The 66,613-nt window shown below is 53.2% G+C and overlaps 1 protein-coding gene across 5 annotated transcripts; it reads left to right on the top strand.

Annotated features, from left to right (window-relative positions):
* The first annotated feature begins 4,371 nt into the window (after window positions 1-4,371).
* LOC130840459 (soluble calcium-activated nucleotidase 1) lies at window positions 4,372-37,943 on the top strand. Of its 5 annotated transcripts, XM_057716020.1 has the most exons (8): window positions 4,372-4,468; window positions 14,762-15,414; window positions 15,459-15,463; window positions 29,398-29,467; window positions 30,531-30,722; window positions 31,388-31,519; window positions 33,770-34,022; window positions 36,584-37,943. In XM_057716020.1, exons 2-8 carry the CDS (start codon window positions 14,784-14,786, stop codon window positions 37,614-37,616), a joined length of 2,316 nt encoding a protein of 771 aa, XP_057572003.1. In that variant the 5' UTR covers window positions 4,372-4,468; window positions 14,762-14,783; the 3' UTR covers window positions 37,617-37,943. The 5 variants fall into 5 exon arrangements, with proteins under 5 accessions (XP_057572003.1, XP_057572000.1, XP_057572001.1 ...); XM_057716016.1 differs by lacking the exons at window positions 4,372-4,468; window positions 14,762-15,414; window positions 15,459-15,463 and adding an exon at window positions 28,732-28,888 and having other exon boundaries at window positions 29,392-29,467; XM_057716018.1 differs by lacking the exons at window positions 15,459-15,463; window positions 29,398-29,467; window positions 30,531-30,722; ... (1 more) ...; window positions 33,770-34,022; window positions 36,584-37,943 and adding exons at window positions 8,685-8,870; window positions 17,386-17,589; window positions 18,406-20,709 and having other exon boundaries at window positions 4,403-4,468.
* Window positions 37,944-66,613: the final 28,670 nt, after the last annotated feature.

The following is a 66,613-nucleotide window of genomic DNA, read 5'->3' on the forward strand; positions in this document are numbered from 1 at the left end:
GTCTCCTTGTCTGTAAACCAGAGCCAGGTCAGGCGTGTCTTGCTGGAACCCATGAGGGCAGATGTGCCTGGAGTGGGCTGCAACTATCACTAGGGCATCTTACCCAGCAGGTTTTTGGGTAGGGCCCCTCATCAGACATTTGCCTCGTCCTAAGTGGGATAAATAAAGGACATGCAGAGTTTCACAACAGTTCAAGTCACATTGTCTGTCAAATGCGTTTGTGCCAAATTTAGGGGAACACTGAGTTTTCAGAGTTTTTTGTATTGGGGAGATTTGGGGTAAAGCGTGAGAACGTTTGTTAAAAGTATCAGTGTTACAAGTGTAATCTTCCCTCTCTCCTCTTGGGTTGAGCCCCCGCATCTCCTGAGAGTTAGGAAGAGACGACTCATTTTTTCGAGGCAGTAACTGGGGGTTGGAGGTGTTGATATTAAATGTGACAACAAGAGCCTGGGGTTTCCCGAGATATTTGTGAGAAAGAAAATTCTCTCAGAGGCTTGGGAAGTTCCAGAGAACAGAAATTGAAGTCTGAGTACACGTTGGGCAGTGCCACCACGGCCCACAGCTCAAGCCAACAGGCAACTGGGCAAAGATTCCCAAGGCTAGGCTCCCGAAGAAAGCAAAGTCAGCCCTCAATGAAAGAAATATTATGTCATGCAAACATGGAGCTGGCCAGGGCTGTGATGCCCTTTGTCAGGTGCCCCCTTACTGCTTTAAAGTGGCAAGTAGCAAAGATTTGGCAATGCTTCATTCTCTCCATCGTGGCCATGGCCCCCCCACCCCCACCCCACCCCCAGCAACCAGGGCAGAATGTTCTCAGTTCAGTAAATATCTTCCCGTCGGACAGCCTGGGCCAGGGCTAGGACAAGAGTCATGGTAAAAAATAAAAACAAGTTTCACGAATCAGAACCAACAGCCGGCAGCGGTGCCTGGGGGAGATTTCATCAGCCCTGTGATGGGTCAGAGGCCAAAGCCAACCAGAATGACGAGCATCCCCCCACCGCATAGAGGTCTCTTAAGTTCCCAGAAGAGCCGTAGGCCACACCCATCCTGGAATTCCCTAGGACCCACATCTCCTACACAAGGATGTCTGGGCCAAACTCCTAAAGTTTTCCTGAACATTCATTCCCAAGTGGCTGTACATTCTCAGACAAGGGCAGCTCATGGGATGTAAAACCCAGCAGCTCGTGGTGGGGGGAGGGGGCCCAGTCCCTGGAATCCCCGCCCAGGGGCAGCACATTCTGTGCACTCCCTGGTTTGGCAATTCCTTCTCTCTCCCTGCGCACGTCACAGGGCTCACGCTGCCTGTTTTCTCATCTTTGGAAAAAACTACGTGACCTCGGTTAACATCTGTAAGACGTTTGGTTCCAGATAAGCACAGCCTGTCATTAGTGGCACTGTGATTTTTCCCACTGAGGCCCTAACATTCTGCCTCTCCCAGCTATTTTGGGCCGGGCTGCCCAGCCATCCCACCCTCAAGGGCAGAGACTGGTATTGCAAACTTTTGAATTCCATTCCAAAGGGTAGCGCCAGGGAGGCTCGGATGGTGGCATCCCACTGCCAAGGGATGGGGGTGGGAGAGTCTCCGTGGAGATTTGGAGAAGGAGCTGGGATGGAAACTTGGCAGCCAGACCAGCTTCCCTGGCCTCTGGCCCATCCTCATTGCTCCTGGATGGCGCTGCTGGTGTTCTGGAAGGCTCGGGGGCAGGTGGGAATCAGACTGGCAGCAGCAAGGATGGAACAGGCTAATCTGCTGTGATTCTCACACCTGGAGAAGACACTCCCACTCTAAGGAGGAGTGCCCTCTGGACTCCACACCAAGACAGGGGGGTCGGGGATAGGAAAATACACTCGATGTCTTACTTTTGTCCTTTATATGCTTTCCGACTCTAATCAAGCCATTTAATGCCCGATGCTTCAGTTTCTCCATCTCTCAATGTTTACTCCCCTATTTTGGGAATTCCTTTCCAGCACTTTCAGTTACACATATAGTCCTAGACGGACCAGTTAGGTAATACTACTTTACTTGATGCACAAAATAAGAGGGCCCCCTGGTGGACTGTATAATTCTAAGCATTTCACTATGAAATGAATGAGTCAATGAGTTAAGTAGACACATGAATGAACAATTAAAGTGAAGAATTTTTAGTCTTTTATGCAGAGCCACAGAAACAAAAGGAGGAGAGAATTTCCAGGAGAAGGTCACAGTGAAGTCTCCTAGGATGCAAAGAAGACAAGGACAATGAAAATAAAAGGAAAACATGGTTGTACATGATTGTTGACTGGGAGGAGGGCAATTTCATGCCACAGCCTCCTGGGAAGGCAGTGTCTATTCACCAGAGTATGCAAGTCCCCTTTGATCTAGTCATCTTTCTTCTAGGAATTTATCCTATAGATATAATGGTACTCAAATAAGTAAGTTCCAGGATATGCCCCGAAGCATCGCTGTAATGTAGAAAGAACATAGATTACCTAAAAGGACATCATTAGGGGTCTGGTGAAATAAATTACAGGACATCCACGCAGTGGAATACCACGTGGTTCTTTAGAGAATGAAGGAGCTCTCTATATAACGATATGGAACAAGCATTAATGTGAAGTGAAAAATTACAAACCTTACTGAAAAACATTAAAGAAGACCTCGGTAAATGGAAAGGTAAACCATGTTCTTGGGTAGAAGACTCATCACCATAAACATCTCAATTCTCTCCCAATTAATCTATAGCTTCAAAGCAATCCCATTCAAAGTCCTAAAGGCTGGGGTGGGTGGGATGTAGTGGGAGGGAGTGGGGGAATTGTCCTATAACATGTGAAGGCTTATTATAAAGAGGTAATGATGAGTAGTGTCAGAAATACTATGAGAAATTATACCAGGGGGCTTCCCTGGTGGCGCAGTGGTTAAGAATGTGTCTGCCAGTGCAGGGATGTAGGTTCAATCCTTGGGACGAGAAGATCCCACATGCCTTGGAGCAACTAAGCCCGTGTGCTACAACTACTGAGCCTGTGCTCTAGAGCCTGCGAGCCACAAGTACTGAGGCAATGTGCCGCAACTACTGAAGCCTGAACACCTAGTGCCCATGCTCTGCAACAAGAGAAGTCACCACAATGAGAAGCCCGCTCACTGCAATGAAGAGTAGTCCCCTCTCGCCACAACTAGAGAAAGTCCACACACAGCAACGAAGACCCAACGCAGCCAAAAATAAATAAAAAAACAACTGTATGTTAAAAAAAAAGCTGGAAGACATATATAAATGTAGATATCTTAATAAATAAAAGATTTGAAGAATTTAAGATAATAACAATATATATGGTGCATGGTTGGGACTCAGTTTAGCATGATGGGAAACAAATGAATTCAAGAAGGGTCCCCCCTACAAAATGCAGACCCGTGTTTAGCACATTTCCATTTGTGTTTTTTTAAAAGATAATTTAATATAGGTGTTTATGATTAGTTTGTGTGTCATAAAATACCTCTAGGGATAATCACAAGAAACATAATAATGATTGCTTCTGGGCAGGGAATGCAGAACAGGGGAGGGGGGGGGGCTATTTTTCACTGTGCACCATTTATATAATTTGAATTTTTCCCTTGTGCACCTGTAAGCTATCGAGAAACCCGGGGGTGTTTGCGGGCACCAAAGGCTGAATCAGGTGCCGACCTGTAGAGCACTGAGGCACCCTCCTAGCCAAGCTCCAGGGTGAAGTGCCACTGCTACAAGGCTTTTTTCAGGATTTCTAAAATAGGCACATTGCAGGACTTCAGCGTGAAGGGCCAGGATGCCTTTTAGCACTTCCATTAAAACAGCTCGGGGGCTGGGGAGGAGACTGGCGAAAAGGGATGAATCAGAGACCCTGATTTGGGAGAGGGTTCGTTGACTGTAAACCAGTGTCAGTGAACCTCCACTCCATGCCCAGGACCCTCCACCTCCCAGGACAATACAGCCTGTAGACCTATGACCTGCTCTTTGCTTCGGAAACTGATCAACATTCCGATGTGGCCAATCATAAAAGCCAAGGAGAGGGGCTCTCTGAGAATGAGGGTGGTAGAAAGGGGCCCACGCTTCTCTGGCACCAAGCGAGGGATCCTATAATCTCAGCTAGAGGAATTATAACCCCTTCCCCCTAGCCTTCATCCCCCCTCTTCACCCTCCCATTTTGGCTCGGCCAGTGTTCCAGAATAACGCGACGGAGAGGGCCTGCGCGTGTGCAGCGCAGAGTTCCAGCGCCCCTCCCTCTGGTCCATCTCCCGGCCTGCGGCTCCTCCTCCCGGACCCGCTCTCCGAGCAACAAAACTACAACTCCCAGCAGCCCGCGTCGGCGCCGGCGCGCAGACGCAGAGCAGAGGCTGCCGGGAGCGTGCTGCCCGCAGGCGGGGTGAGTGCGCCGGGCGGAAGTCGGTCGCCTGCCTGGTCCCGGCACTGCCAGCAGCGAGGCCCCGCAGCCCGCGGGCCCCGGAGCCAGCCCGCACTGGGTGAGTGACGGCCTGCCCGCGGCCGCCGGCGCCTGCCGCCCCCTCCGACCCCGCCACGTCCCGCCCCCCGCCCGCAGGTTCCCTCCCCGTCTGACTGAGTGGGACTCCTGCCCCCTGACTCGCTGACTGGGGTGGGACGCCTCCCTCTGACTCTCAGAAACTGTCCTCTCTTCCAAACTGGTGGCGGACACCTCTTCTCTCTGACTTGTAAGACTCTTACCTCCTCTGACTTGCGGGACATCTCCCCTCTCTGACTTACGAGATACCTCCCCCGTTTGACTGCAGGACTCCAGCCCCCTCTGACCTGGGGGACTCCTACTCCCTTTGACTAGCGGGGGACACCACCCCTCTGACTGCAGGACTCCTACCCTTGCTGACTTGCAGGACCTCTCTCTCTCTGACTTGCAAGACTCCCCTCTTCTGACTGGGGTGGGACATCACTCCCTCTGACCCTAAGGGATGCATTCCTTTCCTGACGCTTATCTATCCTTGAGGACAATCCTCTCCTGCCCCCTGTGATTTCATTGCCGCTACTCTGAGCTATGCAGGGCCTCTCCTGACCAATTAGGGAGCCCTCCCCTCTCTGACTGGCACTTTGTCACAACTGCAGCAGCCCAGCCTTCCCCACCCCAGTAGGCCTTCCTCTGCTTTGCTTCAGCACAGCTCACTTTCCTTCCTTTTGCACCCAAACTGTCCATCTTCCCCCCTTCCCTCCTCCCAGCCTCCATCTGGCCTGGGTGGGCACCATCCCTGGGACAGGCACTTCTTGCCCATCCTTGTTGCTTGGCACCTTTCGCTTGCCCTCGTGTCCCTAGGCCTGGCAGGCACCACACCTCTGCTCACCCTACATCTGCCAGGCACCAGGAGACCAGTGGCTCTTAGCACTCCAGCCCCATCTCTCATGCCTGTCTCAGGGTATGTGCTTGACATCTTTTCCTACCACGTTCTCAACAGGTTATAGGTTTGGGAGCACAACTGTTTGGGATGTCAACTGAATCTTGCTGGCTCTTCAGTGTAAGAACCAAAACTTAACAGAAGTGTGGGGTCACGGGGGGTGGTCCATGAAAAGGAAGCGGGTGCTGCAGTCCTTCAGGAGCTTTGGGGTCTCTGCAGCCTCTCCCTTTGAGGAGCTTGATTGAGAAAGATCTTCCTGAGCTGGGCTGTGGGCTCTCCTCCAGCCCCTAGCCCCCAGCCCTACCCCACAGGCCTCTCAGTGGAACAGCCCAGCCTGAGCCTGTGGGCATGGTGGGGCTCCTCCCAGAGCAGCCAACAGCCTCTGCCAGGGGCCCCTCCCTGCTGGCCTCAATGAGCCCTCTATTCTGCCTGAGAGGCACACTGACCAGCCAGCCCCTCCCTCTGCACTTGGTAGGGGTGTCCCAAGAATGTCTCAAGAGAGGACTCAGGGGGAGCATCGATTTGTTCAGGCACTGTCACAAGGCCACTGCAGTGGTCTGGGAACAGGATTCTCTGTCTTCTCACTCTTTTTCTCATCCAAATTAACCTGCTTACAGAAGACACTGTGACGTCACAGGGTGGTGGAGGAAATCTCGTATGTGCAAGTATACTTTGTGTCAGTATGTGATCTGATTATTTGATACCCTCTGTTAGCTGAAGGTCTCCTTTCTTCCCCCTAAAGATGTTCCCCAAAGGTAGTTCACACCTTTTTTTCATAGTCCACAGCAGCGTCGTAGATGTTTAACCCGTTGGTAGTTGAGGGATTTTTTTTACCTGATAGTCTGACTGTACGCTGGGCATGTGCCAGGCATCCCCGAGCCACAGAGGCTGGGAGGAGGGACCCAGGGTGCGGGAGGAGCGGCTGTGTCCACGCCACTCCCTGAATGTGGCCTTTGAGGTGAGCACTTGCAGGCTCCCGTGGACACACACCCCTTTCATCTGAGCCTTAAGACTTCCCAGGCAGCGACGTGGCCGTCCTCATGGCAGCTGTGTGGGGTAGGTGGATAAATGCCCTAGTGTTTTCTCCTTCAAAAACAGAGTATCTCAGATCTGGGAATGTGGTCCAGAGTCCTGAAATGGGTCCACACTATGATAAGTCATTTCTCTATGGTTGAGACATTTGTGGGATTGTACCTAGGACACTGGAAAAAAAAAAGATAGTGATTATTCTTTTCCCTCCGGTAACACTTTGGACCATGGAGATTCCTGGAAAGATCTTATTAAATGCCAATATTAGGGGAATCTAAAACTTTCATATTGAGCTTTAAGGACTTTATGTTGATTTCCGTTTTCATTAGACCAAGATGATCAATTAGGAAAAAATAATCCCAATAATAGAGAAATCTGTTTGGGAAGATGTTCAGTTTTCTCTTTTTGCACACTTTTTTTTTTTTTTTTTAAATCGTACTTGTTTATCTATAGTAAGTCCAGTCATTAAGTGGAACTCACAGCTCCAGGTTCTGAAGCAGAGCCCTACTTCCTTTCTTGTTCAGCAGGGGGAACAGGGCATGGAGAATGAGGCCGGAGTAGGGTTCTAGATGGCAGTGTACAGACAGGGCCAGACCAGATACAGTTATGGGTACTGACAGTGTGGGAGTGAGGGTGAGGTTGGAGGGCGCCGAGGGGTCTCACGGGTTGAGTGAGTTGCAGCGATGCTGGCCACTGAGAAGAGCGGGGAGAAGATGGGTTCTCACAGGTGCAGCTGCACTGTCTGTGGGAGCAAGCCCTGATTCAGGCCGATCGTGGGATGGTTGTGTCCCCATACTTGTAGGCTCTCTGGGAAACAACCCCAGTGATGTGTGGTTTTGTCTGGGACCTCACATTCAACTGCGAAGATAGCTTTTTGCTAAAAATCCTCCAAGTATAACATTAATGGTACAACTGAAGTACACGCAGCCCTACTGCGATGGGATGACTACGAACTGTGGACAGTCCTGATGCCGAGAGGCCCACCCCCAAAGACAGAGCCATGTGTGGACAGCCCCGCCCCTTGGGAAAAGCTGCAGGATCTTTCCCTGTATCCCTCCTCGTGGTTGGCAGAATAATGCCGCCCCCAAGATGTCCACATCCTAACCCCCAGAATCTACAAATATATCATGTGGCAAAGGGGCATTAAGGTAGCAGATAGAATTAAGATTAACTAACGACCTTAAAATAGAGAAATCATCCTGGATTATCCAGGTGGTCCCAGTGTAATCACGAGGTCTTTAGAAGTGGAGAACTTCAGGGGGAAATGATGACAGGAAGGCCAGAGAGATGCAACGTTGCCGGCTTTGAAGGTGGAGGATGGGGCTGCAAGCCAAGGAATGTGGGTGGCTCTGAGAAGCCGGAAAAGGCCAGGAAGCAGATTCTCTGCCAGCATCTCAGGAAGGGACACAGCCCTTAATTTCAGCCCAGTGAGGCACACGTCAGACCTCTGTCCTACAAGACTGTAAAATAAGTTTGTGGTGTTTAAGGTGCCAAGTCTGTAGTGACCTGTTACAACAGCAGCAGCAGAAGACAAATTCACTCCTCTTGGGTAGTGACTTCAAAACGAAGGCAGAGGGTTGAAAAATAAGTTATCTCAAACTGTGTTTAACTGGATTCAGTAAGCAATTATGAATGCCTGTTTGCAGAGTAAGAGGAGTCAGGGGAGGTGCATAGTTAGGTAGGACCAGAGTCTCAGCCCTGACCTCAGTAGTTCCATCCCTAAAGGACATATTGGACTGCTGTGACCTTTTCCTTCCCTCCTGGTTTCCTTCTGCTGCCAACCCTGCCCCAATTTGAAATGGACTTTTCAAGTACAAAATAGTAAGCTTTGGTAGGTCCAAAACAGAAGAATGTCTTGAATCAGGTCACGTTTTCAAGAAGCTGAGACACATTATCTGCATTATTTGAGATGCTGTCTCGGTGGGGCTTTGAAGCCCTTGGCCTCTGTCTTTGCTGCCCTGAAGAGTCAGTGATATTGATGTGATTAGCTCTTGACTTTCTAACCAGAAAGTGCCCTTTAGTAATGGGCAGAGTGGGAACTCTGAGGCCGGCCTGCTGTTTGGATGGGGCTCTCTGGGACCATTCAGATAAAGAGACCGAGACAGGGAAGCTGGGAAAAGCTGGAGGTTCTTTCCCTGTCTCGCTTCTCGTGGTTGGCAGAATAATGCCTCCCCCAAGGTAGCTGCTCTGCAGGATGAGAGGCTAGGAGGAGAGTGGCCTCCTCTCTGGGTGACAGGGAGCTGGGAGAGGCCTCCTTATCTCTGCGCTGCACTGTCACTTCCTGCCTCCCTAGATCCTGAAGAGGAGGAGTTTTGCCCTGGCAGCTGTCCTAAACCTGTTTGCCCTGCCACCTGTCACATCCCGTCCCTGAAGGAAGCTACAGAAAGAGGCTGTCACCTGTATCGAGAGAGGTGCCGCCCGCTTTCATCTTAGCCTTGGTAGAGTCCGGTGGCGCAAGGCCCGAGGATGGCCCATGGAGGTAGGGGTGTCGGAGCCCGTCCTCATTCTTAACAGTGACCAGACCTCAGAGGGGCTTCTGCTCCTGGGGTGGGGAGGCGGTGTCGCCCTGGACGTGCAGGAAGAGGTCGTACCGCTTCCCTTGGGCCTGGGAGCCTACTAGCAAGTGGACAGACCCCAACGCCACACCTGGCTGTTTCATTCCTGTTTTCTTTCTTCCTTTCTTTTTCTTTCTTTCTTTCTTTCTTTCTTTCTTTCTTTCTTTCTTTCTTTCTTTCTTTCTTTCTTTCTTTCCTTCCTTCCTTCCTTCCTTCCTTCCTTCCTTCCTTCCTTCCTTCCTTCTTTTAAATTAATTAATTAATTATTTATTTATTTGTATTTTTGGCTGCGTTCGGTCTTCGTTGTTGCGCGCAGGCTTTCTCCAGTTGCGACAAGTGGGGGCTACTCTTCCGTGCACAGCCTTCTCATTGTGGTGGCTTCTTTAGTTGCAGAGCACAAGCTCTAGTCACGCCTGTTTTCTAAGGAAGTTTTGGTTGGACAGAAACCAGAAAAGCACGAGTGTCAGTGAGCCGTTCTTGACACCTGCCCTGAAGAGAGGGAACCGGGAAGGATATAGAAGGAAATTAGGACTCAAGCCTCCTGGGTGGTTGTTGTCCTTTGACAACCAGGAACGTCTTTCCAGGGATGTTGCAGTGGGGCTGGTGCAGGAGAAAGGAAGCCAGCAGTGGTGCGGTCCCCTGGGGTTTTTGAATAGGAGAGGACTTGGGTGCAGGCTGCTCTGAACAGGTGAGCCTGGCCGGCCAAAGAGCCTGTGACTTTTTACTGCAGCAACTTAGTTCCAGTTTTCCTGGTCATGTAAAATCAGCCCATTGTGCTGCACGTGGTGGGACTGACAAAATGGGCTTCATTTGTCCATTTCACCTCTCACCTGCACTGGCTCGTTTCTCTTGGTTCTCATGGATAACAGGTTTTTGGTTTGGTTTTGTTTTTAAATAAAAATGCAAGCCCTTGCCTGGCACCAGGCCTCCAGCAACAAGGCGCTGCAGGCAGCTCACCATCAGTTTTAGGTGATAAACTGACAGGGCGGGGCATGGCGTGAAATGGGTATCATGGGAAACTTTCCTTCCTGTTGATACAAAATAAAAGTAATTCCTAGGGATCCTCAAGGAGGGATGGAGGCCAGGATTGGGCTTTGATCCAGTGGCGAAGCTAAAGGGATTTTCTAGAAAGCAGCCCCCGAGTTCTCCTGTCACTGAGAGCAGTCAAATGATTATTTAACAAAAGGTGATCGAACCCCAGGTGTCCTTAGGTCTTGGGAGCCAACCTGACTGAGCAGAGCCCCTTTGCTCCCGGAGCTCAGAGTCCAGCGGGGAGGCTGTGACCAGATCGCGGTCTGCAGAGGCCCAGCCCACAGAGAGGCCCAGCCCACAGAGAGGCCCCACACAGAGGCGCAGCAGGCGCGTCGGGGGTGCGTTGGTTCCCAGGGCTGCCCTGGCAGATCACCACAAACTTGTTGGCTGAAAACAACATGTACCTTTATAGTTCTGGAGGCCAGAAATCCAGTGTCCTTTCACTGCGCTGAAGTCATGGTGTGGGCAAGGCCACACTGCCATCAAAGTCGCCAGGGGACAATCCATCCTTGCCTCTTCCAGCTTCTGGGGGCCCCACATGTTTCTTGGCTGTGGTCACATGGTCTCCTCTTAGTCATCAGATCTCCCTCTGCCTCCCTCTGAGGACACAGATCGCATTTCGGGCCCACCTAGATAATCTCCCCATAGCGAGGCCCTTGACTTGCTCTCATCTGCAGAGTCTCTGTTGCCATAGAAGGGGACAGTCACAGGTTCTGGGATTCGGCCTGGGTCCCACAGGAGGGACGTGTACTGGTGGGGGGGGGGGGCCCTCACTGTAGATGCAGGGCAGGACGGGGAAGGGACAGTGGGGGCATGACTCTCATGGGACAGCCAGGGACTTGTAGGTGGTTCCGTGTGGCCAGGTGGAGAGGTTCCCACGCAGGGGTTTGGCCCATGGATCATGGGATCGCGGACAACACGCTGCTATGCGTGGGGCGTGCCCGTGCGAGGCTGTGAGGCTTTCCCTGCAGGCTGAGGAACTTGTCCTTCAGCAGGAAGGCGTTGGGGGCTGGTAAAGATTCACTTTTCAGGAACATCTTTCTGTCAGTTGTGTGGAGGGTGGATTGGAGAGGGTCTAGCCCGGCGATCTGTTCCTGTGGAGGGGGCACAGAGCGTGGATATCCTCAGCTTTGCAGGCTGTCCAGTCACTGACTGTGCAGCCGTGCCCGGTGTGTACAGGAACGGGCTGGCACCTGTGCCAGCTTGGCCTGCAAAGCTGGGCCCCCAGCAGGTGGACGTAAGTGCTAGTAAAGTGAGGAGGGGAGCACCAGACAATGGTGGGCGGTCAGTGCCAAGTCCTACAGCATCTGAGCCGGCGGCCGTAGTGCTGGGAAGCCGGCACATCATATGCAGTTTACGCGTGGAGAGACGCAGGCCCAGGGAAGTGAGGGTATTTGTCTGAGGTCACGCAGCTGGTTACGTGGCAGCACTCAGGTTGGACCTGGACGGTCTGGGTCATCAGGAGGTCAGGGTGAGACAGGACCAGGGCAGAGGCTGTAGGGGTGGGGATCCAGAGCTGGGGTACAGACAGGTGAGGGGACCTGGCAGCTGCCAGGTTGTGAGGAGGCCAGCGATTCTGACTGCTGTCCAGGATGGCCCCGGGGGGCGGGGAGTGCCCTCAGCCGGCAGTACATGCCCGAGGGGAACCTGCTCCAGGCGCAGGAAGCTCGGCAGCTGGGCTCCTAGCCTGGATTCCAAGGGAAGATTCAGGCTCGGAAGGTGTGGATTCAGAAGAAGAGGTGGGTGGCAGGGAAGGAGCCAGCCTTGGGGGTTGAGAAGAGACAGGCGGGGAGGAGGACCACAGACAGGTCACCACTTGTGCCCCTGTTCCTGCTGGCAGGAGGTGCAGCAGGACACCCTGTGGGCTGGGGCCTCGGAGTTGGGCCCCCGAGCAGGCCTGTTGGTGGGTCATCTCTGGGGGCAGGGGGCAGACCCTGACATGGATAGGAGAGTGAATGCTCTTCCAGGATGGTGAGGTTGGGGAGGGACGGAGGTGTCACAGGGTGGGGCAGGCTCTCCATTCATTCATAGATTCATGGATTCACCATTCATCCATTAACATATTGAGTGCTTTCAGTGTACCTGAGAGTGTAATCTGGACATGGAACAGTGACTCAGATGAGAGATGTGGACAGGTACAGACTGAGAAGGAACCAGAAGAACAGGCGTGGCTGAACTGAGCCCAAGCAGCAGGAGGAGGCCCTGCCCCTGGACCAGGACCGGGTAGCCAGGCGGGCTCCACTGGCCCCTGGCTGCCAGTGGCTGCCTGGTGGGAGCGAGTGGGCAGGAGATGGGACAAGATCACTAGTGACAGTGAGAACAGCAACTCAAGAATAGAGAGAGAGTTGACCAGGGGCAGTGCGGACAACACATCACAATGGTGACACATCTTCACTGTGTCCACTGCATCTGCAACTCTGTGACAGCGGGGCAGCTCGACCATCAGGGCTGTCGGTTTGCGAGTAATTAAGATGGGGCTTGGGGTCAAGGAGCTGAGGGGCTGCTCGGGAAGCAGGTGTATTTTTCATTCCTTCAGCCCTGGATGCTGTGGGGCAGAGGGTGGGCAGGCACAGGGTAGGCAGGGAGGTCCTTCTGAGGCAGTGAAAGCAAGACATCAAGAGCCAGGATCTGGGGCAGAAGGACAGCAAGCCCTGTCTGGGGCACAAGGGCTGGTGCATCAGAACAGGAGGGAGGCTGGCATGGCCAGTTGGTCTGCAGGCAGAGGAGCCGGCCTGCCAGGGAGGGGTGAGGGCTGAGGGGGGTCGAGTAAGTAGCGAGGGTTTGCTCCCAAAGCAGGGAATGACATGGCCTGGGGGACTGGCTTGAATAGCAGGTGTCGCTGACGTGCAGGGCACCAGTGGGTGTCAGGGAGGGGAGTGGCAGCAGGGGCTGGAGGGCGCCTGTGGTTCCGGTGAGAAGGGGCTGTGGGAGCAGATGGGAGTCGATGGGGAATGGGCAGGTGGTTGGATTGCTAGGGCCTGCTGATGAAGCAGGTGCTGAGGGAAATCGGGGCCGTGCCTAGGCTTTTCGAGGTGGTGGTGGTGCATAGCTTTCTGTCGACGTGTATTCTTGTAGAAAGTTGCATCTCCTAGGGTTTCGATGAAAGTTTTGACCAGGGCAGCTGCGGTTATGGCTGTCCCCCAACACCACCTCTGTTCCTGGGGGAAGGTTTGCAGGTGAATGCGTGTTAGAAATTCAGGCAGAATTTTGACTAGGAGGTGAGATGCAGGAATTGAGAGCTCAGTGGTGATGTGGGGCTGGACGTGGATACAGGGCAGCTTTGGCCTGGCTGTGCTTTTGAAGCCTTGGTTTGGCAAGGCCAGAGGAGGGGCTGGGACTCCTGTTGCCCCTGAAGAGTCCTCAGCTACCAGCTCACAGCTCCACGGCAACTTGGGGACTGCTTCCTGGGGGAGGAGGGACCCCTTTTCCAGGAGGGGAGCGAGGGGCCAGCACCCAGGGAAGGAGAGGAGGACTCCGAGGCTGTTTTGCAGGTCCCTGTGCATCTGGCTTGCTCCTTAGAAGCCGCTTTTCTGTACTAGACCCTGTGGCCAAAACCTAAGAATCTGTCCAAAAAGTAAGGGAAAGGGAAGACCTGGTTTCCATGTGGACCTGTTGTCATTATTTTCCATCCTAGGAGCAGGGCCGCATGGTCTGCGTTAGGGGGCACAGGGTGGGGGTGGCACAGAGCCGCAAGTCCCCGTGAGTCCCCACGCCCTTCCCAGCTGCTGCCTGGTGGAAGGAGGAGCATCTGCACAGAAAGTCACGCCATTGGTTGTTTTGGGGGCCAAGGTGGAAATGCTCTGTGGCCCAAAGGAAGTTTCTCAGGCGGAGACCTACTGAGTGACAGTTGAAGGCTGAGAGGCTGAGCGCAGCCGAGGGCTGGCGTTCTGCTGATTCTGCCCCAGAGCCAGCACCGGCCTAGTGCTGCTGTGGCCTCGCTGAGCTACCGTGGTCTGTGCTGGGGACAAGAGCTGCTGTTCCTGGACGCCATCGCCGGCCCTGGAGCTGTGCCTCGAGCTGCACCCGGGGAGTGGTCTGTGGCGAGCCACGCTGTCCTTGGAACCGACACACATGCTGACACCCTTGGCCATTTGCATCACAGAAACGTACCAGGGCGTGGGTGTTGCCAAAACCAGAACTATTTCTGTTTGGCTTGAATGTGTTTTGTACTTAATTTGAATATTACAGAAACCTAATCCAGGAGGATGTAAAAACCCACTCAGTGAGCATGCGTCTGATCTGTGCACTGTTCTAGGAGCTGAGAACACAGATGAACAAACTGATAACTGTAACATGAGGTCGGGTTGTGACAGGTGCCAAGGAAGGGGATGGAGGGTGCCGTCGGGAGCAGAGCCGTCAGGGAGGCCTTCTCGGCTAAGGTGACCTTTGTTTAAAGTACAGACCTGTACTCTCTGTTACCCTGTCCTGCCCAACCCCCACCTCTCCCCCCCGCTACCCCCACCATGTCCTGTTGCCTCTTTCGCAAGATTGCAAAGCACCAGCTTACACAGAACTTTCTCTCACTGAGCTTTCTGTCTTGCCAGCTGGGACAGAGGAGATGGAATAATTTTGCTCTGGAAAGACTTTTCTTCTTGCTGAATAAAAGTAAACAAAGATACTGCTAGAGTCAGGGTTTCCTTAAGCCGAGGAAGAGTAATGGCACAGAGCCGTGGCAGTGCTGTTTACCCTGGGTGAGGCGGCCTCAGGCCGCGCGCCCTCACCTAGGTGGGAAGTGCTGTGCCTGGCAGGTCACTGACCTCTCTCCTTTCCCCCTGGGTTGCAGGTCCCGCCTGCTCTTCAGTCTGATGCCCGTCCAGCCCTCCGACCCCCTGGAATGGAATGAGTCTATGCACTCCCTCCGGATCAGCGTGGGGGGCCTTCCCGTGCTGGCGTCCATGACCAAGGCCGCAGACCCACGCTTCCGCCCCCGCTGGAAGGTGATCCTGCCATCCTTCGTGGGTGCCGCCGTCCTCTGGCTGCTCTACGCCCACCGCCCTCCTCCCAGCCGGCCCCCTGTGCCCAACGCCCACAACTGGAGGCTCGGCCGGGTGCCCGCTGACCGGTACAATGACACCTACCCCCTGTCTGCCCCCCAGAGGACAGCAGGCGGGATTCGGTACCGAATCGCTGTTATTGCTGACCTGGACATGGAGTCAAGGGCCCAAGAGGAAAACACCTGGGTCAGTTACCTGAAGAAGGGCTATCTGACCCTGTCAGACAGCGGGGACAGGGTGGCTGTGGAGTGGGACCAAGGCCATGAGGTCCTGGAGTCCCACCTGGCGGAAAAGGGGCGGGGCATGGAACTGTCAGATCTGATTGTCTTCAACGGGAAACTCTACTCCGTGGATGACCGGACAGGTGTTGTCTACCAGATCGAAGGCTCCAAGGCTGTGCCCTGGGTGATCCTGTCCGATGGCGACGGAACTGTGGGGAAAGGTAAGTCGGGCCATCTGTCGCCCAGGCTGCTTGTGGTGCTGGAGGACAGGTCCTGGCTGACCCTCAGCTGGCTTGGTTTGCACACGTGCTCGGTGGAGCATCATGGGTACGGTGGGAGAGGACGTCGGGGAGATCTAGTCTTCCCCTGCCTCTGACCTGTGGCCCCCAGGAAGTGAGCAGAAGCCTCTGAGACCTCAGACCAAAGCCATGTCCAGGAGTGCGCGCTTCTGCTGGGGGCCTGCGGGGGAGGTGGGGCCCCTCCAGGAGGCAGGCTAGGCTCTGCTGCTGCTGCTCTCACTGCCTCCACGAACCAGCCCCCTTCTGCGTCCTAAACGGTATCTTGAGAGCACGCTGGGACGACACCCTCCACGTGCCTCACCTTTAAAGCCGGGGCGTCAGATTTCCTCATTTTGAACCAAGACTTTATTAAAAAGCAAACTTCTCCTTTCTGAAAACCCAGCAGAAGAAGGGTCTGTGTGTAAGCATCAGTGCCCCGCCCCCACCTTGAGTGGAATCTGACCTTGGCATTGGCTGTGCCCCCCGCTCTGCTGTTTGCCAGCAGGCAGGTAGCAGGGCTACGAGAGGGAACCTGTGTGCCCAGAGCCTTCAGATGGGGCAGCAGGAGAGTTGACGCCAATTTCCCGTGTGTCTCTGTGCTCTCTAGAAGGTGGATCCTCACCTTCTAGAAAGCCGAACTCCACTGCAGGTGCCTGAGGTCAAAGGAGGAATCGCATTAACTCACTGGGCCCTGGGCTGGCTGCCAGACCCTCTCCCTCCCCCTCCCCCTCCCCCTCCCCCTCCCCCTCCCCTCCCCCTCCCCCTCCCCCTCCCCCTCCCCCTCTCCCTCCCCCTCTCCCTCCCCTTCTCCCGGTGATAAAAATCTCTCCTGAGTTTGCCCAAGGCTGGGCAAGTGACAGGACTATCTCAGCCACTGTTTATTGGAAATGTTGGTTGCCTGCTTCCTGCTTCAGGTTGTCAGAGCCTGTAGGGCACCGTCCAGGAGTTCTGTTTGCCCCTTGGGTTGGGAGGAAAATGGGATAAAGGGAGCTCAGGGTTGCCCTGTGGTCGGTCATCCAGAGGGGACTGAGGACTGAGGGAAGTCAGTGGGTCCGCCAGGAGCCCCTGCAGGGAAGCATCTCGCAGGGAGGGTTGCAGCCCCAGCTCCTCGAGCCGGCAGGAAGTTTGCAAAACATTTGGGAAGCAGGCACAATTTAGAACACGGTGTAAGAACAGGTGAGAATATGCCAGAAGAACAGAGCGCCTGCACAGCCTTCACAACTGACTCATAGTAAGTAAATCTGGCTAAGAAAATAAACACCATTTGGTGTGGCTACCGTGAGCCCACGTGGCAAGCCCCGCTTAGCTCTGGCCGCGGGCACAAAGTGCACTCAGGGTTGTGTCTGGTGTGGCTGCGAGGGCCGCAGGGGCCTTCTGTGTGACTGACACTTCCTACACTTTCCTAGGGTGGGGTGTAGTCTGAGGTGGGGCTGACAGCTCGAGGAACGGGGAGCTTGGGGTCTGCGGAGATGTGTGAGTGGAGGGCGGGCCTTTGTGGCTGGGGGGAGGGGGAGGCCAGGGCACAGGGGGGTTCACATGGGTTGTGAGGGGGTGGTCTCAGCAGGGTTTCTGGGGTGAGTTTGGGAGGAAGATGCAGTGGCTCCTGGAGGGCAGGGAGAGAGGAGGGGGAGGCAGAAGGCAGCGGTGGTGCCGGTCTGCCCCATGTGAATGCCCTGGGGTCTGCTTTAAGGAGAGGGGCCCAACCACCCACCCTCTGGGATGGAGCTCTGAACAGGCCAGCCTGTCCCCTGCTTTCTTGTCACCACCGCGAGTGAGTCCAGCACGAGTGACCTCTGGCACCCAGGGCTACCGGACCCGGAGGGCTCTCTGCCCTTGCCTGACCGGACCCGTGGAGCCAGGCCAGCAGAGGGCTGGCCGTCGCCTCAGGCCTGCCCCCTGTCTCCCTGTCCCCAGGCTTCAAAGCCGAGTGGCTGGCCGTGAAGGACGAGCACCTGTATGTGGGCGGCCTGGGCAAGGAGTGGACCACCGCCGCAGGGGAGGTACTGAACGAGAACCCGGAGTGGGTGAAGGTGGTGGGCTGCAGGGGCAGCGTGGACCACGAGAACTGGGTGTCCAGCTACAACGCCCTACGGGCCGCCGCCGGGATCCGGCCGCCAGGTGAGAGCCAGGCCCACGAGCGGCCGCCGCGCACATGGGTGGCTTGCAGAGCGCAGGCTTCGCTTCTTGCTTGTCTGACAATTAGGCTGTCCCTGACGGTTGCTCCTGCCGGGCCTCGGGGTTCTGGGGCCAACGAGCCATTTTTTCTCTCACCCCGACTCACCCGGACAGACAGCCCGGTGGGCTCAGACAGCAGCTCCGTCTGCAGGGTCCTCCTGGCCGCAGCCCCGGCGTAGGGTCTCGCTCCTGACCTGGCGGTGCGAGCAGGTGCATGGAGCTTTGCTTCTTTGCCCTCATTTCCAGGAGTCGTGGTTTGTAGTGGGGATTGGCAGTGCTTGGAGCGGCCTGGTCGCCTCTAGGCCTGGGGGGTGTGACTGAGGACATGGCTTCACCCCCAGATAGGCTCACTTCCCATCCTTTTCAGCTCTGAGGCAGCCTCTCCCCACCCGCCCAGATCGGCCATCGCAGATCAGACCTGCGTGTCGCTCGTGCCTTTTCCCCGGCGCTGTCCTCTGTGCCCCTTGAGTAGCACCAAGGAGGCGACATGCAGACAGACCTTGCAGCGGGGCTACTGGGCAGCGCTGAAAAAGCCGGCGGGGAGAGGTGGCCAGAGCGGTGGTGCAGCGGAGACTCCACGTGGTCCTGCTGTCCCTGGCTCGGCCACTCTGGACGGATGGGAGCAAAAACACTTGGAGACCTAAAGACAAGATGACGGTGACGCTGCTCAGGCGCTGGGCCGCTCGCGGGTCTGCATGCAGGGGCAAGGCCGCCCTGGCCCTAGGGAGGGCGGGCGGTGACCGGTCTGTGTGTCCCCAGGCTACCTCATCCACGAGTCCGCCTGCTGGAGCGACACGCTGCAGCGCTGGTTCTTCCTGCCACGCCGCGCCAGCCACGAGCGCTACAGCGAGCAGGACGACGAGCGCCGGGGCACCAACCTGCTGCTGAGCGCCGCCCAGGACTTCGGCGACATCTCCGTCCGGCACGTGGGGGAGGTGGTCCCCACACACGGCTTCTCCTCCTTCAAGTTCATCCCCAACACCGACGACCAGATCATCGTGGCCCTCAAGTCCGAGGAGGACAGCGGCCAGATCGCCACCTACATCATGGCCTTCACGCTCGACGGACGCTTCCTCCTGCCCGAGACCAGGATCGGGAGTGTGAAGTATGAGGGCATAGAGTTCATTTAAACCAAGAAAAATCAAGATGATGAGCCAGGTCGAGGGGTGGACAGTTTTAAGCTACGTCAGGACTGAAATTTTATAAGAACCCGAGGACTGCACTTTCATGTGGTGTTTGATTTTGCTTTTTTTTTTTTTTTTTAAACTCTGAGGTGTGTGCCTGGTTTCGAGATTTCCAGAATTGGGAGCTCAGTCCCAGCCTGAGATGTGGCTTCTCAGAGGTGAAGGGGCAGGGGTCCCGGGACTTGCAGGCCGGACGTTTCCCTGCACTGCCGTCTGGTGGCAGAGGCTAGTCATTGCAGGCGTCTTCATTTGGGGCCCATCCTCTGATTCAGCCCTTTCTTCCATCTGACCTCCCTTTCTTTTCTCTCCATTTCTTCTTTTGTTAAATAAATATTTCTTGAGCTCCTACTGTGTTTCAAGCACTGTGCTCCTTCTGGGAACACAGCAGCGAGGCTGAAGCAGGCCTGCCAGTTAGGTGCGCCTGGGCCACCCCTTCTCTTCCTTCCTCGTGAACCTCAGGCATTAAATCCACCCCTCCAGGCCCCTGGAAAAGGACCTGTTTGCACTGCAGGACACCGCAGGGCTGTGAGAGCGAGGGCAGGCCTCTGGGAACACGTCTGCCCAAAGTGCTGCAGGAGGGGACGCAGGCCCACCGTCTGCTGCCACATCAGACTTCGCCATTCAAGTGGCCGACCCCATTTTCTGCCTTCAGGAAAATTCTGTGGCTGTATAGCACTTTGAAGTTTTAATTATTAACTTATATTAATTAATCTCCTTTCTTATAAAATGGAATCAGCAAATCTTATCAGAGCCAAGTCTTGTAGTTCACAAATTCATTCCCAGCAGTGAAGGAAAAGGTAATTAAGCAGTTACGGTTGGTGAGGCAAGTTTTCAAGCATTTCTAAGTCCTTGGCCAAAGGATACGAAGATAAGGATAAGGATATGTTGCCTTTTTCTGGCAATTATCAGAGATTGCCATTCCTTTAAAGACATCCATGAATGATTTGAATTTGTATTTCCTGAGTCGAGGGGGGCCCTGGGTTCTGGCAAGCCTACACCCAGCCCCAGGCGCTGGGGCTCCCTCACCCTGGAGGCTATGGACGAGGCCTGCCTGGCCCTGCAGTCCCTGTCCTGGCCTTTTATTTCTCCTCTTCCCTGTGGGAGTTTTGCAGCCTTTCTGGAAACTCTTCACAGAAACCTTGGCGTGTCTTAGTACCTGTGGTCTCTTCTCCACACTTTAGGGTAAAGGTGGAGGGTTTGGGACAGAGGTCAGCTGGAACCGAAGCCTAGAAGGGCCACTGCCATCAGCCCACAGCACCCCTCGTCCAGAAGCTACCTCACCCCTCAGGAGAATGTAGGGTTCACGGTGGCCGGGAAGGGCCGTGTTTTAGGCTCTGGCTATTACCGTGTGGACCCCAGTCTCACAGATTTTTCCCACTTTGAAACTTTAATACAGATGCTCGGAGGGAAACCCAGGAAGGATCCCTCATTCTTGGGCTGGTTGTCTGTTTCTTCCACTACAAAACAAATAGCAAAAGAACAGAAAACAAGCCTTTGAACGTGACATGTTTCTCTAGAACTCAGCTCCCACTGGACACAGTCTGAAGGCCCAGGTCTTTTCTGATTTTGCGCAGCTGGGCTCCCTGACCCACCTGGGCTCCCTGACCCACCTCCTTGATGAACATCCTAGACCTGAGGGCTGTGTGATATTAAAAACACAGAGACGGAATTAGGAAGCTTGGAGGACTGGGGACAGTCACTGAGTTGAGATCCAAGACCAAGGTGCCCAGCAGCACCATTTTCACACAGTCGGTGACTTTCACATATTTTAAATCTAGGCTTTTCCCCCTGTATCCGCTGCTGTAAGCATAATGATTGTGTTCCTTCCTACCGGAGCCATTGTTTTGTAAACAATAAAATGAATTCTCTTTGTCTCCTGGTCTGAGTTGGCTTTTGGTGCTCCCCCAGGGGTTAGAGAGCCAGTTCACCCAGGGGCTCAGTGAAGGGTGCGCTCCCTGTGGGGGTGAAGAGGGAGTCCTGGCAAGGAACAAGCCAGAAGTGTTCTGGACACAAGACACAGAACAGCCGATGTGCCGTGGGAGTTCACAGGACAGGGGCCTCTGGACCTTTGCAGACTAGGAGCCTTTCTGGAAACCGAATCATCCAGTCCAACATTTCCCAAAGTCTGAAGATGCTCTTTGGGTCAGAGTGGTTAAGAATATAGGCTCTGAATCACTCCCAGGTTCCAGTCCTATCTCTGACACTTTCCAGCTGTGTGACTGTGGGTAGATCATCTGACCTTTCTGTGCTTCGATTTCTTCATCTGTGAAAGGACAGTGATAATGGGGCTACTTCACAGAGCTGTCATGAACAGTAAATGATTCCATACACAGAAGGGAAGTAGAAAATTCCCTGATGCTTCGTTAGCAACTGCTCACCCATTTTGTTGAAGACTGATAGTGAGGTGGGCTCCAGCGAGAGGTCTAGACTGGTGTGGGTGTCATTAGGGTGTCTGATGGGTCTGCAGGAACAAATGAGGTCACTGCAGGACACGTGGGGCCCTCGGAAGTCCTAAGAGGAAACCTCAGGAACCCGGATGGATGGGACTGTTAAGGAAGGGAAGCCTACACTGGAGGAGGACACCAGGGGAGGGGGGGATCAGAGTGGCAGTGTGCCCATCCTCTGTCCCTTCCCTGCTCTGCTTGGCCTCCCCAGAGGCTGACCTGGGTCAACCTCATCAACACCCTCTGGAATTGACTCCTGACTGGCAGGAGGCAGGGGGCCGAGCTGGGAGACCCTGATTTCCTCCCCAGGGCTGCCTGCCTCCTGTACCGTCTTCAGAAACTGCTCCCTGCCCCTGTCCCTTCTGGCCTGGGAGTGGCCAGAGCTCCAGATACCAGCTCTACCTGTGGTGCCCTTACCCTCCCTGCTCACTCACACCTTGTAAATAGCCCCTTTCTTAGAGCCCCCTTAGATGATCCTGATTTGGAGCCACCTGCTGGGAGCCTGTCCAGGACAGCCTGGGAGGAGAGTCAACTGTCAAACTTTGCAGGAGGTCAAGTAAGAAGGTTGAGTGTGTCCAAGGGCCGAGCAACAGTGAAGACGTAGTGTTCTCAGCGATCCTCGTAAGAACAGTTCCAGGAGGGAGGTTTGGGGAGCCAGAGTGTGCTGGGCTGAGGCAGAAACAGAATGAGGAAGTGCACATGGAGGAGGAAGTCATAGAAAATCGGCTCGACTGTGTCTTTCGCCACGCTACACTGGAATCCCAGTGACTCGTGCCTGCCTGGCACTCCCGCCTGCAATTCATTAGCAAAAAGAAATTCCCCAAAGTTATCTCAGAACTGGGTGAAAGAAAATGAGATTAATTTATTTACAAATGTTAATCCTATCTTCTTGTGCACTTTAAATTGGTAAATTTCAAGGTAAATTATACTTTAATAAAATTGTTAAAAGATTTGGGTAAAGCAAAAATAAAATACTGTCACATAAAGAAAATTCCAAGGCCAAATGGCTTTACTGGTAAATTGTGCCAGATACTTAAGGAAGAAATCATAACAAGCCAACACAAAATCTTCCGTGATTTTGGGAATTGGGAACACTTCCCAACTCATTCTGTGAGGGCACCATTACCCTGATACCAAAACCAGACAAATACAGGAAAAGAGATCTACAGACCGTGTCTCTTGTGAACATAGAGACAAAAACCCTTGGCAAAAATTTAGCCAGTTGAATACAGCATCATATAAAAATGAAAATACTTCATGACAAAGTGTGATTTATTCCAGGAATGCAAGGCTGGTTTAATATCCTAAAATCCACACAATTCACCACATTAACAGAGAAAAAGAAAAAACCGTATGATAACCTCAAAAGATACAGAAAAAACAGTTAACAAAATCCAGTACCCGTTCATGACTTTAAAAACAACAAGCAAAAAAAAGCCACAGAACACCCTTAGCAAACTAGAAACAAAAGAAACTTCTTTAAGCTGGTAAAGGGCATCTGTGAAAAACCTGCAGCTAATGTCATACTTCATGGTGAGAGGCTTTCCTTCGAAGGCTTAGAACGAGGCAAGAAAGTCAGCTTTCACCACTTTTTTCCCCAACCGCTTAACTTTTTTTTAAATTGTGACATTTATTTATTTATTTGACATTTATTGTTATTCACTTGACATTAAAAAAAATTTGACATTACAGACTTCAAAAACTTTGTAACATACTTCTACCAACAGTATACGAGAGTGCTTGTTTCTGCAGGTCTTCAACAGCACTGTATATAGATGCCTTTTAATCTCCATCTGCCCCATCTGATGGGTAAAAACTGGTGTTTTATTTTGCGTTTCTTTGACTACTGAGACTGTGCAACCTATTACATAATTCATAATTTTCGGCTATTTAGATTTCCTCTTCTATTCCTATTCTTTGCCCGTTTCTCCCAGTATTTTATCTTGTTTATCCCAACCGCTTAACTTTTTATTTTGAAATCATTTTAAACCACAAAGAAGTTTTCAAACTAGAATAGCGTTGTTGTGTTCCCTTCATGCAGCTTTGTCCAGTAACAGCCTCTCACGTAACCACAGCTCAGGGATCAAACCAGGAACCCAGCATTGCGCTCACCACTTTCATATACCCTCTATGCTATGCGAGGTCCCAGACAATGCAATTAGGCAAGACAAAGACAAGTTTTTAGATTGGAAAAGAAAGAGTAAAACTCTTTATTCACCAAGGACAGGATCAACTAGATAGGAAAAACCTAAGGACTCTTCAAAAAAGAACCAGCAGCTGAGTTTAGCCGAGCTGAAGGATACACGATTCATGTACAGAAATTAATTTTGTTTCTATACACCCTGCAGTGAACAATTAGAAATGGAAATTTTTTAAAACAGCGTCATTTATAATAGCACCCAAAACATGAAATAGATATAAATCTAACAAAATATGTGCAAGATCTATATGCTGAAACTATAAAACACTGATGAAAGAAATCAAAGAAGACCCAAATAAATCAAAGAATATGCTGTCTTCATGCGTGGAGTGACTCAATTTTGAGGAAGGAAAACAAAGTTGAAGGACTGATACTATCTGACTTCAAGATTAATATGTCATCAAATTGTACTAGTGGCATAGGAAGAATAGGTGTATAAAGTCAATGGAACAGAATAGGGTACAGAAATAGACCCATATGTATGTGGTCAATTGATTTTTGACAAAGGTGCCAGGGTAATTCAGTGGGAAAAAGATTCTTTTTCCGTAAGTAGTGGTGGGACAACTCTATTCTAGATGGAAATAAATGATTGAAATCCTCATCTCCCATCATACACAAAATTAACTCACAATAGATCCTAGACCTAAATGTAAGAGCTGAAACTACAAAATTAGAAGAAGATATAGTAGAAAAACTTTGTGAGTTTAGGTTAGGCGCAGATTTTTTAGATGTGACACCAAAAGAATGGAAAATTGAGCTTTTTCCAAAATCAAAAACAGTGTCTTTTGCTTCTCAGAAGACACTGTTAAGGAAACGAAAAGTCAAGTTTTTCATTCAAAGCCATTTGCAAATCATGTATCTGCTAAAGGACTTGTAGCCAGAATATATAAAGAATTTATAATAAGACAACCCAATTTAAAATGTAAGATTTAAATAGACACTTCACTTCACCAAAGAGGATGAAAGAATGAAAAATAAGCATGTGAAAAGATGCTCCACATCGTGAGTCGTTAAAACCACAGTAAGATTCCACAACACACCCACCAGAATGGATAACACTAAAAAGACTGGCAATACCAAGTATTGGTGAAGATTTAAAGCCACTGGAACAGCCACAGAAATTGCTAGTAGGGATGCAAAATGGTTCAGCCACTTTGGAGAACAGTTTGACAGTTTCTTAAAAAGTTAAAACACCGACCCTATGACCCAGTAATCCTACCCCTACACAAAAGAAGTAAAAACTTATGTTCACACAAAGATTTTTCTGCAAGTGTTCCTAGCAGCTTTATTTGTAATACAGTAGCCCCCTGCCTTTATCTGCAGGGGATACTTTCCAACACCCCAGTGGATGCCTGAATCTGTGGATAGTATCAATCCCCATATATACTGTCTTTTCCTAAACATACCTACCTATGATAAAGTTTGATTTATTTATTTTTTTAAAATTTAAAAAATTCTTTACTTATTTATTTATTATTATTTTTGGCCGCTTCTCTGGGCATTCGGGATCTTAGTTCCCCCACCAAGGATTGAACCATGCCCCCTGCAGTGGAAGCACAGAGTCTTAACCACTGGACCACCAGGGAAGTCCTGATAAAGTTTTATTTATAAATTAGGCACAAAGAGAATATCCGAGTTTCCAGCATCACTACTCTTGTGCTTTGGAACCATTATTGAGTAAAATAAGAGTTACTTGAACACAAGCACTGTGATATCTGGACAGTTGATCTGATGACCAAGATGGATACTAACTGACTAACAGGTGGGATATTGGATGAGGGGATGATGATTCACGTTCCGGGAGGGACGGCACAAGATTTCATCACGCTCCTCAGAATGGCACACAATTTAAAACTCACAAATTGTTAATTTCTGGAATTTTCATTTAATATTTTTGAACCACAGTTTACCATGGGTAACTGAACCTGCAGAAAGCGAAGCCTCGGATAAGGAGGGGTGAGTGTAGTCCAAAACTGGGAGTGACCCAAATGTCCATCAGTGCATAACTGTGGAGACAGATTGAGATCTGTCCACACAGTGGGCTGCTTCTCAGCGAAAAAATAACCAATTATTGATATTCTCAGTGACATCTCAAAGGCATGTGCCCCCCTGCCCTGTAAAATGTATCTGAAGCAGAGAAAACCTTGCTAAAAATCATTTTACTTTTCATTCCATAAACATTGTGCATGGATTCCCTAGCAGAAACTTCGCCAAGACACATGTTCATCATTCAGCAGAATTCTAATTTTCTAATTCTAAGGAGAACTACTAAGATGAATGAGGAAAACACCTTCCCATGCAGTCTTTAGGGAAAGCTCCTGCCAAGTTTAATGAAAGGAAATTTGGTTTGGAAACAAACGAGTCTTCGTTTGGTGATCTTTAGTAGAAATGAGGATGGGGGCAGGGGAGGTGAGAAATTGTGTCTCAGCAGAAACTATCATACACATATGGATGTTAAAATTCTGTTCAGCATCTTTGGAAAAAAAAAAAAAGCATGTGCTAAGTTAAAGGTTACATGTTGGGTGCTTCCGTTTACCTGAGATTCTAGAACGTGCAGAGCTGTGGTGGCAGTAGGCAGATCCCGGGTTGCCAGGGTTGGGGGCTGGCAGAGGGGATTGTCAGCAGAGGGCATAAGAGAACATTCGGGGATGATGAGAATGTTCTCTATGATTGTCATGGTTACCATCTGTATACATTTGTCAAAACTCATTAAATCGATGCACGTTATTGTATGTAAATGATTAGATCTCAAGCCAATTTTTTAAAATAAATTTATTTATTTTATTTTTTATTTATTGGCTGTGTTGGGTCTTTGTTACTGCCTGCAGGCTTTCTCTAGTTGCGGCGAATGGGGGCTACTCTTCGTTGTCGTGCGCAGGCGTCTCGTGGTGGCTTCTCATATTGCGGAGCACAGGCTCTAGGCGCACGGGCTTCAGTCGTTGCGGCACATGGGCTCATTAGTTGTGGCTCACGGGCTCTAGAGCACAGGCTCAGTAGTTGTGGCACACAGGCTTAGTTGCTCCACGGCATGTGGGATCTTTCGAAGCCAGGGATTGAACCTGTGTCCCCTGTATTGGCAGGCAGGTTCTTAACCACTGCACCACCAGGAAAATCCCCCAATTTGTTAACAAAGAAAGAAAAGTGTGGGCTGGAATTCCAGCTCTCCCCTTCCCAGCTGTGTAACTGTATGGGTTCCCCCCCATACCTGTTTTCTCATCTATTAAAGAGTTAATAAGAGCAGCTACTTCCCATAGAGGTTGGGAGTATTGGATGGGTCCCATCAAAGGTTTACAGCAGTGCCGGCTACCTCTCTGTTAGCATTACAGGCAGCATTCTGTGTTTGGTGGGGGAGCAGGGGAGGAAGCACAAAAAAATATCTTACAGGCTTCATAAGGGCTCTAGTACGACAGCCCTCAGCACGCTGCTGGCTGCTCCTGGCCGCGTCTCAGCTGTGGCTTCCTGCTTACAGCAGAGGCGTCCACACGGTCACCACTGGCCCGATTGTCTGTGGCGTCGGGGCTCTCACAGTTGGTCTCCTTATCAGAGCTGAGCCGCTCCTCTCTGGAGCAGATTGTCTCAATTCTTGTTCCTGTTCCAGTTCCCTTTGGGAGCTTAAGGCTGGAAAGCCCCTGAGAGCCGGAGGGGAACAGACACCCGTGCTTTGATTCAATGTCCAAGCGTCAGTCTGACATTTTACGACCTGCACACGAAGGACATTCCGGCAGGAAAGGACTCAGGGACTAAAGATTCGGCAACTTGGGTTTTTTGACATTGCCACCAGTACCTCCCAAAGGACTTCCTGTGCACTCCTGACCTTGACTGGCCACTTGTTAGGGCAAGAACCAGTGGAGACTAGAAGTGAGGTGCTGAGGTTTCTGTGTCAGCCAGCGCTGGGGCTCCTTCAGCTGGATGGGATGTTAAAACTCTCCAGTCTCTTCCGCCAGTTCTGTTTCTACTGCTTCCCCCCCGGATCTTTACAGTTTCTTTGGAGGGGATTAGATGAGCCCGTAGCCCCCTCAAACCACACCTCTTGGGCAAATAGTCATTGAATGGTTGACCTCGGGGCTCACTCTCTTGGACTCAGGGCTGCCAGGGAAAGTCTGCCTCCCCCAGTGGTTCTCAACCCTGGCTGCACGTGGGAACCACCTGCAAGGCTTTAATACCAATGCCTGTCCCCACCCCAGAGATTGTGACTTAATGGGTCTTGGTGTTGGGAGTTTATGAAACTCCTGGGTGATTCTCATGTGTTGACCAGGTCGACAGCCACTGGGTTAGAGAGACCTGGGGACATTCCAAGGGGACAACTCTCGTCCAGAACCTGGGATGCCAGTGACAGAAGCAAAAGAGGATTTTGATTGCCTCATTTAACCTTGAATCCAGGGCTTGGCCTTGACTTCAGGCCAGCTGGATGCAGATGCTCAAACCGTAGCATCAGGACCTAGGTTCTCCATCTCCCAGCTCTGCCCTCATCTGCATCCTCAGCTGGGCTTTCCTCAGGGCACGGTCTGGGGCACCACGGGCATCAGCACCTCCAGGCCACCTGCTCCCGACAGGGTCCTGTTCCAGGAGTCTGAAGCTGACTCCCTGGGCCGGCTGGGATCTCGGCACCTCCGTGACACCCTCTGTCTCTGACTCGTCAGGCCCAAGCAAGAGGCAGGGGAGTCACACAACCCGGAGCGGTGGGGGGTGGGGGGAGAGGTGGCACTGCTTCCCCAGGGGAAAATCGAGGTGCTGGCTCTCTGTCGGAGGAAAGGAAAGGGAGTGGGTGTGAGGTGGGCAGAACAATTTATGTCCACTCCAGAGGTTCTGCCCCCACGCCATCGGGGTACGGCATTCAGGTCAGGCATGTCATGTGCTTACAGCAGAGGGAGCAGCCCCCCCGGCAGTGTCCCTTCTGCTGGTAATGTGTGACACCAGGAAATGGCTCAGGGTGTGCCGTGAGAGGGCCCACAGTCCCCAGATGCAGACCCTGCCTGTGCATGCCCACCCTCTGTTCTTCTGACCGCTGTCCCCTGGTGCCCCTCCCCTTCCTTCCCCCAGCACCCGCCCCTGGCACCGGTCCAGCTTGAAAGAGTGTTGAAATTCAAATGTGGCTGTCGGCCACCTAGCTCTAGTTACAAAATCAACCAGACTGCTGCCTTGGGCCTCTGCCCATCCCTGCCGCCATCCCCGCCTCCCCCAGTCAGCACTGAGGTGGGGGAGGGACAGGGAGCCCTGATGGCAACCAACCCCAGAAGAAAACAGTGTCAGGTGGTTTCTAGAAATCGAAACTAAACTGAGCTTTCTGAAGCATTTCCTGGAACCAGCCTGACCACGCTCTGTACTGGAAGTGTTTTCTGGGTTGAAGATCTGTCTGCACAGGGATCCTGCAGGTGGGAGGCTTTAGAACAGCCATCCATAGTTGCTTCGGGCAGGTAAGCTCATGCCTCTTGCTCTCAGGTGGGTGTCCCTCTCTCTATACCATGTGATCTCCTGGGGGCCAAGTCTCCCTGCTTGTACCCAGCTGGGGATCTGGTACTCCTCCTGAATCCAGGGACCATCACTGCTGTTCCCATATCCAAAGGATCTCTGTGTACAGTTGGGCAGGTTGTTCACTGGTGCACAAGGACACCAGCCAAAGGGGCAAGCAGGCTCGGAATTCAGCCGAGGTGCTCTCTCTGATCAGTGTTTTGCAGGCTAAACCTGCTCAAAAGAAAAGCATCTTTTTCCAGTTTGCACAAGCTCTGTCCCACCTCCCAAATGAGTCAGGCAAAAATGGGTGGCCTTGCCTCCCCAAGCCCCCGGCTCTGAGGTGCAGGCCCCACATCTGCCTGCCGCCCTCCAGGAGCAGGGTCTGAAGGCTTGGTGGACAGACAGGTCCTGGTCCCGAGGGCTGTCCAACTCCACCGTCTCACTCGGCTGTGTCCTTTCGCTGCAGGACAAGGGGCTCCCAGGCAAGGCCATGGTCCCCCTACGGCTCCTCTGGATGTGGCTGCTGGTCGCGGGGACTCAAGGTGAGCTGAGCCCCAGGAATGCAGAAAGCAGCAGTCTGTGAACGGCTGCTTCCTTGCTCTGTGGGGTCAGCCTCCTCCTTGCAGAAAATCAAGGCAAGGTTCTGGCCGGTGCCTGGGTCACAGGGGTCAGCCCGGGTCTCTCTCCTGCTTGAAGCCCCGGCTGTCCCAAGTCATGGCTTGTAGGTTTTGTAGGGGGGATGCCAAGGGGTTCTCCATTTCATCCAGTGGGAACCAGAGGGACCATGCAGGAGGGCCCCACAGATCGGCCAAACCCTGGGGGGCATGAGGCCAGTGCCCTTTGGACATAGTCAGACTTCCAGAGCCCTGGACACTTGTCCTCACGCTCTTCACTCTTTGAGGCTCTTCCTCATCCTGGTGACCTCACAGAGGCCTGTTGCACCCCCATCTGAGAATTGCCCTTTGACACGGCACCCAGCTCCTGCCTGACCCTGTCGGCTCTTGGTGGGGGGGCTGAGGTGGGGCTGGGCGGGGGAGGTCAGCAGGCTGAGTCCCAAAAGAACGAGTGTGGGGCCAGGACCCCGCTTCCTCCCCTTGCCTGGCACACTCTGCCTGTGTTTCCGGGGCACCCTGGGCCTGCTGCCCCCCGGCGTCCCCTCGCTGCTCCCGGCAGTACCTGCCATGTTGCCTGGGCTGCATCCCAAGCCCCAGACACCCTCAGGTGGAGTCAGTATGGGCCTCTGCCCCATCCCCCATTCTTCCCTTGGGGTCCTGGCACCCCACTCTCAGGTGGCACCAAGCACCCCTCCTCCCCTTCTCTGTCAATGAAGGGAAGGGCTGAGATGTCAAAGACAAGAAAGGAGGAGTCTGCCCTCAGTGTGTGTATGTGGGGAGTCTCTGTATTTCTCACTTCTCCCCAGGGGGCGATCCTGTCTAGGATGGATGGGGTCTTCAAAGCTAATGGTCCAGGGGTCACCCCCGTTAGGGAGAACTTTACTGCCTCCATGAAAGCACATGGCCCCCGAGGAGTGTGGGGCAGCCATGCTCAGCGCCCAGCCTTCATCCTTCATCCTCGCTGACCCTGCTCTCCCCCGGGAGCTTGCAGGCACGGACGATGGTGACATGCGGCTGGCCGACGGGAACACCGCCAACGAGGGCCGTGTGGAGATCTACTACAGGGGCCAGTGGGGGACGGTGTGTGACAACCTGTGGGACCTGACGGATGCCAGCGTTGTCTGCCGGGCCCTGGGCTTCAAGAACGCCACCGAGGCTCTGGGCAGAGCCGCCTTCGGGCCAGGTAACCTGAGGGTCCCCAGGTCCTCCAAAGCTGGACATGCTGCCAAGTAACCAGGGCCACCAAGGGACGGTACCTCAGGCGTGCAAATGGCATTCCCGCCAGCTCAGCGCTGGCAAAGGTTTCAAAGAGGCCGAAGCCCTGCGCTGGTGGCCCGGCGCGCACTCAAACTTGGCTGGTGGCCGTTCCCTCCAGCCCAGAGGCTCCACTCTAGGGAACTCACCTGCTTGAAACAGTCTCCCCCCAAAAGTGTGTGTGCCTGGGATTCAAGAAAAGGGAAATCATCCAAATATTCAAAGACGGGGTAGATGCATAAATTATGGTATAATAATTTGATATCTACGAAGCAGACCGACCTTGTGAAAACAAGGCTAGTTCACGGTGCGACGTTACAATAATAGATCTGAACCCTCGCTCCAGTAGTCACCCGATGGTACCTGGTAAAAGACACGTACACACGTGGACGCACGCTGGAGGGACATCACCAACCAGGAGCCGCTTTTCTGGGATGGCAGGATTGCAGTGTGGTTTTTTCCCACCTCTGTGCATAACTGTGACTATTCTTTATGAGGCTTTTCGGGAGAGCAGCCCTGTGTGCGGGGCCTTCCTCCTCGGCCCGAGAGCCCCAGCTCCCCCTCCAGACTCTGTTGTTCTTGCTGTGCCACCAGGAAGGGGCCCTATCATGCTGGACGAGGTGCAGTGCATGGGGACAGAGCCCTCGCTGGCCAGTTGCACATCCCTGGGCTGGTTGAAGAGCAACTGTAGACACGACAGGGATGCCGGTGTGATCTGCGCCAACGGTGAGTGGGGGTGGGGGGTACCCCATCCTGAGCCCGAGGGCCCTCCCTGTCCCACCCCTGAGAGCTGCCATGGAGGCCCGGCCCTGAATCCCAGGGGCAGGGTCACGCCCCCCGCCACGCAGATCACACACCTCCGGTGCACAGGTTCGCAGGTGGTGCCCACACTCGAGGAGGGGCAGGAAAGCCCGCAGGTCCACCACCTCACAGCAACAGATCCCCACTTCCCCACCACCACCCCCACTGCCCCCCGGAGCCACTCAGAAATGCCCCATTTAGCCTGATTCTCAGGCAATAAGCCACACTCCAAATACAGGCACACCTCGGAGATATGGCGGGTTTGGTCCCAGACCAGCAAAACAAAGCGAGTATCACAGTAAAGCGAGTCACAGGAATTTTTTGGTTTGCCAACGCCTGTAAAAGTTATGTTTACCTCACACTGTAGTCTAGTAAGTGTGCAATAGCATTATGTCTAAGGAAACAATGTGCATACTAAAATATGGAATCACTGTTGTACACCTGAAATTAATATAATATTGTAAACCAACTGTACTTCAGTTTAATAAAAAAGCAAGCAGACTTAGTTGGAAGCAGAGCTAGAGCTGGAACAAAGATTTTCTGACCCTAAGGTCAAAGTGCTAGGTCACTCCTGCGAGGGAGAGAGAGCAGTTGTCACCAGGTGCAGGCTTCTGGGCCCAGCAGTGCCCCCTCCCTGTGATGGGGGGAGATGCAGGGAGACTGCAACCTGCGCTCAGCCGCACAGTGCCAGGGCCTTGTTGCGTTAAGGGAGAATTGAAGCTGATGAGTTTTAGATGAAATAAATATGTATATTTTTTCTCTTTTTTTGTAGAGAATAAATTTAAAGAATAGCCAATCCTAAATATAATACATTGATGGCATAAAATCAATAAACCAGAAAAGCTATCAATGAAAAAAAAACCTACACACCTTAATTTTTTTTTAATTATGTACAAACCTCAATTAAACAATACTTTATTGCTAAAAATTGCTAACCACCATCTGAGCCTTCAGCAAGTCGTAATCTTCTTGCAAAAGTAACATCAGAGATCACTGAGAATTACCAAAATGTGACACAGAGACATAACGTGAGCAAATGCCATTGGGAAAACAACATGGCATAGTTCAAGGCACAGTTGCCACAACCTTCAGTTTCTGAGAAACTTGGCATCTACGAAGCACCGTAAAACGAGATGCCCGGGCACCCTGTGTCTGCGCGCTGCCAGCTTACCTCTCGAAACGCCAGCCCTTTATTTCTGCTAGTTCTCACTCTGAAATATATTTCACTATGCACTCCCCCACAACCTGGGCTTAGACAGTGTGCTGAGTGTGCTTTAAACATTCTTGGGGGTGAAAAGATGTAACGGCAAACAGCCCAGCCCTGCCCTCTCCTCGACGCCATCAGACGTTCTAAATGGACCCAGGCCACTCTGCAGTTTTGAATCCTCGGGTCCCAGTTTTTTGTTGTCTCTCACGACCACTTGTCCTTCTCCCTGGGCTCTAGGGGCACATGCAGGAGACACACCCGGGCTGTGGGGCCGGGGTACAAGGCAGGAAGCAGGCCTGGCTTGGCAGGGAGCCCCAGGGCGAAAGTGAAGGCCAGAGGAGAAGCTGGACTGGAGGGGGCTGAAACCACCTAGTTTATCAGAATTGATTTAAACCTGTTTGTGGCGAAGAAAGAACAGATGGGATTTAGTTCCCTGTTAAGCCTTGGGAGGGGCCAGGAGAGGGGGTGCATCACCCCCAACCACCCTGGGAGCTTTGAGTAGCTTCTCTAGGCCTTGGTCCTCTGAAGGAGGCTGCTGGGGACCGCAAAGCTCTAAACAGGGTTGCCTTGAGACCCTCTTCAGACCAAACCAGGCAGGAGGTTCGGGTTTTAGAAGGTCACATCTGGGTGACTGATTGATTGATTGATTGGGATGGGACCCCAGGCTCTGGCAGTCAGCACCTCCAAATCCCCCACCTGGATATGCTGTCTGAATTTGGGGGGAGCAGATATGCCAAGTAGGGGTGTTTGATGGGATGGGACTCTGGGCCACGAGGGGCAACAGCACCCTGTCTTCCAGGGCTGTTCTTTCCTTGTCTCCCCAGGAGCCTTTCTGAGTAGATAAGGCAGGACTAAGGCCACAATTTAAGGGAAGAAACTAACTCCAGGGAGCAAAAATGTTTTGGGGTCACAGAGGAAGTGAGTGCCAGGGCCCCTCCTAATAAGGCACATTCTGTTCTACATCTTAGAAACCAGAGGCATCTACACCTTCGACCTGTCCGGGGAGCTCCCTGAGGCCCTAGAGCAGATCTTTGAGAGCCAGAAGGGCTGTGACGTGTTCATCACGGTAAAGACGAAGGAGAAGGATGAGCTGGGCATCTGTGCCCACAAGCTGATCCTGTCCAGCAACCCCGAGGCCCACGGCCTGTGGAAGGAGCCAAGCAGCAGGGTCACCATGGAGGTGGACGCCGAGTGTGTGCCTGTCGTCAGAGACTTTATCAAGTGAGTGTCCTCGGGGGCTGGGCACTGGGCAGCAGCCCCTCCGAGGCAAACTGCAGGGACGGGATGTGGCACTGACCACAGCTGTGCTTGCACCAGCACACACACGTGCAACAGCACACGTGCTTGCACGTCCACATGTGCACACACTCACACGTTCACACACTCACCTTCACAGCCACGCATCCTCCCATTCACACGCACGTTCTTATGCATCTTTCTGTGGGGGCTGTGAGAGATGGGGCAGCCCTCACACACACGCACGTGCACACAGACATACAGACACACACACACACACACACACACACAACTGTCTCTCAGATTTAATAAGCACCCAAAAAACAGCTATCAAAGTATTCTCCCTCTTCTCACCTTACTGATCCACTCACACGAAAAATAGAAAACCCCCGAATACAAATCCGATGGAGCAGAAAAGTGGGGAGAAAGCCCTCAGTAGGGCCTCCTGGGCCATGGGTCTAACCAGCGGGCAGGCCACACTCGGGAGCCCGTCTCCCAGATGAGGAGCGTGGAGCCCAAGGGGTCAGCCCCTTCCCTGCAAACTGCCCTGCTGGGGGCCACTCTGTCACCACCTGGGGGGCCTCCTGGGGACTGGTGTTCTGAGAACATCGATTTGCAAAAAGAACCATGTCTGTGAAAAGGTGTTCTCTCTTGTGACCCAAAGCTGTAGGTGGCTGAAAGTGATGTTTAAGAGAAAATGACAAATGGCATTAAAACAGATTAAAGTGGTTTCTTTTCAGCCAAGTCCAACATAAGAACCTGGCAGCTGTCTTGTGCCCCTCCTAAAGGGACTGATTTCTGTAATGCGTTTGTGCCAAGCCCCAGCTTCCCAGCCCCAGCTGGAGTCACAGCCCTTGGTCAGATTTCAGTGATTTTTCTGGACTGTTTGGCCATGTGCTCCGGCTCTCTCCCTGTCCCTCTCTGTCTCCCTGTCTCTTTCTGTCTCTGTATCTCTCTGCCTGCCTGTCTCTCTCCATGTCTCTGTCTTTCTGTCTCTCCCTCCCTCTCTCTCTCTTCCTTTCTCTCTGTCTGTCTCTCTCCCTCCCTAAGGCAGAGAGGCTGCCGTGAGCTCCGTCCAGGCCCCAGAAGGCCTCAGGAGACCCATGCTCACGGGGGCCGCCCCCCATGCTCCCTTTCCCTCTGGCCAGCAGGCCCCACGTGGCACCTGCTGTTCAGAGCCTTCTGTCAGTAATCTGGCTTCTCAGCAGTTTCTGGGGTCTCTGAGGGTCACTAATACCCCAGGGCCTTTGGTCTTTTTTCCACCTCTCCGGACGTTTTCTTCCCTGATGGTGGTGCTGGGTCGAAGGGCCAATTGCGACCCCCTGTACCCAGCCACTCGGGTGCCTGCCTGAGGCTGAGGGCGGCCAGTGTACCCGGGCGGAGGAGAGCCAGCTGGGCTGGGGCGTCACCAGGTAGGAGCTGTGCAGCTCCCAGCAGGGGGAATTAAGAGGTGACGACGAAAACAGTCTGCGGTCTCCTCGCTCCCTTTGTCAGTGGCCATCTGTGGGGCCCTTGGTGGCTCCCCTTGCCTATGAGAGAGGCAGTGCCCACTCTGCTGTCCAGATGCTGCCCAGGGCAGAGGTCCCTGGGCTCAGGCAGCCGTCAAGCAGACACCCAGCCATGGGTGATGGGCCAGAGGGCTCAGATGCCCTTTTTTGCTTCAGAGTTCATGGCCGTCAGCAGGATCACATGATGTGTTGAGTGCATGAGGGCAGAGAGGGAGCGAGCAGGGCGGGCCCGCCTCCGCCACCGGCACTGGATACTGTGGGGTCCCGGCTCCGTTCTGGGCGCCCCTGGCTCCGTGTTCAGGTGACAGCGTGGCCACCAGGCCTGTGGCTTAGCATTCAAGAGGGGCCGTGGGGAGAGTTTGGCTCTTCCCAAAGCAGGACTCCGCTCACTGTATTCCAGGAGATGGCGGGGGCCACAGCCTTTCCCCTCCTGGCAGGCTCCCTCTACACACATCTTCACACAGCAAAGCGCTTCCTGGTGGCGCACTGCTTTACATAGCAGATGGCACAGACTGGGTGCCGCCCACGGGGCTCACGGCTGGTGGGGAAGGCAGACAGAAGCTAACTAGCAGCGATGCCCATGTCATGGGGGCACTAGAAAGGTGCTGGGGGCAGAGGGGTGCCCACGGGCACCCAATGAAGTCCTGAAGGGGTCTGGCCATGGGCATGATGGCGGGAAGGGAAGAGCAATGCAGTGCCAATGCCCGGGACGACCGGCAGGTCCTGGCATCCAGGGTCCGGCCGATGAGGACAATGGTGATGGTGGAGGAGGTGGTGGGACCACCTCCGTCACGGGTGAGGATGAAGCAACATCCTCAAGGAGCCTGGGATCTGCCCAGTTGCCAGTGCATCTGGCTCTAGGCAAACGGGAGCTTGGAATGTGGGTTGACCCAGGAGATAAAGCAGGGGACTCTGAATGCTCCTTGAACTAGCTAGCACCCCGGGTGGGAGCAGTCAAGGGCACAGCTGCACCAGGGCACACCTGTTGTCCCGTAGGGGAAGGGATGCGGCCAGGCGTCAGCCATCATCTCTCCCCAGGTACCTCTACTCCCGGAGGATCGACGTGTCTCTGTCATCAGTGAAGTGCTTGCACAAGCTCGCCTCTGCCTACAAGGCCAGGCAGCTGCAGAGCTACTGCGGGCACCTCTTTGCCATCCTCCTCCCCCAGGACCCTTCTTTCCAGACGCCCCTGGAGCTCTATGCCTATGCTCTGGCCACCCAGGACCCTGTGCTGGAGGAGATCTGCATGCAGTTCCTGACCTGGAACTTCGGGGCCCTGACACAGGCTGAGGGCTGGCTGAGCGTCCCCACAGCCCTGCTCGGAGAGCTGCTCTCCAGCAGCGAGCTAGTCGTGCCCAGTGAGCGGGCGCTGCTGTTGGCCTTGGATGAATGGAGCCGGGAGAGGCACACCTCCCACAGGGAGGTGGAGAACTTGATAGAGAAGGTGCGGTTCCCCATGATGCTGCCCAGGGACCTCTTCACGCTGCAGTTTAACCTGTCCCTGTACTGGAGTCACGAGGAGCTCTTCCAGAAGAAGCTGCTGCAGGCCCTGGAGTTCCACACTGTGCCCTTCGAGCTGCTGGCTCAGTACCGGGGCCTGAACCTCACCGAGGACGCCTACCAGCCCCGGCTTTACACCTCATCCACCTGGAGCGCCTCCGTGACAGGTTCCAGTTACAACCCCTACCAATCCTTCCAGACCCCCCAGCACCCCAGCTTCCTCTTCCAGGCCAAGTCCGTTTCCTGGTCTTTTGTCTACCTTCCCACCATCCAGAGCTGCTGGAACTATGGTTTCTCGTGCTCCTCTGACGACCCCCCCCTCCTGGCCCTCTCCAAGTCTAGCTACTCCGATCCCACCATCGGTTATGAGAACAAGGCCCTGATGCTCTGTGGGGGGAGCTTCGTGGCGGACATCACCGACTTTGAGGGCTGGAAGGCCCTGATCCCCAGTGCCCTGGGCACCAACAGCTCCAGGAGAGCTTCCTTCTTCCCCTGCCCGACAGGGTCCTTCAGCAGCTTCCAAGTCGTCATCCGTCCCTTCTACCTGACCAACTCCACAAGCATGGACTAGGCCTGAGGCTGGGGGCCCAGGGTGGCAGGAGGGCGCAGAGGCCAGGCACCTCCCATCCTTTACCTCCTCTCTGCAACCACCTCCAACCACCGGCCACCAGATGGCCCCCCTGCTTCCACTGACCTCTCCGAGCTGAAAGAAATTACTGGAAGGTTTCAACTAGTGCACGTCTCAAACTGAGCACTCCCACTTCCCACTGCGCAGCTGGTTTGTCGGGAAACAAGGAGATGCGAGCTGGGAGCTGCCTGGTTTCCTACCCAGCCTTTCACTTTCTCCGCCCTCTGCTGTCCCTTGTCTGAGATCATTAAAACTGCACTGTGGTTCCCATGTTCTCTTGTTCATGCAGAAAGGGTTTTTGAGTCCACAGGGGATTCAGACGTCGGGCGCACTGGGCCCTGAGCTGATGCAGTCCCTTCCGTGTGAAGCTGCAGTCTTGTGGGTGAGGTAGGTGATCACAAGAAAGCAAACACTTGGGGTAAATACACGCTGGCATAACAGGTGATGGAAACCAGAGAGGGGGAGGGGGGAGGCACAGGCTGGAGCTACTTTAGTGGATCTCCGTGGAGAAATGAAGAGCGGGGGGCAGCAGATGTGGAGAAAATGGGAGGTGTGTCCCAGGTAGAAGGAATAGCACATGCTCAGAATCTTTTCTCCATCAATCCTTGCACATGTGCACAGGGATGGTGGCAGAGATTCTTATCTCAATGTTGTTTGTAAAAATGGAAATTTGCAAAGAACCTAAAAGGTGCTTGACCACAAATAAAAGACACCCACGATGGGGTGGGTCAGGCAGAAGAAGGTTGTACTAGAAGGACACTGGAAGACCCAGAGAATCTAGGCCGAGGCAGGGGGACCAGGCCTGAGGTCCCATGGGGACATACCATTAGAATGCCACCACTGGGTTCTGGGTACTGGAGGCTGCCCCCACCGTGAGCAGGGAGGAATTCTAAACTGTCCCCGCTTCTCTGTGATGCATTCTCCAGGCACCTAGTCTCGTTGGAAGCATCTGGCTGGCCAGGCTCAGGCCACGTGCCCTCCACTCTTGGCCAGGGTCTGAGAGAACAAGCATCTGGATTGTTTTGGCCTTGAGAAGGGAGGCAGCACAAGGCTTACCCAATGGGAGGGGGGTTCAGAGGCTGGGCAGCCAAGACAGCAGCCATCCCCGCCACACACGCCTCTTCCCCACCGGCCCCGCAAAAACAAAAGCAGGGACACAAAGCCTCCACCTCACCCCACACAGCTTCACCCTTTCCCAAAGGGTGCCCCCAGGCCCCCCAGGCTCCGGGCCCGCCATCTTGGCCACCCCCGTGGTGGGCCTTTGACGTTTGAAAAATCTATCACTTTAAGTCACACTGTTGACCGTTGCCCTCACCACTGTCGGGCACAACAGCGGCTAAAGGAAGACAGGAAATGTTTGTTATCACCGTGCACCAGACACGCACAGGGGAACTCTGGTCTCGCTGTAGCAATGAGACCACGGCCTCACTCCTCTCCTACCCACTCCGTGGACTCCCTGCCCACAGCCAGCACCTTGGCAGTGAAGGTAAAAGCCTGGTCAGGTAACCGGAACCTTCCTTCCAGAGAGCTCCAGGCCCTGGTGGATCCTGGCTCTAAGAAAGCCTGCAGCCCCACATTGAGCCATTGGACCTGGCAGTTTAAGCAGATGCCTGAGGACTTCCCTGGTGGTGCAGTGGTTAAGAATCCGCCTGTCCATGCAGGGGACACGGGTTCAATCCCTGGTCCAGGAAGATCCCACATGTCACGGAGCAGCTAAGCCCGTGCACCACAACTACTGAAGGCCATGCACCTAGAACCCATGCTCTGTAACAAGAGAAGCCACCGCAATGAGAAGCCAGAGCTTGGCAAACGAAGAGAAGTCCCCGCTCACCGCAACTGGAGAAAGTCTGCATGCAGCAGCAAAGACCCAACTCAGCCGAAAAGTTCCTTCCACCCTCCTTGTGGGCTTTTGAGTGGCAGCCCAGTCCCCCTGCTGATCAGGGCCCACCAGCCCAGGGCAGGCCTCCTGCTTTCATTCTTCACTCATTTGCCCGGGCACATGAGTGGTCCCACAGGCCACATGGTGGTCTCAGCTTCCAGCCAATGGAGTGTGGAGGTGTCTCTTGGTGGAAACATTCCTCTCGTGGGTGTAAAACCTCGAAACCAGCAGAGCCCAGAGTTAGGGGGACCAGAGCAAAACACTGCCCCTGGGGGACTAGCTGTCCTGCTCCACCACCACTGGCTCCCGCACTGGGGTTCCAGGTCAGGGAGAACCACACACTGGCTGTGAGCCCAGTGTGTGCTACAGACCAGAGGCAGGGTTGGGTTTTGTTTGGGGTTGTTTTGTTTGGCAGTAAATGATAAAAGAATTTCTTAAGGCATCTGGAAGTAGGGTGTCTCCAGGATTGGCCAATGTGCTGATGACCTGCCCTCAGACCTTGTCACTGTCATCCTGAGCCTCAGGGTTTGTCCCAGCCCTGTGTTCACAAGCCAGTTCTGTGTCACGGGCTATTCACAGGACAGTGAATCCCTGGGCCTCGGCACCTGCGTGATCTGGGGACAGCCAGCCCGCCATCGTGCTGTTTGGTGAGTCCAGGGTTGGTAGCACTAAGGCGGACTGATGGGCAGGGAAAACCAATGCAAATCTACTTAAATGTCGATTCCTTGGATGGAAGGTGTTGCTGCCTCGTGGCGAGCTGCCTCACGCTCTGACTCCAGCCTTTGGTGACCAGTAAAGGGCTGGAGCAGCACCAGGTGTGGTACATGTCACCTCACATGTCCAGAGGGGGTGCCCTTTTCTAAGTGGCCAGGGCCATCTGTCTTCACTGCAGCTGTGGCATGGTGAGATGGCAGGAGGCGGGCACAGAATCAGAGGGCTGGCGTGGTCCCGAGGCAGGATGTGCAGGTGTGCGTGTGTGTGCACGTGAGAGAGAGAGAGAGAGTTGTTCACAGTGGCCGCATTCCACGTGCTGGGCTGTAACCCTTTGCTCCAATCAGGCCGTGTCCAGAATGACAGAAGGGCCCATTGGGATCTTCACCTGGTCTAGTTCAGAATAATCTACTAACCAAGTGTTTATGAGAGCCCACGAAGCCTTTCCTGGGAGCTTTGGTTAATGGAAGGTTGTTGGTACCTCACAGACTCAGTCCAGGCCCTAAGACGATTGAGCACTTGCCTCTGAGGGAGCTCTGGGTGACCCAGGACTTGGGAGGGGACCACGCCCCTATCATGATGGCTCAACCACCTCTGCTCACCACTTCTCAGGTTTTGTGTGTGTGTGTGTGTGTGCGCGCGCGCGTGTGTTTTCAGTGATATGAATCACATAAGAGTTTTGCAAGCTGCTTATATGTCTTGGTCCTGAGCATCTCATGGACAGCTAGCCACATCCTTCCCACTGCAATCCGGAAGCCCTCTCAACGGCAGTGTCTCAGGTGGGGAGCCCTCTCTGACCTTCAGAGATAAGCAAGGGCAATTTCTAAGAGGCTGGTGTCTCCTTTCCCCAGTGCATTTCACCGGGTCTTGGTGGGAGGAGAGCTGTCTGGGTCTTCCCAGATCAGGGGCTAGAGATTGACTGCACACAGTACACTCTTCAGGGGTCCTAGCTCCTGGATTCCTTTCTCTACATTGTACTGAGGAATTCATGGGCCCCCAGGGAGGCCAGTTTTTAGTCAACCAATTGAGGACATAATTAATATCACTCTCAGCTGCTCAAGCTAGCAAGGAAGCTAGGTCTCTGATGGATGTACCTGTATTAGATATTTTTAGCTTCAGCTTCACATAATGAAAACCAAAAATAGCAGTGGCTTATAAGAGATACTTTATTTTTCTCTCACATAGAAGAGAGGTAGGCTCCTTCTCTTTCTACGCCACTAGTATGTGACTGCCATCCTCAAGATTACCTCATGGTCCATAATGGTTGCTGGGATTCCAACCATCATGTCTGCCTTTCAGGAAGCAGGAAGGAGACAACAGAAAAGGACAAAGGGCTTTCCCCAGCCATCCATCCCCCGAGACTGAACGCATCTTAAATTTTTCACCTAAGGTGCCTCACTTGCTTCATCCTTGCTTTAGTCCCAATAGAAGCAATCACCTCTGACCCTGCAATCCTTAAACACCTCATTCCAGGGAACCACAGGCAATAACTGAATGAGTCTCTTTGCCACCGTGTGCAATGCCAGAATCCCATCCCTGGATGCCAGTGGGATTTGGAGAAACAACTTTCCTGGTGTATAACATATACATATAGCTATACATATCTGTATCTATACATATATGCAAGTATAGAGAGCTCAGTTCATTTTGATGTTACATCTATACACCACGGACCCACCCCTCAGATCCAGAAAGTGAACACTTCCCTCACCCCCAGAAGGCTCCCTCACGCCTCTATCCCCACCCCCCACCCCAGTTAGTACCACCACCCCCAGTGTAACCACTGTTCTGACTTCTATCCACAGTGGAAGTACATTAATCTTTCCCCTTCCCGAACTTCACGTAAAGGAACCGCAGGATGTGCCCTTCAGTGGCGGCCTTGTTTGGCTCAGTATTTTGCCCGAGATTCATATGTGTGATTCCACGTGGCAGAACAGAATCCCATTGTCTGAATTTGCCACAACTCACCAACCTGTTCTACAGCTTTGGGACTGTCTCCAGTGTTTTGGTGTTTGGGGGAGAGCTCCTAGGAGCATTCTTGCGATGTCTTTGGTGGACACATGGGCTCATTTCTCTCTGGCGTGTACCTAGGAGTGGAATTGCTGGGCCATGCGTCCAGCTGTGCCAGCGCCTGCGCTCCCGGGCAGCGTGTGAGTCACGTGCTCCACATCCTCACCAGCACCTCACAGCCTCGGTCTTTTTCACAGCAGCTGCTCTGGTGTGTGTGTACAAATGGAACACCCTCTGCTTTCAGCCCCTCCACTTCTCCGAGGGTCCATTTCCCAAAATCCATTTCCAGCACCAATTTCTATACCAGCCAACATTCTTAACTGCTGAAAACAGAAACCAACTCTGGTGAACTTAAGCAGAAAAGGGATTTATGGAAGGAATTAGGGAGCTCGCAGATTGGGTGGGAAGCCTAGAGAACCAGGCTGAGGAACTGAGCAGGAATTAAGGAAGGTTAATGTTCCAGGTAACTTTCGACAAGTAACTCACCACCGTGAAACTTAGCAGCTCACCCCCTCCACCATTCACCTGTGTGTGACCCTCTAGGCTCGGCTGGAATGGGTTATCTTTGCTCCGCACAGGGTTGGCTGGGCTCACTCGTGTTGAGGCTTCCTCTGGGACGGCAGGAATGGGGGAGGGGAGGGGGTCCCTCCATATGGTCTCCCACCCTGGTGGATACTGACCCAGGCTTGGTTGTGTGGTTGCAGTGTTCTGTGATGCGAGATGCAAGGCCTCCCGAGGCCCAGGCTTGGAACTCACTCCCAACGTCCCAGGGCCAGCAGGGATCCAAGGGCTGGGAAAATAGACTCCACCTCCTGACAGGAGAAGCTGCTGTTTGTAATCCACTGTTTGTAACCAGGAGGCCGACGATGGCAGGACCCAGAGAGTCAGGCTGGAACTGAAACCACTAAAGCCCGGCCCGTGGACAAGCTCACTGCCTCGTGGGACCCTGGCTTCCCAATGCTTCTGCTGTGGCCATTCCACCGCCCCCAGCGAGCACCCTGAATCAGCCCAGCCTCACCAGCCACGGGCTGCAGACTCAAGGCCCCAAGAGGCTGTCTGAGAGCACTGACTTGTTTTTTTCAGCTCACATGATGACAGGCTTTCCAAACACAGGAGGGAGATTCAGATGCACTGAGGAATAGCTAAATATGCTACAGGCCCTCCGTGCAGTGGAAAATTATACAGCTGTTCAAAAGGGCTTTGTGGACCCTTTATGCACTGACGTCAAGGATCTTCAAGACACACCATCAACTTAGAAAGCAAACATGTAGAACAATCCTGTGCTGAACATTCACTGTTGTCTGTTGGGTCTCCATGTGCCACACGTTCCTTCCCCAAACGACCCAGATGTTCCTCCTGGGACCTAACTCCCACCCCCCTCCACTGGGCAGCAGCCCTGGGTGATCCCAGGGAGGGGCCCTGGGGAGCCACACTTCCTGGTTGGAGGGCACGTGCTTGAGGGCGAGGAGCTTATGACTCATGTTGGTGCTTCTGTTGGGGGAGGGGATTCACGGTGACTTTCCCCTTGAAGACACTTGTGTATCCCTCAGGCAAGGAGAGGTTTTGTTTGTTGGTTTGTTTTTAATTTATTCAGTTTACTTTTTAGTGGAGGTGTACGGGACATAATGAAATGGTTTTTTTGTTTGTTTCTATTTTTGGCTGCGTTGGGTCTTCGTTGCTATGCGAAGGCTTTCTCTAGTTGTGGCGAGTGGGGGCTACTCTTCGTTGTGGTGCGCGGGCTTCTCAGTGCAGTAGCTTCTAGTGTTGCGGAGCACAGGCTCTAGGTGTGCAGGCTTCAGTAGCTGTGACTTGCAGACTCTAGAGGGCAGTCTCGGTAGTTGTGGTGCAGGGGCTTAGTTGCCCTGGGGCATGTGGGATCTTAACTGACCAGGGATTGAACCCGTGTCCCCTGCATTGGCAGATGGATTCTTAGTCACTGCGCCACCAGGGAAGTCCCTGAAATGTTTTTTAAAAGCTGTCTCCCTGCTGCTCAGGCCCTCACCCCCCAGGTTTCGGCCACAGCCTCCCAGAAACCTGCTCAGTCCTCCTGAGACGGCCAGAAATCGTGGTGACTTGCTGGTGCCCCACGCACGTGGCCCTGGGCAAAGGGGGCAGGCCCCAGGCTGCAGGGAGTGCTGGACGCAAAAGGTCTGATGTGGCAGCAGCTCTTCTGCTGAAAGAATGTCGCTGGTAGGGATGCCAGCAGCTCAGAGCCAAGCACGTGGTCTAGTCGTTGCAAAAAACGGCAGGGAAGGAATGCGGAGCTCTCTTTCCGGCTCCCTGTTCCCCACACGGTCGCTCCCCGAGTGCCATGCCAACGCCTCTGTACAGATGCCCGCTCCAGATGTGTGCGTTCAGGCTGTCGGTGCAGAAGGATTTCATGGAGGCCCCTCCAGGCTGCGCTGGGGTCTCTGCCTACAGGAGATAAACACAAGGCCGGCAGAGACATAGACAGAATGACGCACGCGCCTGAGGGGAAGAGGGGGAGTTGGAACCGGGTTGGAGGAATCAGGCCCTAGGAGCGGGCTGCGGTCTAAAGAGAGAAAAGAAGGGAGGTGTCAGGAGATGAGCTGAACAAGCACTGAAGATGAACTGAGGGGTCTCAGGGAGATCAGGCAGCCGGTCCAGAGGGGGCCGAGGGGCCCTAGGACAGAGGCGTCATAGCCCAGGTAAGGCAGGGAGGGCACGGGGCCTGAGTCATGGCTGCGCTGCCTGGCTTCTTTACTAGAACTTGCTCAAGCAGGGCCTGCCGGGAGCAGGCTTGGGGATCTCTGCCTCGTTGGGCTTGCCAGCACCTCTGACCCCTCTGATCCTAATCCTGGAGACAGCCTCAACACCCCCCTGGAGCAGAGGGCCGAGGTCTGTCCTGCCCACTGCAGATCCAGGGTGGAACAGCTGACATTTATCAGGGATGGTCACGGAGGCAGCCAGCTGAGACTGGGACCAGGGACCAGGGACCAGGGACCTGAGTTTCAGTGCTTAGCTTTGGAGCTGAGCAGACAGGGGCCCTCCCTGCTCCCCTACACACACCCCAGCCCCAGGCTCCTCTTCCGTAAGGCCCCCTTTCATCTCTTGAGTCCCTGTCCTGGACCCAGAGGGACCAGCCTCTCCTAAGGAGGCTGAGACAAACGGTCCTTTTCCTGCCTCTCTTTTCTGGAGCATCGTGGTGACACTGCTCGGACTCCATCTGCTTAAAGAGCCAACCTGGGCACCACTTCTGATCCAGGCGCCATGGGGAAGCCAGAGCTGTCTTTCCAAAGAGCATATCTGCTCTTGGAATTTCAGCAAAACAACACTGCAGGGTTACCAGTGAGAAGTCCCCCACCTCCTGGGGCAGTCAGGGGTAGGATGATCCACTGAAAACCCCCTAGCCTGGAAAACTAGAGGTTTGGTTGCCCAGTTAAGTGGCAGAGAGCAGCCAGGAGTGTCCCCAGTGGTGAGCCCTTCACCTGGAAAGAGGCTTCTCTGGTCAGCGGAACAGCTTTTCTTCCTTAGAATATACACAGATGATTTCTTTTTCTGAAACATGCCCCCTCCTCCTCACCAGGTTAATTCCTATGAATCCTTCAGGTCTGGGGGACCCTCAACCTTACAGGGGTCTCAGATCTTGGGCTTTTACTGAAAGGGGCCTGAGCTTCTGCCTTTCTAACCAAGTCCCGGTAATTCTGGCACTGCTGGTCCTCAGACCACACTCTGGGGACCACACTCTGGGGACCAGACACCTGACCTCTTGGGAATGCCCCTGTCTTCAGCCTGGAGACAGCTGCCTCACTCTGTGTCCACAACACACTCTCCATCCCCCCTCAATAATCCTTCCACGGGGCATGGTTGATCCCCACGTGTGTCTCGCTGCCACTAGACTGATTTCATCTTTTCCACCATCAGATCCCAGGAACACCCAGCACAGAGCAGGAGCACGGTAGCCCTTGAATCTTGCTTGAATGAATGAATCTATTCATGCATTCAAACAAAAGGTTAATACAGACCTATGCCAGCCTTCTCCGCTCCCATGTCTACACCTTGGGGGAGAAAAACCCAAACACTTAGAACTTGAATCTTGTTTGGAGTCATAAGAATTTGAAGTGAAGAAGCTGTGAAACAGTAACCCAGCGTGGCTGGGAAACTTCTTAGTCGTGCAAATGCTGGGGTCTGCGCCAGTCTCACTGAGTCAGGAACCTTAGGGAGGGGGCTGCGATCTGTATTTCTGAGCCTTCATCGGATTCTGGGTCACTCAATTCCAAAGCCCATCCCCCGACTCCCCCACCCACCTCCCACCCCCGGTCTAGACCGGTGACAGTTACTGGCTGCGTATTGGAACCCCTCCGAGAGCTTTGAAAGCTCTGATGCCTTTGCCTCTCTGTACTGCTGTTACAGCACTTCTGACTCTAAATGAGAGGTTTTCCCCTCCAGACACCAAATCTGTATTGTCATTTGCAGCTCTCTGACACCACCAGAATTAGTGCAGATCCCACAGGTTAAGGGCTCAGTCCCATAAGACCGCCCCCACCCGCTTCAGATGCCAATCGCAAGTCTGGGCGGGGCTGGGTGTTCCTTTGACCCCCCTCCTCAGGTGTGGGATTTGCTAGAGTGATTCAAACTCAAGGAAACCCTGTCCTTACTAATAACAGTTTATCATAAAGGATGCACTGCAGAAAGAGGCAATTGGAAGAGATGCACAGGTGTGGGGGAGGGTGCAGAGCTCCTGTGCTCACCAGCCCACCACCCTCCCAGCACCTGCACACAGTGCTCCCTGAACCCCAACCTTTAGGGGTTTTCACGGAGGCTTCACTCCATAAGCATGATTGGCTAAATCATTGGCCATTGGGGTTAACTCCAGCCCCTCTGCCCTCCCCGGAGGTCAGGGGGTGGGGCTAAAAGTCCCAAGCTTTAATGAAGTAGGTTGGTTCCTGTGGCAACCAGCCCCATCCTGAGGCGGCCGTGGGGCCTGCCAAGAGTCCCCTCATGCTCATAAAATCAGGTATGGTCAAAGGGGTGCCTTATGAAGACAAATGATGCTCCTCTCACCCTCTCAGGAAGGGTTTTAGAAGCTCTTGTACCAGGAACCGGGTACAAAGACCCTGCATGTATCTCTCAGTATATTTTACAATATCACAGCCCTACCACCCCATTCTGGGTGGGTCAGCTCTGTTCTGGCTCCCCAAGCTCCAGTGGGGGTGTTTGCTGCAATGGGGGTGAGGGAGGGGCTGGACAGGAGAAGGCAGGACCGACCAGGTGTGTGGCCAGGACAGCGCAAGAAAGCGAGGGGGAGAGAGGCTGTCATGAGTGGGAGATGAGGGGGGCACTGACCTCTTTCCCCAGAATCTTGCCTGTAAGCAGGGAGGCTAGGAGGAGACAGTGCCCATGGCAGCTCCTTGTGACTCCGTGTGTGGCGTGCTGAGCAGCTGGTCCCCATCAGACCAGCCTCAAGCCTTTTCTAAGGAGGCTTTCGCTTCAGTCACAGCAGACCCTGTGCAGGGATGGGTAGCTCCGGAGGAGTGTTGCCTTGGCAACGCAAAGACTTAGGAGGGTGGTGCTGGTAACCAGGGCTGATTTTGACCTTCGCCATCTCTCGGGCTGGTGGCGTTATCATCTCCTGCTCTGCCGCTGGGGCCATCCCAAGCCTGCAATGAGAAGCCAACCTCAGGGGAGGCCTTTGGCCACCCCCTCCCATCCACCCTCTCATCTTAGAGGGCACTGCCATGAAATACATTTCACGAGAAGGTGCCCATTTGAAAGCGCCTAAACCAAAGCTGAGCCCCTGTTTGCCTTGGATTTACCCTGTAACTGCCACCCTGGGCCATCCATGCCTGCTGCTCACTCTGCAGCTATAACCAGACAAGCAAGGTGACCTCCGAGTTCCAGGTGGATGCAATGCAAAAGATGGTGAAATATAGCCTTAGCATCACATCTCCAGGCTTGACTCCTCTCAGCTGTGTGACCTTAGGCAGAAGGCTTCACCTCTCTGAGCCTTAGCTTGATTTCGGTAAAGTGGGTGCCGATACACTTCCTCTCTCCAGGGGCTGTCGTCAGGGCATCTGAAGGCTTCCATGGGCCACAGTCCCTCACGTCATGAAGGTGAGGATGTGTGTTCATCTGCTCAGGATGCTGTAACAGAGCACCACAGCCTGGGGGCTTATAAAACAGAAATTTAGTCCTTACTATCCTGGAGGCTGGAGTCAGATTTGGTGTTGGGTGGAGGTCCTCTTCCTGATTCATAGAGAGCCATCTTTTCTGCTGTATCCTCACAGGACAGGAGGGGTAAGGGGGTGCTCTGGGTTCTCTTTTATGAGGACACTAACCCCATTCGTGAGGCCCCACCCTCCTGACCGGATCATCTCCTGATGCCATTATACTAGGGGTTAATTTTCAACATGTGGATGTGGGGGGGACGCGAACAGTCAGTCCATGCAGGATGTTCCTGTGTCGTCTATCACCATTACCAGATGTTCTTGGAGGTCCAGCTCTATGCAAGTTCCTCCAGGAAACTTGACTCTTTTAAAGACCCCATTTAGAGACCCCAGTGCCCTCCACCCCAGCCCAGCCATAAGCTTTCTCCCACCCCCTCCGGACCACAGGTAGTATTGCAGGTTTGGGGTTCAAGCTTCCTGGTAATCTGAAGGCTTTGCATTGACTGGGGTTCAGGGAGGAGGCGAGGGGAGCTGGCCCTCGCTGGCACGGAGCCCACCCTGCAGCCGGGCAGGCCCCAGCAGCACCCCCCTCAGCAGCCCAGGCCATGGGAACAGCGAGGAGGCCTCACCGCTGACCACAAGGCAGGCCAGGCCAGCTCCTCCCGCCCGCTGGGCCGGGCAGCTCCCTTTGACCTTGGCAGGGCCTATTGGACACGTGCATGGGCAGCCTGCCTGGTCTCATGCAAGGTCAGAGGATTTCTGAAAATGCTTAAAAGCTTCAGCTCTTTTAAGAAGGATTTTCTTCATTTTGGCACAGTGGGGTGTTTCTGGGCTGCGGGCTGCCCAAGCCCTGGGGAGCCTGTGTGTATTCACTCAGTCTAGGGGTGAGGCCCAGCTGGGGGGACCTTAGCATGGCGTCCCCTGAGGAGGTCTCAGGGACTTGTCCTGAGCTTCCTCGTGGGGTGGGGGTGACTGCCCTGTAGCCTAGGAGGAAAAGGAGGCCGGTTAGGTGGCCCCACCTATCCGGACTGTCAGGGTGGCCTGGCCACCACAGCCCCAGGGCTGACCACCAAGGGAGTCATCTGGCCTGCTGGCCCTAGCTGTCCCAGCCCTGGCACCTGCTTCCCACACACGGTCAAGAGGGCACCCTGGGAAGAACCCAGAGGGAGGGCGTCCCAAGGCCCAGAGGATGAAAACTAGCCGGGCCTCTTTAAGAATCTGTGTTGCCAGAGGAGAGAAAATGCCGAGTGAGGCCTTTAGTAAACATCTGAGGACTTGCAGTAACAACTCCCAGCTGTGTGAGGGGTGGGGGGCGGGGAGGCCAGCGGAGCTGGCTGGAGGGTGGGATGGGTTGAGGTCAGGCTGGGTGGGGACCAGCTGAGAACACATGGAGGGCGGGCAGCGGGCTGAGCAGGGGCAGAGTTTGTCCGAGCGCTGTGGGCAGTGGACGAGCCTCTGAGCTGCTGGGCCTGGAAGCTTCCACTTCCTTCGGGGCCTTTTCTGAATCCTTCCAGAGATCTCTAGCCCCTTCTTGCAGCCAGGAGAGGAAGGTTTCAGACCCGTGGTCTTTGAGGGGGAGGGGGAGGGAAAGGTCCGTGCAGCCTTTTCCAAGTCACTGCTGATAGTTCAATTGCCTGTGTGGGTGGTGTTTAGTATCTCTTTCTACCACTCGGAGTACCAAGCACAGCACCTGTGAATTGTCCCTTCCCCAGGCCTATCCCCTGGAGCCCCACCTTCTCTTGCCTGAAAGTTGTGCCGTAGCCTCCTGGGTGGTCTCCGTGCCTCCCAGCTCTGCTCCCAGGGGCTCCCAGGCCAGCCCCATAGAGCCACCACTGTTACTGCTCTAAGGCACCTGATCAGGACATTTCCCTCGGCTGAAACCAGGGTGGTGATCGCCTGTTAGTGACAGTAGATATCCTAGTTAGGATGCTTTGGGTTATGAGTAACAAATCCAATTCAGAAAGGCTTAAACTTTGGAGAGGATATTGTTGTTCATATTAACTGGAAAGTACAAATCTGTGTGGGCTTCACGGATGGTTGAGCCAGCAGTTTAGCCATGTCCAGAGGACAAGGTTCAGGTCCTCCTCTCCTTTCTATCCTCTGTAGCAGCAACTTTATCCTCACACTGGCTTCCCTCATGGTGCCAAAATGGCTGCAGTGGCTCCAGCTCTATACCAGACCTTTAAATGGCAAAGTGAATCTCTTTTTCCAAATTCCTGTTCTGGTTATGTATTTCTGTATAACAAATCACCCCAAAACTTAATGACTAAATCTTTTATTTTGCTCATAAATCTGATATTTGGGCAGGGCTCAGCAAGAACTGTTCATCCTTGGTCCATATGGCATCAGCTAGGGCAGCTAAAACGGGGGTTTAGAGAATCCATTTCGAAATGGCTCACTCAAGTGGCTGACAAACGGTGCTTATGCTGGCTGGGAACTCAGTTCCTCCTTGTACAGAGCTGCTTGGGCTTCCTAACAACATGGTGCCTTGGCTCCAAGAGAACAAGGCAGGAGTGCATGGCATTTTTATGACCTGGCCTCAGGAGTCACACAACATCACTTCCCCTGTACTCTATTGGTTGCAGTGGTCACAAAGGCCCCCCTGGATTCAAGGGGACCAGCCGTAGTCCTTACCACTCATGGGAGGAGTGTCAAGGTTGCATCCATGAAGAGTTTGTGGCATGGGAGCTATTGTTGTCACCATCTTGGAAATATGATCAGCCACAACTCCCTGCAAACGTCTTCTCCACTTTCACTGCAAAAGTCTGGGTGCATGCCCAACAATAAACTGATAACCAAGGCCAGAGGATGGGTTGTGTGTCACCCCTGGAGCCAGGGAAGACTTGGCTCTTCCCAGAGTATCTGAGCTACATGGGGGAGGTATGGGTCCCCCAGAGAAAGGAAGAAGCTCAGGATGCAACCAGGGCCTACTATAGCCACGTTCATGGAACACTCACTGCATGCCAGGGGCTGTGCTAAGTGTTTGGTCTCGTTCACTCCATTACTTCTCACCACAAACCAATGAGACTGGTGCCATTGTTCTCTGCACTTTACAGAAACTGGAGATTGTAACTTGCCCGAGGCCACAAGGCCAGAAGACAGCAGAGACAGAGTTAAAGGTCAGGTTTGTATGGCTCTAAGTCTACACTGCTAACTACCCCATAACAAAGTTCAAGACTTCTGGTCCATGGCTGAAGAAAGCAACTTGAATGCGGAGGATATAGCCTGATTGCCCTGGCAGCCATTTTGTGACCATGAGGCAATCCAATTTGAGAAAGAATCAGGTGCACAGAGAAGGGGCAAACCTTGATCAATTATGGCAATGTCTGCCCTCTGTAGGGATTCTTCAGTTATGTGAGTCAGAAATCTACTATACTGTTTAAGACTACGAGTTTGATACATAGTTATGTATAATTGCCAGTATCTTAACCAACAAAGGAGGTTATTGTAATATTTTTCCTATTTCATTATAGAAATTGTCTGTATGTCTGTCTCTGTGATTAGATAACAAGTGGCTTAGAAGAAGGGACCAGGCCTCAAGCATTCCTCTATGCCCAGTGCCCAGCACAGCTGGTGATACTCCATTTTTTGAACCGTACTTGGAGAGAAAATAAATGAGAACAAGTGTAGCTCTTCTCCCAGAATTTTTATGTTTATATCATAACCCCCTTCTCTTCTCTGCTTCCATAACTGGTGCTCTTCTTTCACTGCCTCTTGTTTCCAAAGCCTAAACACAGAACCCACACTGCAATTGAGTCCCCCACGATGTGACTTTGGCGAAAGAGGCAAGGAGAAAAGCAAGTAGGTGCCTGGTCACTGGAGCAGCTGGGCTGTGGAGGTAGCCCTTGGCAGGGTGGCAGTAGAGAGACCGAGGAGAACCTTCGTGGGAAACGGGTGTGGCTGGGACGAGGCGAGCCTGGGTGCTTTTATGCTATCAGCACATTTCATGGCAGTAAACTTGGCCTCGTTGCTGTAAAATCCTTCAGCCCCAGACACGCAGCCTTTCTTGTTTTCTCTGTTGAAGGTTAACTTTTCACAAGTTAAATTTCCTCCTACTCATCCCGGCTCATCAAGGAGCTTTGGCACATAAAGCTTTGCTGAGCGTGATAAAAAGAAAGCCTCAAAAAAAATAATAGATGAGTGTTCCAAGAGTGTTTCTGGGAAAAGCTTGCCCAGCCAGCTCGTTCTGCAGCCTTCCTTTCCCCCTGCTCAGCTCCCAGACTTGGGCCCACCGTTGTCACAGTGTGTGGGCAGCAGGGTCTGCCCCACCCCCACCCAGGGCAACAGCACTTCCTTCAGAGCAGCTGGTTGGGGCCCAGTCCTAAGGCCGATCCCAGAATGGTGGTCAGCCATCTTCCCATCTGTGAGAAATTAGCAAAACCAAGATGTGTCAATCTTTTCAGAAAATGGGATCCCTTCAGCTGATGGGGCCAGCTCTTGTTCTGACATTGGGTCTCTATCTGGTTTGCTTTCCCCTGCAAATAAAACTCCAACTCAACAGGTGTAAACAAGAAGGATGGTTTAAAAAAAATCTCACCCAACACGGAGGCCTGAATCAGCATCCCAGGGGTCGTCACCCGCAAGCTCCGTCCGGCCGCACACAGCTGTCATTGCCGGATGCGGTTTTCTTACTCCCAGACATCCACAGTGTTTGACGTTTTCTCACATTCTAGCAGTGGCAGAACCATCCTTTACTTCTGTTCTGGGCTGCTTCTACAGTAAGGGTAGAGGATTGTTGGACCAAATTCCGGATATTCCTCCAGGTGTCAAGCAATTTCTACAGACACGATTCCTGTCACCTGGTACCCTTTCCTCTGAGATGGTCACCTGGTACAAATAAGTACAAACTGTTGGCAAGAAATTAACAGTTTAACCCAACTAAGCAGTGACTGCACTTCTATATGAATAAAATCATCTTTGCAAAAATGACTAGACAGGTTTTTGAAAAATGGGGATGTGGGTTTGGGGTAGTCTGACCTAAAAGAGAAGCCTGGCATGGGGGGTGCCCAGTGCTAGCGGTCAGGACCAAGGTCTACGTCGGGTAGTGACCAGGATGTGTCCCGGTGATGACAGTGTTTCATTCTGTCCTGGACCATGGCCACTCAGTATCTTCATTTTGCAGGGATGTATCCAGTTCAACACTTAAGTTTTGTGTACCTCTCTGTAACTATGTTGTCCTAGAACAAAAACGTCTTTCAGTACCTCTCCTGCCACGGAACCCATGATGTTTGCTTTGGGGGCGGGTCAGAGGCAGGCAATCCTCCTCCAAGCTGCTGAAGCCGGAGGGCAGAGTCACAGGAACTGCACCTGCCAAGATGCCCTGCGAGAGGAAATGAGCCTCAGAACCCCTCTCCTTCCCACTGGCAGTCCTCAAATTGTCACTCCATCTCGGCCCTTGTGTTTGACGCCTGTCTTTTCTCCTACCCCATCTTCCAGTGGCTTTGATTCCTCTTGTTCCTTTGCCAGCAAAGCTCTGCCTTTGCCAGACCAAAAAAGAGAAGCTATTCCACTTCCCTCTGTCTTCTCCCTCACCCATGACTCCCACTCAGACCACCTGGGTCCCAGCAGACCCCATGGTTCCAGAGGCCACAGTGGGTGCCGAGTGGCAGTAAATACTCATAGGTTGGAGGCTGTCCTGCCCCAAAAGAGAGGATGGCAGTGGAGAAACTGGTGGTGATGCTGTGGGGAGTCCCATGCCTTACTGGTTAGATCACAATGGATGAGCTTGGTTCTCAAGGGGCCTGCTTAGAGATGAGCAGGGTGACAGCTGGTTGGAAAACATGCAGGGCAGTGAGGAGGGGAGAGGCCATTCTTCTGCAGAGGAGAAACTCCAAGCGGGCAGAGGTGGCTGTGCCACTGAGACTCATTTCCTGGGAGCCTGTGGTTTGAGCCTTTGCCTCGTCTTCCCATCCTGCTCCCAGTGTTCCTCCCGATGAGCCCCGGGAGCCTTCTCTGTTTATCTCAGCCCTCTCAGGCCTAAAGGAGAAGAAGCAGAAGCCCCGTGCCCAGGCTCCTCTTGGGAGGGGCCTTGGTGCTGGTGTAACCAGACGAGGCTGGTTCCAAAGCCAAGTTTCGCTGCTAGCCGTTCAAAAGGCCAAAACTCAAGAGACCAGTGTTGGTGGACAAGGAAAAGTTGCTGTACTCAGGATGCCAGCAACCTGGGAAGATGGTGGACTGATGTCCTAAGACCGTCTCCAAGTTGCCGGCTGGGAGACAGGTGTTAAAGGTCCTGTGAAGAAGGGGCCCAGGTGCCTGATCCGCTTGCAGATCAAGTTGTTGGCATCAAGGTGAAATTTTGAGCATCACCAAACTTCTGGATTCAACTGGTCTGGGGTCTCTGTGCTTATGTTAGCGATTTTCATTGGAGGGGGCATTGCTTCCCATAAAAACAACTTAGGAATGTGTGTCAAACGTTTATTTATCTATATCTTTCAGGGAACTGGGAGTTGGGTGACTCTGCTATGTGGCTCGGTTTGGTCTAAATTGTTACCAGTTTGCCCCGACCAACAAATATTCTTTGTTTCTACATCTTCACATTTCCTAATCATTAACTCTGGAGCCAGCCCTTCTGAGACTCAGGGGAGGCCTGGGAGACTAAAGAAAACACAGGGGCTGGTATGCTCTTTCAATCCCTGCTTTTCTCTGATACCCCTCAATCTTGAGGGGAACAGGTGTTGGACAAGAAAGGGAATAACATATTTTGTTTGTTTGTTTTTCCATTTTGTTTTGGGTTTTTTCTAGCTGTACATGTGGGATCTTAGCTCCCCGACCAGGGATGGAACCTGTGCCTCGGCAGTGGAAGCGCAGTCTTAACCACTGGACCGCCAGGGAGGCCCCTGGGAATCATGCTTTGAATAGAGAGGCCGATCACAAACTCGGCAGAGGAACTCAGTTTGAGGGAACTTGCTTTCAGTCGCTCCCCTGTCCTCAGCCCCTGCCCCATGTTCCCTACCAACTTCTCCTCGGGTGCTCCCTGCCCCCGCCAGCCTGTCCTCTCCAGGTCCGTGCCCACAAGTCAGGCTGGCTCCCCTCTCTGCACCCCCTGCACCTCTGCCCAGGGAAAGCTTCTCTGCCCTGACTGCCCAAACTTGACCCAGCCTTCAAGACCCAACTTCCACCATTCACATGTCTTTGAAAAACAAAAGATACATTGAAATATAATTCACATATCATACAATTCCTCCATTTAAAGTGTACAATTCCATAGCTTTTAGCACATTCACAGTTATGTAGCCATTTCCATAGTTAATTTTAAAACATTTTTTTTCACTTCAGAAAGAAACTATCACTCCTTTGCCCCTCCTTCAGCCCTAAGACTATTCTGAACATTTCATATAAATGGAATCATACAGTATGTGGCCTTTTGTGTCTGACTTCTATCACTGAGCATGCTTTTGAAGTTCTGATGTAGCGTGTGTTAGTGCTTCATTCTTTCTCATGCCTAAAGCCTAGTCCATTATCCAGAGGCAGCACATTTGATTTATCTAGTCACCATTCGACAGACATTTGCAATGTTTCCACCTTTGGCTGTGATGAATCCACCATTTACCTCCCAGCTTTTTCCAAGAAGCTGGTCTGTGCCTTGTAATCTCCCCCTCCCTTGCACAAATCCTGTCACTGTTAATATTAACTACCCTCTACCAAGCTCCTACTATGTGCCAGACTCCAAACTGGGCCCTCCTTACGTCAACAGATTGAATTCTCACCAGACCCCGAAGAGCGTGGTGAGTATTGTTTCCACGTTATGGATGAGAAAGCTCAAGCTCAGAGAAGTCAAGAGATTGGCCAACATCATGGTGGAAATGGGACTTGAACCCAGGTCTGTCCTGCCACAAAGTCCTCCTGTTGTGTTTATCTCATTTTTGGCATTTAACCTGTCTTTAACTGGTTTTGTGTGTTTTGGGATCTCCCTCAAATTGTAAGCCTCTTCAGGATAAGAACCACGTCTCACAGTTCTTTAGTCTTAGACCCACTACCTTGTAGGACAATCCTTCCATGCATATTTATGGACTGCCTGTTGGCTTGCCGTCTGTGGGGGATCTATGCTTTTCATCTGCTCAGAGTCCCTCCCCTCAGCCTCCTCCTGGCTACAGGATGGGTATATGCCTCAGGCCTAACCAATCAAAGCCCTCAATCCTGCTGGCCACAGTGATTGGCTCAAGGATGGGCTTAGGATCCAAGCCTGGCCAATCAGAGGCTTCCTGGAGTATTTTGCCATAGTAACGGCTGAAGACACCTGCTTATTCTTTGGGACTGGGAGCTATAGGGACCATCAAGCCTGACACTGCCATTGGCAACTTCATCCTGCCTTCTGGGTAGAGCCGACATCAGAATGCCATGCAGATGTTAAAAATCGTATTGCAGGAAAATATTTAATCACATGGAAGGATGTCCATGATACCTTCCTGGGTTTAAAATAAGGCAGCTACAAAATAGAACATACAATATTACTTACTACATATGTGTTCATATATACACACATGCAAATGAAAAAATGGATGATAGATGCCAAAATACTAACATCGATTCTCTCTGTATGAGTATTGATTATATTCTTTTCTGTGTATTGGAACTTTCAAAACTCGGGCTGAATTCTAGATGTTTTAGAAGGTTTTTGTTTGCTTGTTTTTCTGTTTATTTTAAGCTAGAGTCCTTTGGTTCAGCCTGAGTCATCTCATTTGCCTTTTTAGAGCACACACCTTTCTAACAACCCCATCATCTGCCCCAGTCCTGGGCCTCCCCCACCCTTGGCCACTCTGCTCACCTGGGCCCCTGCTGGCCCCCAGGACCTGCCGCCTCAGCTGTGCCTGAGTAATGCCATCCCCAGGTGTCTTCCCGACTCTCGGAGAAAGGCAGGCTTCCCTCCCCCACTCATCCTGCTGGGTGTTGTGTTTCCATTCTCGGCTCACAAGGAACCTGCAAAAAATATTTTCTTTGGCAGTCAATTAGAGAGTAGCAGCCCCAGACATGCCTTCCAGGCGACGTCCGAGCCTGGAGCGGCTGCTGTCCTCTGCTGCTGCCAGGAGACAAGGTCAAAGACGAGGCTAGGATTCTGACCTCATCACCTTGAATAGGGCTCTTTCCTCCATTAAGGTGCACGTGATCACAAGGCCAGGGAGGTGCAGCCCCACAGGACCCTTCTGGTGGACCAACCTCTCCTGAGCCGATGGTACAGAGACCCTGTCTGGACCCAGACACTGACTGCCTTCTCTCACTGCTGAAGGGCCCAAAGGGTTTGAGGGTCTCACGGGTGGGCAGTCAGGGGCCCAACTGTTCCCCCCACCAAAGTGTCTCCAAGTGGGGCCTCTGCCCTCGCTCCAGAGGGGGTCTCTTCCTGTTCCCCTTCTGGGGCGGCCTGTCCTTCAGACCCCAGGCCCTGACTGCCCAGCTGGTACCAGGGGTCATAGCCATTGAGCCGGGTGCAGGTGGTCACCCAACCCTGGCTGTCCCGTGGCATCCGTGCTCATAAGAATAATCTGATAAAAAGTGTCAACAGGGTAGAGCAGCCAGGCTGGGCTGTGAAAACGCAGAGAAAGTGAGGGAGAAAAAGGAGACAGAGAGGCAAACAGTTGAGAGGAGCCATTCGAGGGAGCAGGAGATTCAAGAAGGACAAAGTAGCCCTGAGGGCTCTCCAGATTCTGGACATCCAGAGGGCACATCCCTTGAAGAAAGTCCATTTTAGCCAACCCATCTCATCTGGGTATTTATTGCTTACAACCCATAGATTCAGGGTTACCCTGAGAGTGCCTCTTCCCAGGTGGGAAGATCTGAGCCTGTCTCTAGGTGGAGGGAGACGCCATTTCCTCATCCCTCTCCCCTCCCATTGGCTGGGAGGCTCCCTTTGCTGCTCATTCTCAAAGGCCTTGAGTTCTTGAAGAAACTGCTTCCCTGGGACTGGACATCTCCCCCAACCCTGCTCCAAGGGAAGGAAGTTTCAGGGCAGGGAGATCTTCCAGATCACCACCAAAAGTCCCTGGCAACCTGGACTCAGTGGATGCTAAAAAGCATGCTGATTGGGCCTGCCGACCATACCTGAGGTATGAAGAAGGAACAGGTTTTAGCGCCTGGCAGATTAGGGTTTGCATCCTGGCCCCAGCAGCCTCCGAGCTGTGGCACCTGCTTTGCCTCTTGGTGCCTCCATCACCAATATCATCCAGGACCTGCTGTGTGCTGGATGCCTTCCTGGGAGCTCCTGTAGACGGTACTACCGGTGGGATCCCATTTTCCAAACAAGGAAGCAGAGATGGGAGAGAGGAAGCCATGGGGCGTAAGTCACACAGCTGGTGATGGAGGATAGACCCCGGGTTTATCTGATTCTGGGGAGCTGGTTTTGCCCAAAAAGAAAAAATCTTGTGAGAAACCCTTATGAAAATGAAGTTAATATGCTTCTCTACCCGGAAAGAGAGAAGGTAGACCTTCAACAAAAATATTCCTCCAATGTTTACAGAGGAACTACAACGTCTGGGCTTTGCTTCCAAATCATCCATTGGCGCACGTGTTGAGGAACGAAAATTGGGTGAGTTGATCATTTTCGAAGCTGGGCATTGGGACGTGGGTGAACGCTACCCTGTTCTCTCTCCTTGTGACTATGTCTGGAAGCTCTCATAATAAAAAGTTTTTTTTAATGTATCGAGTAGGAACTCAGCCAGAGTTGAGGAGCGATCCAGCAAAGGATGTCAAGGTGCAGACGGTGGCCACCGACCATGAGGGGGCTTGGAGCCCCTTCCTGGCTCCGCCGACCGTGCTCCCTCCCCACCGGTCTCCCTGTTGACTCCCAAGTGGTCCAAGAACCCTGGGCTGTGAGTAATGAATGTGCCTCTCAGCGGGACATGTGTTTCCAATCACTCTGCTCAGCAGTGAGTCACCACGGACAGCTGCTGCCTGTCTCCGTCTCCCACCCCTCACGTCCAGATCCGCCCTGCCCCCACCCAACTCTGCGCTCAGCTGGCAGGACCCTCCTGCAGCTCCCGTGTCCTCCTACCTCTAGGTCCTTCCAGCTAGAACAGGGCACCTCCCTTATCCGAATGAGTCTGACCAGCCTCCAGGTCTCTACCCCAGGCCACCCGGACTACATTGGTGCTCCCACTCCTCCATCTGGCTCCAGATACACTTCGCCATCATCTCTGTCTGTATTTCTACTAAAAGTTGGATCGTGCTGTAGGAGGGAAGGGGCCGCTTTTGTCCCATCCACATCCCTGGCACCTGCACACGCCTGGCACACAGCTGGGGCCCAGTACAAACTTGTTGAATTAAGTAATTCATTAATGAATGACTGAACAAATGAGCTATAATCTTAAGAAGTCAGGCGTCTTGGGGAAGGCAGACATGAAGACAAGGAACCCGTGAGAGAAAATGCAAGGGTTCTGAGAATTCCAAGTAAATGGGCCACAGAAGGGTAGTTTTCAACTCTACCCCTCCCTAGGGCGACCCACTCTCTGCACAACCCCAGCCGGGCACCTCCCTGGGCTGCAATCAAATACGCACCCCCTTTGGCTGGCTGGGCTGGCTCCCAGGGCGTGGCGAGGAGGGCTCTCAAGCCATGTCCAGGCTCGGGGGGGAAGGAGCACTGGAGAGCGATGTGACTGGTGGGGGACTGGAGTGGGGTGGGGGGTGGGGAGGTGGACAGGGGCCTGCTCACCAGCCGAGAGGCCACACCTGGGACATCCCCCTACCTGCCCCGAGGAGTCAGACCACAGTCCGAATTGATGGGGAGCGCTGAGGGGGACTCAGGGCACCCTCCGCGTCTGCAGGAAGACCAGCAGGCTTGGGTGCTGAGAAACGCAGCCCACCCAGCCCTTAGTGCCTTCCCTGTGGACATCCAGGCGAGCCAGTCCTGTGGTCGGTTGACACCTGTCGGGGAGGCTGAGCCGAAGGATGCAAGGGCCACCAAGCTGTGATTAGGCGTTGGCCTTGTCCCCGGGCCAGGGAATGCCGGGGCAGAACCAGGGTGCACAGGCCCAGGGACACAGAGTTCCAGAGAGTGAGCCACTGCCTTTTGGCCCCTCTCGCCCATGGAGCTGGGCCGCTGTCTTGTAGCTGAGGAGCGGGTGTGAGTGCCAAAAACAGAGAGTCAACGAGCCAGGCCCACAACTCCAGAGAGCAGCTGGAAATGGCAGTGAGGACCTGATGAATCACTTTCCAGGGAGCCGGGCCTCCCCTCGCCTTACTCCTGGCTCCGTTCATTGCCTTCTGATATCTTTGTTGGGGACCAGAGCCACCCACACCCTGCTCTCCATCTTGTCTGGCAATTCAGCTCAAGGTTGAACAAGGGCCTTTAGGCATTCTGTCCCCTCGCCCTCACCCTGGACTTGAGTGGATGACCTCTAGGGGCCGGGACCTCGTGCGTATGCTCCGAAGATGCTCACGAAGGAAGGGGGGTGGGTTGGAATCTGAAACTGGACTGGGGATGGAAGGAGCTTGGTGATGCTGACCACAGGCTGACCTCGCTGAGAACCTGAGGCATCCCCAGAGAAGAGAGACCCTGGGGGCAACGGGGAGAGAAGGCAAGGCAGGAGCGCAGAAAGAAAAAAAGAAAAAGGATCGGGGAGAGGAAGGGGAGAGAGAGGAAATTCTTGGGCACAGTCCTAATCATAGCCTTGAAATGAAATTTACTGCTGCACTCAGCATGGGACGCCAGCCAGCACCGCCAAACCAGTCCCCCTTCTGTTTGGATTAGGCGATGACATCATGGCCATGGGCCGTCACTCCCAACACCAAAGGAAGAGCAGGATGGCGGGCGGGAAACCTGAGCCTCCTGCCTCTGGCTTCCAGGGAGGAGAACCTGAAACCACGAAAACTCAGCCCCAACCATCCCCTGCTGAGCTGGGCAGCCCCTCGCTCCTGGCCAGCCCCTGGTCACCAGAACGCCAGCTGAGGCAGCTTCCGGGAGAAAGCCAGGGATGGAGGAGCACTGGTCCCATCTCTGCCCACTGGCCCTGCTCCCTAACCCACCCATAAGAGGAAGCACATGACCGCATGCCCAGGGCCAGAAGGAAATGGCCTGAGCACGAGAAAATGCAGAGCAGCGCCCCAAAGAGAGCCACTGCTTAGCATCTCTCGTAGTCCTTTGTTTTCCATGGAAATGAAGCCTAAAGCGGGCTCCAAGGAGAGCACAGTTCGGGGAGAGCTGGGAGGCAGACAGGTGGGGGGCTGGAGGAGGAGGAGAAGGGCAGATCTCCAGGGTGTGGGCTTCTGGGGCACAGACTGTGCAGCAGCTGCCCTCTGGCCCTCCCTCGCTCCTGGAAGGAGGGATGAGCCCTCCCTTGCGGGACTGGAGACCCTTCTGAGTCACAAGGAGGCAAAACACGGCCACAGGGAGGAGAGGCAGAGCCGTCTGAGAGTCCATGCAGAGCAAGGTCTGAAAAGGCTTCACAGCCCAGGGGTGAAACCTCGGCTGTGCCAGAGCCACCTCCCTGGAGGAAGTGTTTACGTGCTGCCGGTCTGGGCTGTCTACTCCGGATACTTCAGATGTGGCAGTGTCTTCAAGCCAACCACTTACTTCATGGGCTTCCTGTTCACCCCTAGGACAGCCTCCCTCAATCCCTCCTTTTATCTGGAGTCACTCTGGACTGGATCAGAGCGGCACGGGTGGTGTGGGGATTGCTGCCCTGTCTGTGAAGGCTGTGCTCTGCCTTGTGGGGAGCCGGGGTTAAGATGCAGGCAGGTTTGTGAGGTGTGTGTCCTGGCTCAAGGATGCCTTTGCCCAGAGCGGGGCCTGCCTGGGAGGGGAGGAAGGGGGTTGACAGGTGCAGAGGCAGGGAGTGAAGGAGAGAGGCTGGGCCCCACCTTCTTAAAGATACCCTATGGGATGGCACAAAGTATAGCCACAGGCGCAGCCCCGGAAACCCCAATGGGAGGCGTGAGCCAAGAAAGTGTAGATGACGGAGCGGGAGCAAAGTCAATGACTGGAGGAGCTGCAGCCAGGGTAGGCTTTAGTAGTGATGTACTCAAAATGTAGAAAAATATCCGTATTTCTGCCCCAAGTGCTGTCCATTTTAGGGGTGGACCATCATTTGAAAATTGCTTTCCCCCCAGGAGGAGCAGAATATGACATCTATCCCATCACTTAAGTTCCCACCACCTGGAGACACCCAACGAACATTTTGGTGAACACTTGTTTATACATCCATAAGCATCCTTGTGTATATGAAATTTCCCATAAATGAACTATCATGTGTGCTGTACGTTCATGGCCACTTTATTATTATTATTATTATTAGCCTTGTGGGATCTTAGTTCCCCGACCAGGGATTGAACTCAGGCCCTCGGCAGTGAGAGCTTGGAGTCCTAACCACTGGACAACCAGGGAATTCCCATGGGCACTTTTTTTTATATAAATTTATTTATTTATTTATTTGCTGCGTTGTGTCTTCGTTGCTGTACACGGGCTTTGTCTAGTTGCGGCGAGCAGGGGTACTGTTCGTTGTGGTACGTGGGTTCCTCATTGTGGTGGCTTCTCTTGTTGCGAAACACAGGCTCTAGGCGCACGGGCTTCAGCAGTTGCGGCACACGGGCTCAATAGGTGTGGTGCACAGGCTCAGTTGCTCTGCAGCATGTGGGATCTTCCTGGGGCAGGGATCGAACACGTGTCCCCTGCATTGGCGGGCGGATTCTTAACCACTGCACCATCTAGGAAATGCCCCATGGGCACTTTTTAAACAACTTTTTACTATTTTTTTGCCTTCCTTCTCTCCCCTGAGAACCAGAGTGGACAGAGTGCCATCTCCCAGCCTGTTCTCCGGGTGACATGTGGGTGCAGGGACCCTCCCTATGCATCACTATTTGCTCTACAGAAACAGAACCTTGTCATTATGTCTTTGCATTTGGTCTCAAGACCAATGATTTTTATCAGTTTCCCTAGTTAGGGGTTATCAACTAGGGAGGTTTTGCTGCCCAGGGGACATTAGGCAATGTCTGAGGACAGTTTGGTTGTCACAACTTGTGGGGGGATGCTATTGGCATCTAGAGGGGGGAGGCCGGGGATGGTGCTCGTTACCCCACTGTGCACAGGATGGCCCCAGCAGCGAAAGGGCTGGCCTCAAGGTCAACAGTGCCAAAGCTGAGAAGCTGGCCCCAGCAGAAGAGGATTAATAATGAAATCAGTGAAATGAAACGAAAATCAAAACATCCTTTAGCGTGTCCACAGCTGATCACGAAGATGCTTATGTTGCCTGGGCAGTGACCCGTGGCCCATCTTCATGCCACACACAGCCCAGTCATTCTTACTCACCTTCCTGTCATCTTTGGGATGTCCTATGGTCAACAGCCCCACCACAGACCATCGGGAACAGATTCTGGGCTGGGTGGTTCTGCCCGCCTACTGTAGCCATGAATCTGATGCCTGGAGTTGACTGGGGGTGGGGGGGGGAGGTATCATGATCCTGATGCCAGTTGCCCATTCCTCTCTGGGGGTCACGCATCACAATCCACCAGGCACACGGACACATCCCCCACTCTCGCAAGCCACCTGCTCCTATTGACCCCAGACCTGCCTAAGACACGCCTACTCTTTTGGGTCCAGATTCCTGAGCCTGTGGGGCCAATTTTAACGATATATACTGTAGAGCGTCTGGCTCTCCGGAACCTGCCGGAAGGAGTGTGGGGGCTTCAGCTCCGCTCCAGCTGTCTCTAGGCAGAAAACACTCCAAGCTCAGGAGGAAATGGATCTTCTCCAAACTGGGAGAGTGAATCTAGAGAGAAGAGGTGCCTCCAATGTGCATCGTCGTGCTGTGTGGACAGGGCCTCCTGCCCAAGACCAGTGAGGTCATTCTGACTCTGTTTACCTGAGTGGAGCGGGAAGGAGGTGGTGCTGGCATTTCCTCCTGGCTGTGGATGCCCTTTATTCTGCCAAGCCCAGCCCAGGACACGTCTGCTGGGTGTACTCCCACAGGGTGGGACTGCCTGACAGCTCTGCTGGGCTCTGCCTTGAGAAAGGCTCTTTGCGAAGGAGGCAGGGGCAAAGTGGGCATTCCTGGTGAGGAAGTAGTGGCCCCAGGGTGGGGGTTGTGATCCGAGGGTCCTAGAGGCCCCTTCCCCGGCTGGCCTGGCAGGTGCTGCCCCCTCCTGTCTGTTGTGAGTCCTGCCCGGAGCCACGGATAGAAGCCAAGGTCCCGCAGGCTGTGGTCAGAAGGCACGTGGGGGCTGGGCTGAGGTCTCCTGTATGGCTCCCCTCTTAGCCTGCCCCGTAAGATCAAGGTTGGGAAGGCTGGTTAGGAGAGGAGCCCAAAGAAGGAGCCATCAGCCCCAGGGTCCTCCTTCTCTCAGGGCATGGGGTGTCCTGACCCTGACCTACCTCCTCGGGGCAGAGGTCAGAGCTGTGGCCCTCTCCCCACACTCATCCTCAGTTGTTGAGCCCTCTTGGCGGTGGAGCAGAGAATATGTGAAAGGGCATTTGTTGACACCATAGCCAGATCCTAATCTACTTCTTATCTTTGGTAGATTTCTTATTTGAGGTCTCAGTTCCTATGGTTTTGAGATAGAAGATTCTAACTGGGAGCACAGGCGGAGGAGGAATGAAGAGGCCAGGGCAATGAGGCAGGGTGCCCAGGAGCCAAAGGCCACCACGGGCCCCGTAAAATGGCTGGGCCGGTCAGGGTGGGGTGAGCTCTCAGGGGCTGCTCTGTCCCTTTTCCTGCTATGCCCTTGTGAGAGTCCTTTAACATTCAATACCTCCTGATGGCAGCCACCACGTGCACTGGATTTTAGAGCCTTTGGTCAGCCATGCTCAGAAATCCACTAGGAAAGGGATTTTATCACCATTTTGTGGATGAGGAGGCAGAGGCTTGGCGAGGCCAGTAAGGAGGCTGGACTGCTGTGTCTCTGAGTCACATGTGAACCCTCTGCCCCGACTCCTGCCCATCCCACCAGAGCCCCATTCTTTCAGAGGGGCCCGTTTTGCCCCTCTGCTCCAAGTCCTCCAGAAACTCTGACCTCAGAAAAAGACGTGGTCCCTTCCCAGCCCCTCGGAAGTCTCCTCCCTGGCTCTTCTCCCCTCACTTCTCTTCCCCTTCACCAGCTCAGGAGTTGTTCTACCCACTGGCCCAGGGACCGTTGTCTGTTCTGTGGAGGCCTGAATGCCCTGCTCTCAGGACAGTGCCCACTGCAGATGCTCAAGAGAGCGAGCATTGTTGGTGGAAGGAAGGAAGGAAGGCCAGCCCAGGCCCCTCACTTCCTGCCCTGTGCCTGGAGTGGACCCTGATCCCCTTCTGCGCCACCATCGACCTACCTGCAATGCATTTCTCACCCTCACGTATACTTGATCATTTATGTGTCTATCTTGCCCGAAAAGCTGAGAACCCCTAAGTTATTTGTTTCTTTCATAAAATTGATTTTAGCTTCTGTAAAGTTCAACAGCATTTTGTCCACTTGCAATAACAAAGAAAGAAATGAAAAGGCTACTGGCAGCCAACTTGTGATAATTTTCTGAATTAACTGTACTCAAAAAGTCAGCATCAAACATCGTTTCACGAATGACACAACTTTATTTTAGAGAAACAAAAGCCGAAAAAGTAACCTTGGAATTGTTAGGGTGCTAAAAATAACTGCCCTGCCTATTTAACTTTCCTCCAAGTTGTCTGTTTCAAAGCACACATAAACAGAAAGAAGCTGTTTTTCCATTCTTTCAATATTTTCCAGTTTCATCTCTCAAGTCAGCACCACACAGTTTAGTGGGCAATTATTCTTTGTGTCATTTTTCTCGGTTTACAACTCCCCAGCTAGATTACAAACATCCTGCAGGCAAGAATGAGGCTTTTTGTGTAACAGCACCCACCACAGAGAAGGCTCAGAGATTGGTTGGCAGGGACCCTGGGGGTCACACTTTCTGTGCCATCCACACCTCTAAGACCCTCTGTCCTTCCTTGGAACACAGAACTGTTTTGGGAAAAGTCCTTCAGCGCCCACATTTGTGGGCTAAGGGAGCAGAGCCTGGAAAATGCCTTCATCCAATCCTACTGTCTTCTGGGCTCCTGCCCCCCATCCCCCTCTTGCTGGCTGGTCAAAAATATGGCCAGTTTATATAAAATACTGTTTTGTTCATAGTAACCACTCTCCCCTCCCCCTCCAACTCTACTGGCCAAGCGCACTTAAAATTCTAAGGCCTCCATTTCAAAAAGGAATCCTCAGTAAGTTTCAGGAGGCCACCCAACCACAGGGGGCAGGGAGAGAGACGGCGGGGAACGACCTCTGCTCCAAAGCTCACATCCTTTTCCTCA

Source organism: Hippopotamus amphibius, chromosome 17 (assembly GCF_030028045.1).
Source record: "Hippopotamus amphibius kiboko isolate mHipAmp2 chromosome 17, mHipAmp2.hap2, whole genome shotgun sequence".
NCBI lineage: Eukaryota > Metazoa > Chordata > Mammalia > Artiodactyla > Hippopotamidae > Hippopotamus > Hippopotamus amphibius.

Excerpts from the sequence above, each read along its gene's own strand:
- LOC130840459 (XM_057716020.1), top strand. The coding sequence starts at position 14,784 with ATGCCCGTCCAGCCCTCCGACCCCCTGGAATGGAATGAGTCTATGCAC. Across the intron at positions 30,723-31,387 it reads CAGAGCCGCCTTCGGGCCAG|GAAGGGGCCCTATCATGCTG; the intron begins GTAACCTGAGGG and ends CTGTGCCACCAG. Across the intron at positions 34,023-36,583 it reads GTCGTCAGAGACTTTATCAA|GTACCTCTACTCCCGGAGGA; the intron begins GTGAGTGTCCTC and ends ATCTCTCCCCAG.